General features: G+C 34.4%; 2 protein-coding genes and 1 long non-coding RNA gene across 3 annotated transcripts; 1 reads left to right on the plus strand and 2 right to left on the minus strand.

Annotated features, from left to right (window-relative positions):
- Positions 1–18,104: 18,104 nt before the first annotated feature.
- Positions 18,105–21,636, minus strand: LOC112768971 (ADP,ATP carrier protein 1, mitochondrial). The gene is made up of 3 exons (XM_025813353.3): positions 21,525–21,636; positions 18,953–19,826; positions 18,105–18,695 (listed from the first exon to the last, which is right to left on the minus strand). The coding sequence occupies exons 2-3, from the start codon at positions 19,814–19,816 to the stop codon at positions 18,399–18,401; spliced, it is 1,161 nt and encodes a 386-aa protein (XP_025669138.1). The 5' UTR covers positions 19,817–19,826; positions 21,525–21,636; the 3' UTR covers positions 18,105–18,398.
- Positions 21,637–41,063: 19,427 nt separating this feature from the next.
- LOC112771003 (transcription initiation factor TFIID subunit 8) lies at positions 41,064–44,597 on the minus strand. Its single transcript, XM_025815537.2, has 3 exons — positions 43,804–44,597; positions 43,057–43,116; positions 41,064–42,368 (listed from the first exon to the last, which is right to left on the minus strand). The coding sequence occupies exon 3, from the start codon at positions 42,324–42,326 to the stop codon at positions 41,172–41,174; it is 1,155 nt and encodes a 384-aa protein (XP_025671322.1). The 5' UTR covers positions 42,327–42,368; positions 43,057–43,116; positions 43,804–44,597; the 3' UTR covers positions 41,064–41,171.
- A 13,218-nt stretch (positions 44,598–57,815) lies between these two features.
- On the plus strand, positions 57,816–59,640 carry LOC112773103 (uncharacterized). Its single transcript, XR_003187786.3, has 2 exons — positions 57,816–58,824; positions 59,240–59,640. It is a non-coding gene; the product is annotated as an uncharacterized lncRNA (long non-coding RNA).
- Positions 59,641–61,324: the final 1,684 nt, after the last annotated feature.

Consider the following 61,324-nt stretch of genomic DNA (forward strand, 5'->3'; position numbering starts at 1 on the left):
CGATCACGCGAAGCTCTCGTCGAGCTCTTTATTTCTATCTAAGAAAACTTGGTAAGAACTTGAAGATCAAGCTCCAGTTTCCAGCCCTAGATTTCTGCGTTTTTGGGTTATGATTTTTGAGTAGATTTTTGTGGTTTTGGTTGTTTAGGTGATCTCTAGCAACGGATAACTATTGGAAATTGCCCAAATATTCTTTGGACAAGGTAAGGTTGCTCATAAACCCTTGTGGTGTTGTATGTTGTAGTTCTAGGTTTTGATTTGGTGATATATGTGTTGTTAGTTTGAGCTTTGGTGCTTTTTGGAGTTGTTTTGGCTTTTTGGTGGTTTCTTGCATGGAGGATAATCGGCCAAGATATGGTTTCGGTTTCCTTTATGTAATATGTAATGTTTCTGGACACTTAGGCTAGTTGACCTTAAGATAGGATTGAATTTAAATAAATGGTGGATTGGATTATGTATGTGGCATGTGAATTGTGATGAAGATTTTATGAGTTGTGTATGTTAGAGTTTGATTATGAGTGTTTATGATGGTTTTGGATGTTGATGATTAAGGGTTTTGATTGGTGTTGCTTGATGATGATTGAGTGATGTTGGGTGGAAGGAATTAGAATGATATATTATGATATTGGTTGGTTGATTTGTTGAGATAGGATGCATGATGAATTGATGAATTTTGACTATTTTTATGAGAGGTGATATTAATGTTGATAAAATGATGTTGAAGAGAAAGGCTGAGATTGAATGATTTTAGTTATGATGATTGATAACGATATGATGGTGATGAATGATTGTGTGGAATGAGAATTGGTTTAGTATGATATATGTGATGTTGAGATTGATGATATGGTAATGTGTTTGAGAAAAAGTTGGTATGAATGGGGAATATGACACAAAGGGTCAGTTATAATGGGAATTTGAGTCTGGAATAGTTTGAATTGGTTTTGGTTGTGTGTTGCAAGGAATTGAGAAATTTGTGCTATTTGGAAAAAAACTGGTTTTTAGTGAACTTTGACGGGTCATAACTTATGCCTCAGTTTTCAAAAGTTGATGAAATTTGTTTAGAACTAAAGTCCATTGAAAACTCTTCAAAATGATATAAATTTTGTAAAATTTGGATTTTTGTAGAGGAAGTTATGATCATTCAAAGTTTGGTATCAAAATCTGAAATTCTGCAAAGTTGCAGAATTTTGTGATTTCTGGTCTGTGTGCGCACGCACACCCTTGTGATTTTTTGAACCTGTGCGCACGCACACACATGGGAAGACTTGCTGTTGGCAGCGCTAGCACGACCTGTGCGCACACATAACCAATGATGTTTTATAATCTGTGCGCACGCACACGTTGGGAAGTGCATTCTGTTGGAGGCGTTTGCACGCCTTGTGTGAGTGAACATAATTGTAAAATTTAGTACTTGTGCGTACGCATACCTCTATGCGTACGCATACTTTTTGAAAAGTTTTTTGGGCGTGCGCACGCATACCCCTGTGCGTATACGCCCTGTTTTTCAAACTTAAACTTTGTTTTCAACTATTTCACCTTCCCAACAAGTTTGTAAACTTCTGTGACACCTATTTAATACTTTTAAACTTATTTTCAGGTATCAAAACATGGGAAAGATTGTAGGAGGTTTAATTTGATATTATCTTAAAAAATTAGAAAATGGAGGCTTAGGTTTCTGGTGTACTGAGGATGGGTTTGATAGAGTGAGAAGGAAGAAAGATGTATGAATTGAGAAATTGATGAACTATTGAGTTCAAAAAGGAAATTATGAATTGATGATGGTTGTGATGAGTTGAGAACTTGGAAAGGAATGATGAAATTATTGAATTATGTGGAGAGTATGACAGACACTATATCCTTGGAACGTTGAGAATTGATAAATAAAAGTGGATTGAGATAAGAATTATTGATGACTGGTGATGATTGAGGTGGATGGACTTTGTTGGATGTGGAAAGTGTGCCAGGCACTATATCCTTGGAGTAATTTATGATGAAATAGATGATGATGTTGTTTTCCTTCTCTGCCGCAAGAGTGTGCCAGGCACTATATCTTTGGAATGAGCATGCAAGTGTGCCAGGCACTATATCCTCAGAACAAAAGCGTGCTAGGCGCTATATCCTCAGACGTGGCAGGAAGGCAACATCCGAAAGGATGTGTCGGGTTGGCATTTATAGACTGACAAGTGATGTCACGAGCCAATAGGACAGGCATTCATCATGTGCATCTACTATGTGTTTTGTTTGCTTTGCCTAATTGCATCTCTTGCCTAAATGAATAATATGCTTATTTGCTAGTTGTTTTACTTGCTGTACATGTCTATTACTTGTGTTTTACTTGCTTGCATTATTTGTCATTGTCTGGTATTGAGGAGGTTAGGTAGGCGGCGGCGATGGGATCGCATGGAGGGTAGGTTGGTAGCGGCTGTGGGATACAGTTGTGTGATTTGATATTAGTTAAAAATCTCCTAAGTTTAGATAACCCTGTTTACTGTTTATGATTTACATTATATTTTTTGTTTTAAGCTTGAATACCCGTATGCGATGTGAAGTTCCAGGATTACCTTCGGCGTCCCAGAGTCTTACATCTTATATTACTGGGCATTGTTACCATACTGAGAACCACCGGTTCTCATACCATATTCTATTGTTGTTTTTCAGATGCAAGTCCCAACCACCTCGGTGAGTTGTTTCGGTGGTGACAGAGCGGAGGATCTTTATCTGTTTTGGAGTCTTTTGCTTATTTTGTATTATCTCTCACTTTTGTATTTACTTTTGCCTAGAGGCTTACTTTGAGAGAAAAACTTGTATAAGTTGTTTTAACTTTCAGGTTTCTGTATGTCTGTATATATAACTAGTCGGCTTAAACTCCGCGAGCCGTGGCTAGATTCCTATGCTATTATACTATTATCTTTTGTTATATTATAGCTATTTCTTGTGCGTTAAGTCAGTATTTTGTGAGTGCGTTTTGCGCTTTTTAAATCCTGTTTTTGAGCTGTATCCTTCATTAGGCTTCTAGAATATATTATTTCTTCTATATATTATTTGTATAAGTTTTATAACTGTCATAACCTCTGATTAACCTTTGCTTTACGACGCGAGGTAAGGTTTAGGGTAATTAAGGTGTTACAAGTACGATTAGTGAAGTTTATTTATGATGTTTATGGTATTCTAAATTCTAGGATAATGTGTTTTGAATTCTGTTATTAGAGTATGATTAGTGAAGTTTATTTATGATGTTTATGGTTTTGCTGAATTCTGTTATAAGAGTTTATTAGTGAAGTTTATTTAAATTGTGTTTATAAGAGTATGATTAGTGTAGTTTAGTTATAAATTCTGTTATAATGTATTCTAAATTTTGTTATAAGAGTATGATTAGTGAAGTTTAGTTATGATGTTATGATTTTGCTGAGTTCTGTTATAGGACTTTATTAGTGAAGTTTATTTATGATGTTTATGGTGTTGCTGAATTCTGGTATAGGAGTTTATTAGTGGATGTTGTCCTTAATGCATTTAGTAAATCTTATTAGTGGAGTATATTAGTGTATTTTATTAGTGAATTTTTCTTTAGTGCTTCTTGTTAGTATATTTTATTAGTGAACTTTGTTTTGAATTTTGTTGTTGGATTGAATTAAGGGTTAGCAGCTGCCCTTGATTATGTTATGCCCAATGCAAATCATCGGAACTGTGTACTTCATATCTGGAAGAATTTCACAAGGAAATTTAAAGACAAAGAGTCCAAAAGCATGGTTTGGAGGTGCGCAAAGTCAACTACTGAGGTGTAGTTCAATAACAACATGGAGAAGTTGAAGCAGATGAATTGTAAATGCATGGGAGCATATGATGCGATTTGCTCCATCATGTTGGTTAAAATCACACTTCAGTCATAGACCAAAAGTGGACAACATAACCAACAATATGTGTGAAGTATGGAATGCCAAGATTGTTGGTTATAGGGAAAAACAAATATTAATCATGTGTGAGGAGTTGAGATGCTATATTATGCAAAAAATGGCCAATCACAAGAGAAAACTAGCTAAATACAATGGTAAATTGGCTCCTATGCAACAGATTAAGCTGGAACAGGTTATTATGCCTGAAAGCAACAAGTGGAATGCAGTATGGAGTAGAGATAATAACAAAGCTATCTATAAAGTTTAAAGAAATTCCCACAAGCTTGGTGTAAATCTTAAAGAGCACACTTGCACATGCAATGTGTGGTAGCTCACAGGTAATCCATGTATACTATGCTATCATTAGTTATATCAACTATATCTATACCTATTCATTATGGTCTTTGATTTGTTAAAAATGTATGTAGAACTTCCATGCAAGCATGCAGTTGTTGCAATTTCTAAATTGAAAAACATGGGATACAAATTAGAAGACTTTGTCGATAAATCACTGAAAATGGATGTTGTCCGAGCAGCATACTCCTATGTCATCCAACTAGTAAATAGTGAGAAATATTTTATCCCCACCGATTGTCAAGGAATCCTCCCTCCCCCAATCGTACGTCCAGCTGGCCGGCAAAACTTAGGAGGATGAAAGCTCCTATCAAAATGGTGATTGGCAATAAAGTTAGGAGATCATACCAAATAACTCGTAGTAAGTGTGGAGAGAAAGTTCATTATCACAAGACTTGCAAAGATGCACCTAAGGATCCAAATTGGCAGTCAAAGACTAAAAGGACAAAGAAGGCAAGCAAAACTCAATCAGGGACTTTTGTTGGAGCTGCAACAAACAAGTAAGGACAACATCATGATCCGATGGTTGCATTTGTTATTTTTTGTATTCTATTTTTTTAATTGTGTGAATTCTGCTAGGTCTGTTATGTGTTATTGATTGCAAATTACTAAATCTATATATTATATTTGTATCATCATTTTCAGACAAAGGCAAAAAAGAATAAGAAAAAGATGCTAAAAGTGAGAGCCTCGCCCAATGTAAATTTTGTTGAAGAAATTGATTTATCTCAATCTGCACCCCATAATGATGGACCTGTGAGTATGTTGTTATATTTAGTGACTTTAGTGTTGCTCATTTTTTTGTGCTGAAATGGTTATTTTATCTTGTGTAGGCTACTCAATAAATTTTCAAACCTCCTGTTGGGTTCCGAATAAAGCAAACCATTGTGAGGCCTCTAATACCACCCACTCAAAACCATCTAGAGCCACTTGGAGCAGCTATCTCAGGGACATCCGGCAGTTTGTTTACCTTCATGTCAACACCTGGTTTTAGGCCTCCAACTCACACTTGAGGAGATTCATTAATGGATTGCAATCACTAAGTGAAGACTCATATGTATTTTGCTGGTCTATAAGTGAAGAGTCATATGTATCTTATGAACTCAATTAATTATCTTTTGGTTCATTAATAGTTATAAACTTATTCGCTGGTATATAAGTTAGACAACCAGTAATTTAGAAACATTATTTTGCTACTGCACAAACAATCATACTTTGGTGCTAAGTTTATTATAATAAATTATGGAACTATTTTGAATTGTGCTCATAGTTCCATCTTTATTATCATATAGCACATATGAAAATATGTTGTAGAGACTTTTTTCATATTGATAAAATACATATTTCAAATTTAGCTTACAATTATTGTATATCCAGATTTTTATATATTCATCCATCAAAATATGTGATTACACATTTATAGTATAATCTAATTTCTTTCAATACAATATCATTTCAGATTAAAATGATAGCAAATTTATTAACATAAAATATAATCTTACACATGTTTAATTACATCTTAAAAGCATTACAAAACAACATAATTATCACAAAATGCCACAACTAAGGTTATGACAATTACTTAAGACATGTCCTAAAGACTAAAGGAATTATGATACTAATTATACCCAAAATTATAAGCCTAAAATATTTGAAGTAATATCTACCACCTTGAGATCTAATTTCATTTTGATTTTTCAAATACAATTCTATCTCTAACTTCTTCATTCTATGTTCTACCTCCTTCAATCTTCTTTCCATTAAAATTATATAAAATTTTCAAATTTAAAAAATATAAAAAAACCAACTTCATGCAAAAATTATAAATCAATACTTACATTGTAATTAAGGCATCCCAAGAAGAACCTATCTGAATTAAGTTTTGAAGGTTGTAGAAGGCTTAGAGAAGGGAGGGGGGTTGAATCTACGACTTTCTTTTAGTTGAATGAAATAAGGCTTGACTTATAAACTTTCACTTAAATTCTGTTTAATCACAGCAGTGAAAATTTATGAGACAATTTCATTTTGTCTCATGAATATCAGAAAACAGAACAGAGAAGGAAAGAGAGAATCTGACACCATAATGTATCCTGGTTCAGTTGCCTTGTGCGATGCAACCTACATTCAGTCTCCACCACTATTTTCACTATAATTAAAGTATTAGATACACCAATTCCACAGGATTGACACAATCCTTTTACTCTCAAGTTCTAACCTAACTTGACTTGACTATGCTAATACCTAACTCTTCACTCTTAGTGCTTAGCCAACTAAGAAAGGGGTACCTCACAGGTACAAGAAACAAGACACCATAAACAACCTAAAGAAATCTGAAATCACTCTAGACTTTTCACTCAAGTGTATCACTCAGCCTTATAACACTCATTGGCTTTTACTTGAGCTCTCTCTATTTGCCTTTTACCTCTTAAGAAATTACAGAAAGATATACCTTGAAAATGAAAATTTCAATCTGTAAAACATAAAGGAGATTGATTACTTCAACAGCCTCTTTTGTTATGCGATGAACCTGATTTGCATGACTCTGATTTATTCCCTTATTCTGGCGGAATGCTCCTTTGATAGAAAGTACTGTCCAAGTTAATGAACTCTCTCAAAGAAGACTTCTCAGAACAATAACGTCAATCCTGGTTCTCTCCTTCATCTTTCTTGGAAACAAAATTTTTCTTTTTGTACCTCTTTCAATGTTGCTGAGTTGCTTTCTTCCAAGTCAACTTTTCAAGCTTCGTGCTTCCTAGAGGTGACATTTCATTTTTTTTTATTAACCCCCAAATTAGGGATTTCAAATTTAAATCTCTTGCTTGACCAAAGTCAACTGAGCATCAAGAATGGATGTTCAGTGATGAGCCCCAAATCCATACCTTTAAAAATATGCTTTGACTCCAAGTAATTTTGTGAACCATTGATTTACAGCAACATAGATCAGAGTTACCTTTTGCCATTTATCCAAAAATAGTGTCACAGAGAGTTGGAGATGGAGTGAAGAAAATAAATTTCATGCAAATGGAAATAAATCACCTTTATCTTTTGACTTAGCTTAACACGGTTTGATTTTGGCGATTAGACATTTGCTTTTTGCTTTCCCTTTTCTTTCCTTCTTCTTTGATGAAATGAGGAAGAAGAAGCTCTCTCTCTCTCTCTCTCTCTCTCTCTCTCTCTCTCTCTCTCTCTCTCTCTCTCCCTCTCTCTCTGGTTCTGACCGAAGCACACATGTGAGTGATGGCTTTGGAAGGCTTCCACTTGGATGATGAATTTCGGGCTTGGATTTGTTTTACTTATCTCTCAGCCCATGTGACTTCTTTGTTATATTCATTTAGGCCTTGTTTGTTAGACAACCCACCACCAGTGTTTTGGTTTTCTTGCATTTGGGCTGCTGTTTCTTTTGATTTGGCCTGCAACATTTAATCAAGTACAATTAAAACTAATTGAGTGATTAACCCCCTAAAATAATGTTTGTCATCATCAAATTAGTTTAGTTAATTTCTTAACTAAACAATCTCTCCCTTGATGACAAACATAGTTAAAACATTGATCAATTGAATTGAATTCAAATAAAGTTGAAGGAACTTCCCTTTGAGTGATCTCACTTGCTTTTTATGTTGCTCCCCTAGATTTGTGCTCTTCTCTTTCTTCATGCTTGCATTATTCTTATAGAGAACACAATGAAGCACAATACACAATTTTAACTTAATGAGGGGTGGTGCACAACTAGCAGCAAAAAAAAAAAAAAAAAACAAAACAAAAGCAGCCCAACACTAAGCAAGACATATCAGCAATAATTACAGCTATCCAGTCCTAAACTGCTCAAATTAAACAAAACATAGCACAAGACTTTTAAGTTCAATTCTCAAAACAAAGGTTATCATAGTAGCCAGCAAAGTTAAACAATTCTATTCTATCTACTACTCCCCTTTTTGTCATCAAGGATGGAACTAAAGAGCAACAAAAGCCTGCAAGAACACATTAGTTCAAAGTTCAAAGCATGTAATTAACTGAAGTGCAACATTAGTTAAAGGTATTACAGTCATCCAAAAAAAACATAGAGAAGTTCAAAATGAAAATAAAACAGAGTTCATGAGACATAAAGTAAAACAGGGAGAATAACCCTAGACATCCGAACCATCCTCATCAGAACCTGCCTCTTCTTCAAGATCAGTGGTAGCATTGTCATCCTCTTGGAGATTGTCAATGAACTTCATAAAAACCGCCACTCTATCTCTTGATTTTCTGAGGGAAGTTCTCATGTTTCACAGTAAGCTTCCTCTTTTCTTTACTCATAGCAATCATATGGTTGGAATGAGAGACAAACTCTTGCATCACATCCTTAACAATCTCAAATAATGCACATTTTTGTCCATTTGAGACTGAGGTACCCATGGTGGAAGGAGGAGGAGATTCTTCAGGAATGAAATCGTCATCATCATCATCAAGAACCACCCTTTCAGAACGAGTAGGTCCCTTTTTCTGCTATTTCACTGAACCACCTCCTTTTAGATATGAGTGTCTATTTTCATATTACTTATTTGATAAATCAACACTAAAATGCTCAAAAATACAGGTTAAGAACATGCCATAAGGAAGAGCTTTATCCTTCTCACTTCTAACAGCTTCAAACATATACCTTGCCATTAAATATGCAAAAGAGATTTTTGTTTTTGTGAGAATAGCATACAAAACAAGAGTATCACAGTATGACACCCTGTGAAATGAACCAATTTGAGAGAGAATGATATGATTCACTATGCGATGTAACTGAGCACGAGAGTGACCCAGGGCTTTGTGAGTTGGAGTGATGCCATCAATCAAAGAAATACGTTCACATACATGGGCCAGAGCATCATGAAAAGAGAGACCCAACCCTTCATCCCATTTACCAGATGTATAGGCACATGCACCAACATCAGTGTATTTCAGAGAATCACTGATGGTTTCATTGCTCAAAATTATGTCACGGCCTTTTACATAGGAATGAACAGTCCCCTCATGGTAAGTCATATTAGCATAAAACTCTTTGAGTAAAAGCGGGTACACTGGCTTTTTTATGTTAAAAAGATGATTCCAGTCTAGAAATTCTAAATTTTTAACAAAAGAAAAACCTTTCTTTTTCAGATTGGCTAAATCAGCAAGAAAAGAGGGACATAGGGTACGGTGTTGAATAACTCCTTCATAAAAATCATTATTCATGGCAAACTTAAATCTGTGAGGCTTATAGTTTGAGTGGGAAGTCATAAAGTGAGATTTGTGTGCAAAGGGATCAATGTCTGGTTCCTTAACAGATTTAAGAAGGATATGAGGTTTACCTCTTTGAGGACGACTGGGAATAGACCTTGGCTTAGTTTGAGTTGGCTCAAGTGCTGACTCTGTTTCAGCCGGGCGCTTCCCTCTAGAGGTGCTAGGTTTTGAAGAACTCGGCTTCGAAGGAGGCTCCTTCGGTGGTGGTGTTGGCTTGGCAGAGGAAGGATATCTTGGTGTGGTCTTGGTCCGCACCATAGGGTTAGTGCGAGGAGGAGATGTAGGAGGAGAGGGTGAGGGAGTGAATGTCTGGTCTCATGAATGAGTGGGAGGCTTAGAAGATTCAGGAAGCTTGAGAAAATTTTCACTCGGGGGTTTCTGCTGAATAACCTTCTTCCTCATTGGTTTAGCCCTGGTTTTTGAAAAGAGAGAAGCACTAAAGGTAGTGGGGGAGAAACCGAAGGGTTAGTGGAAGGCTTTATGAAGAGAGAGGTTAAGTAATTGCCATAAAGAAGGTTTCTTGTACCCATGTAACTACATCACTGTGATTTGACACTGAAAAGACTTGACCTCACAAAGAAAAGTGATTTGACTTTATTTAAAAATAAAACAAAAATTAATTTTTAAATTTGAAAACTTTTGACAAAAGGACAAAAGGAATAAAATAAAGAATAAAATACATGGATGATGTAACACTCACTTGGGCCCAGAGATAGTTCATTTTAAGGAAACATGTTGGACCACCCAGATTCTGAGTTTTAAGGTTGGCCCAGAAGATTCAGCATGTGCTCATCAGCCCAATAAATAAAATTCAGAGTGATGGTTCTTCATATGCCCAGAGTTGTCTCATCCCAACCTATGAGACAAACTTCAACAAACACATTAGCAACTTTCAAACAATGAATCATGACTTAAAATCCCTAGAATAGTCCTAAGCATGCAAAATCTGTCTTCAGTGAGTGGTTTAATGAAAATATTAGCTAATTTCTCTTCTGATTTAACAAATTGAATGCTAATATCCCCTTTTTGAACATGTTCTCTTATTGAGTGAAATCTCACTTCAATATGTTTAGTTCTAGAGTGCAAAACTGAATTCTTTGAGATATTAATTGCACTCACATTGTCACACAACAAGGGAATATTTTCAGCATTTAATTTATAATAAGTAAGCTATGTTTTTAACCAAATAAGCTGAGAACAACAAGAAGAAGCAGCTATATACTCAGCCTCTGCGGTGGATAAAGCCACTGTGGACTGCTTCTTACTTGACCAGACATTTAGAGACTTTCCAATGAAGCAATATATCCCTGATGTGCTTCTTCTATCAACTCTATCACCAGCAAAATCTGCATCATAATAACCAACTGCAGAAAATTTATCAGTCTTAGGATACCATAAACCAAAATTGGATGTGCCATGAACATATCTAATGATCTTCTTAACTGTTGAAAGATGTGACTCTTTTGATTTTGATTGGAATCTTAAACACATTCCAACACTTTGCACAATATAAGGCCTAGAGGAGGTTAAGTACATAAAAGAGCCAATCATTCCTCTATACCTAGTCTCATCTACATCTTTCTCAGTTTCTCCCTTTTCAAATTTTGAATTAGGGTGCATGGGAGTTTCCATGGGTTTGGCATTTTCCATACCAAATTTCTTAACTAGTTTCTTGGCATATTTCTCTTGATGAATAAAAATACCATTTTTAGTTTTCTTAATTTGAAGCCCAAGAAAAATATTAAGTTCACCAATCATACTCATGTCAAATTCACTTGTCATGAGTTTTCCAAATTCAGTATAAAGGGATTCATTAGCTGATTCAAAAATAATGTCATCAACATAAATTTGGATTAGAATGAAATAATCATTAAAATCTTTGATAAATAGAGTAGTGTCTGTGGTGTCTCTTTGATAACCATTTTTCAAAAGAAAAGAGTCAAGTCTCTCATACCAAGCTCTAGGAGCTTGTCTTAAACCATAGAGAGCTTTTGATAGTTTGAAAACGTGGTTAGGAAATTCTTTATTTTCAAAACCAGGTGGCTGAGCCACATACACTTCTCTATCAATCACACCATTCAAGAATGCACATTTTACATCCATTTGATATAATTTAAAACCACAAAAAGCAGCATAAGCTAGAAGAAGTCTTATGGCTTCCATTCGGACAACAGGAGCAAAGGATTCATCAAAATATATTCCCTCTTCTTGGTCATATCCTTGTGCCACCAATCTAGCTTTATTTCTAGCAATGCTTCCATCTTCACCAAGTTTGTTCCGGAATATCCATTTGGTGCCTGTTACTTTCTTTCCACTTGGCTTTGGAACCAATGTCCAAACTTGGTTCTTCTCAAACTCATGAAGCTCATCCTCCATTACCTTTACTCAAGAGGGGTCATTAAGGGCTTCCTTGACGTTTTGAGGTTCCATTTGAGATAGAAAAGCAATGTTTATTTCTTCATTTGCTTTTCTAGTTGAGGAACGAGTTTTGACACCATGTGTGACATCCCAAATGATAAATTTCTTAGGATAATTCTTTAAGAATCTCCATTCACGAGGTCGAGTGGACTTGGAGGCAGATTCAGTCACTAAAGGATTCAAGGAACTGGTGGTTTTAGTATTTCCTCCATATTCATGAGACAAAATAGAATTGTCTCTTGCTGAATCTACAACAGCTACAGTTTCTGGTTTAGTTTGTCCAAAATTTTCATTTTCATGATTTTGTGCTTTTTCATCGTCCTTTTGAACCTGATTTTCTGCATCAAAATCTTCCAAAATACTTTGAACCAAGTTAGTGTCACAAAATGTAACATGTATGGACTCCTCAATTATCCTTGCATCTTGATGATATACTCTACATGCTTTACTATTTATAGAGTATCCTACAAATAAGCACTCATATGCCTTTGGATCAAATTTTCCCAAATTGTCTTTGTTATTTAGAACGAAACATTTGCATCCAAAGATATGCAAGTAATTTAAATTTGGTGGGTGACCTTTCCAAAGTTTATAAGGTGTTTTCTTCAAAAATTTTCTTATGATAGTTCTATTCAAAATGTGGCAAGCTGTGTTAACCGCTTCAGCCCAAAGAAATTTTGGAACATTGCTCTCACAAAACATGGCTCTTGTCATCTCTTGAATACTTCTGTTTCTTCTTTCTACGACACCATTTTGTTGTGGTGTCCTTGGACAAGAGAAGTTGTGAGATATTCCAAATTTCTCATAAAAGGACTCAAATAATTGGTTTTCAAATTCAGTTCCATGATCACTTCTTATAGAAGAGATCTTTAAATCCTTTTCATTTTGAACTTTCTTGCTAAAAATTTCAAAGGCCGAAAAGGATTTATTTTTGTGTGCAAGAAATAAAACCCAACCAAACCTAGAGTAGTCATCCACAATTACTAAACTATAATGTTTACCACCTAAGCTTTGAGTTCTTGTTGGACCAAATAAATCAATATGTAGCAATTCAAGTGGTCTTTTAGTAGAGATGTCTTCCTTTGATTTAAATGAACTCTTAGTTTATTTTTCCATTTGGCAAGCATCACAAGTGATGTCTTTGTCAAACCTTATCAAAGGAAGACCTCTCACTAATCCTTTCTTGACAAGTTTGTTTATTTGAAACATACTTGCATGGCCCAATCTCTTGTGCCATAGCCACTTTTCAGATTCTTTAGAATGAAAACAAGCTACATTTGATCCTTTAGTTCATCAAAGGTAAGTCCATACACATTATTACAACGCTTAGCAATAAATAACACTTCATTGGTCTTTACATTTACAACACATCATTCCAATTTTTTAAAAATCACCAAATAACTCAAATCACACAATTGACTTATGCTCAACAAGTTATGCCTTAAATCATTAACCAAAAAGACATCATCAATGAAAGTAGATTGATTGTTACCTACTTTTCCAACAGCCACAATTTTTTCTTTCCATCATCTCCAAAGGTCACAAAGCCTCCATTATACTTGTTTAGTTTGATGAAGAAAGTTGACCTTCCAGTCATGTGCCTTGTGCATCCACTGTCCAAGTACCACATATCCTTTTTGTTCTTGGATGCTAGGCAAATCTGCATTAAAACTTCAAGTAACCTTAGGTATCCAAATTAATTTGGATCCTTTGAAGTTAATCTACCTTGGTTACCCAAGTGCATTGAAATCATATACAACATTGTAAATTTGGTTTCCTACTATTCTTTTTGTAATGAAGCATTGTGAATATGAGTGACCAAATTTTTTACAATTGAAACAATGATTTCCTGATGCATGTTGCTGAGATTGAAGTGAATTATGATGCTGGAAACAATTAAGAGACTGAAATTTTCTGGTTTTTAGAAGAGGTGTATTTCTTTTGACAAAATAATTTTTGTTATGATTGTTCCTTTTTGCAAAAGCATTCCAACCCAAAATTTTTAATGTGTTTTGGCTTTTTGAAGATGAGGTTCTATTGTTAAATGTTGATTTTTTTAATGTAACCTCATTGGTTGGAACATAGCTTAGACCCGACTTGTTAGAAACAATTTCGGTTCTAGAAGACAAAGCATTTTCATTTGAAAAGAAACTTCCAGATTTTTCTTCATATATGGGAACATGTCCCAAAGCAGATTTTTCCATGTTGGATTTAGTTTTCAATGAAGAGGCCAGAAATATTGTAGGAGACCTATCAAAAATAGCATCATCATTTGTCACATATCCTAAACCAGATTTTTCAAACAATGGTCTTTGACTTGCAAGTAATTTGTCCAAGTTGCTAGAACTTTGAGTAAATTTTGCTAAATCACCATTTAGCCTTTTAATCATTTCATTTAATCTTTCATTTTTAGAAATAAGCTCTTGAGAAGGATCCACAATGTGCTTTCCTTTTAGTTTTTCAAGTTCAGATTTTAGAAATCTGTTTTCTTCAATAATATCCAAAGTACATTCAGTTTTCTTCACCTTTTCTCTAAAAAAAATCATTTTCAGCTTTCAACATTTCTTCTTCAGATTTACATTTAGTGTATTTCTCCAGCAGTTTTGAAGAATTTTGTGTGAGATCATCAATTATAACATATAAATCATCTATAGACAAGTCATAGTAATTTACCTCATCAAGTTGATCATCACCAGCCATGAAGCAGATTTGTGCTTCGCATTCGGAGTCTTCTTCCTCATCTGAATCATTCTCAAGATCTTCCCAAGATACCATGAGCACTCTTTTTTTTTATTTCTTTCCTTTTTCTTCCTTCTTGAGCTTCGGACAGTTGAACTTAAAATGTCCAGCCTCCTTGCAATGATGACAAATCACCTTGCTCAAGTCCTTCTTGTATTCCTTTGAGTTTGAACCATTGTACTTGCCTTTGTTCCTCATTATCCTTCTAAGTCTCCTAGCAAAAAACACAAGTTCATCATCTGAAAAACCATCACTAGACTCACTCTCTTTTGATTCTATTTTTGACTTAAGGGCTATTCCCTTTTTCTTTGAGTCCGGGTTTGTGTATGTGGTTTCATAGGCAATGAGTTTTCCTCTCAACTCATCATAGGTTATGGGACATATGTTGTTACTCTCGGCTAGGACGGTGGCTGTTGTTTCCCATTCCTTTGTGAGGCTTTTACGTAGTTTTCTCACTAGGGTTTGTTCTGAGTAGGTTGTTCCCATAGCATCGAGGTTGGTGATTATGGTTGAGAATCTCTCAAACACTTCATCAATACTTTCTCCATCCTTCATGTTGAACATCTCATATTCTTTTTGCAGCATATTAATCCTCGTTTCTTTGACTTGTTTAGTGCCTTCGTGTGTAACCTGGAGTTTCTCCTAGATTTCTTTGGCTACCTTGCATCTAGACACTTTTCGGTACTTTTCAAAGCTGATAACACAGTGAAGAAGATTGATGGCTTTAGCATTCAGCTCAACTTTCTTCTTGTCGTCTTCATTCCATTCAGTTTCTTCTTTTGGAGTCACCACTTCATCAGCACTTATTTTTGTTGGAATCTTGGGACCACTTACAACAATTTTCCATATATTGTAGTCAATGGATTGGATGAAGATCCTCATCCTCTCTTTCCAGTAGGCATAGTTCTTTCCGTTAAAGAAGGGAGGCCTATTGTTTGACAGGCCTTCAGTTAGAGTATAAGAAAATGTGGTTGTGCCCAAGTTGTTTGCCATTGGACCTTTGCTCCAAGCGGTGAAGCTTGATTCTTGAGAACTTGGCTCTGATACCAATTGAAGGTTGTAGAAGGCTTAGGAAGGGGGTTGAATCTATGACCTTCTTTTAGTTGAATGAAATAAGGCTTGACTTATAAACTTTCACTTAGATTCTGTTTAATCACAGCAGCGAAAGTTTATGAGAGAATTTCATTTTGTCTCATGAATATCAAAAAATGGAACAGAGAAGGGAAGAGAGAATCTGACACCATCGTGTATCCTGGTTCAGTTGCCTTGTGCAATGCAACTTACATCCAGTCTCCATCACAACAGTGGTGAAATTTTCACTATAGTTAAAGTATTATATACACCAATTTCACAGGATTGACACAATCCTTTCACTCTCAAGTTCTAACCTAACTTGACTTAGCTATGCTAATACCTAACTCTTTACTCTTAGTGCTTACCTAACTAAGAAAAGTGTACCTCACAGGTACAAGAAACAAGACACCATAAACAACCTAAAGAAATCTGAAATCACTCTAGACTTTTCACTCAAGTGTATCACTCAGCCTTATAACACTCATTGGCTTTTACTTGAGCTCTCTCTATTTGCCTTTTGCCTCTCAAGAAATTACAGAAAGATATACCTTGAAAATAAAATTTTCAATATGTAAAACATGAAGGAGATTGATTGTTTCAACAGCCTCTTTTGCTATGTGATGAACCTGATTTGCACGACTTTGATTTAGTCCCTCATTCTGGCGGAATGCTCCTTTGATAGAAACCACTGTCCAAGTTGATGAACTCTCTCAAAGAAGACTTCTCAGAACAATAACTTCAATCCTGGTTCTCTCTCCTTCGTCTTTCTTGGAAACAAAATTTTTCTTTTTGTAACTTTTTTAATGTTGCTGAGTTGCTTTCTTTCAAGTCAATTTTTTGAGCTTTGTGCTTCTTAGAGGTGACATTTCATTTTTTTTATTAACCCCAAATTAGGAATTTCAAATTTGAATCTCTTACTTGACCGAAGTCAACTGAGCAGCAAGAATGGATGTTCAGTGATGAGCCCCAAATCCATACCTTTAAAAATGTGCTTTGGCTCCAAGTAACTTTGTGAACCATTGATTTACAGCAGCATAGATCAGAGTTACCTTTTGCCATTTATACAAAAATAGTGTCGCAGAGAGTTGGAGATGGAGTGAAGAAAATAAATTGCATGCAAATGGAAATAAACCACCTTTATCTTTTGACTTAGCTTAACACGGTTTGATTTGGCGATTAGACATTTGCTTCTTGCTTAACCCTTCTCTTTCCTTCTTTTTTGATGAAATGAGGAAGAAGAATCTCTTTCTCTCTCTCTGGTTTTGACTGAAGCACATATGTGAGTGATGGCTTTGGAAGGCTTCCACTTAGATGATGCATTTTGGGCTTGGATTTGTTTTACTTATCTCTCAGCTCATGTTACTTCTTTGTTATATTCATTTGGGCCTTGTTTATTAGACATCCCACCAGCAGTGTTTTGGTTTTCTTGCATTTGGGCTGCTGTTTCTTTTGATTTGGCCTGCAACACTTAATCAAGCACAATTAAAACTAATTCCGTGATTAACCCCTAAAATAATGTTTGTCATCATTAAATTAATTTAGTTAATTTCTTAACTCAACAAGTTTTGTGCAAGATTAGAAGAAAATCGAATAGATACCACAATGACATTTTGGAGACATGAATTTCTTCTTTCTTGGCTGCCCAACACTTCCAGAAGAAAAGATGCAACTCCTACTCTCTTTGCCAACATTATAACCCTACAGAGTGTGACTTCTAGGTTCTAAAAAATGATCTCTATAGCTCATAGTGGTAGCACAGTTAGGGTTCTACACAAGGAGGAAGGAGGAAGAAGCACAGTTAGGGTTCTGCGCAAATAAAAAGCGAATTTATATTGTTAAAAATTGTCAGAGGCCGAGTTGGGTGATTTATTAATATGCCAATTTAAGCTGGTACTTAACGGACACATCACCTCATTATCCTTTGAAAAAATTGTTAGGGGTCAAATTGAGTATTTACTCTAATCTATTTTATATTTTCATCCACACTTATATAATCTTTTTATTTAATTATTCTTTTTAAAATTCCATAATTAAGTAACAAATATTAGGACAATTTTGTCCAAAACTCAACAAAGATGATTTTAAAAGTATTTTTAACTTTAAGGATATTTAAAAAAATAAAATTATTTTGATTTTCACCTGGTAATTTTAGAGATGATGAAAAGAGTATTTAATTCTAAAAATTACGTAAAATTAATTTCATTTGAAATAAATGCGTCTCAATTAAGAATTGAATATGTAAAAATGCCTTGACCACCATTTTTGTTCAAAGCCAAAAGATGAGAAGTTAAAAAAGTTTTGCGTGTATGAATAGGAATTCAACTCTATCAATTTCCGCTAACATGAAATTTACAACTATCATCACAAAAACATACTCTATTAAAAATGGGCATATTCAATTTTATTCTATAGATGAGAGGAACTCTATAACAAAATGTATGGAATAGTGAAAATCTCTCAAAAAATTCAAATAATACAAAACTGAAAATTCATAGTGACATTTACTCTATATGTCACTCAAATAATTTATACTTAAAAATATCATATTCCGACCCAAAATTAAATCAACAAAATTTGCCGCAGCAATGATAATGAGTCAAATCTAAAGGTTGAATAGTTTTTCTTCTGCAATCCATCTATATAGCTAAGATATGAATCGAAGTGCTGAAAAATCTAAGCACCGCCAGATCCATACTTCTTGCCAAACATAATAACCTGCAACTTGTCATAGCCAGCAAGCACACCGGCGCCGGCGATGGCGCGAAGGATGTTAGCACCAGCACCCTTGAACAAGGACTTGGCACCCTCATTCTGGAGGATTTGTGTAAATGCATCCATGGAGCTCTTGTACTTCACAGCTGTACCAGAGGTCATCATCATTCTTCTCCTCACTGTGTCAATTGGGTATGATGCAAGCCCAGCACCATTGGTGATCAGCCACCCGAGAGCAAAGCTCGCAAAAAAGCTATCCTGCAATCCTCATAAGAAATTGCAGGTTAGAAGGAGACACAAAGAGAAAAAGCTTAACACATTAAGAGTGGAACTTATTCATGTTATTAAAACACTCTTTCACCTTAGTCTATGACAATAATAAAGACGTCTCGCGGTCCACAAATTCAGCCGAACAGAATACATAAATTAAATTATAATTTAGTTGTCATGGACTAAGGTGGAAGAGTGGTTTAATACATGTTTAGAAAATAGAAGAAAGAGTTGTGGATAGAAACCTGCAAAGATCCAGTCAAGAGAACTGGCTTGAGAGAATCATACATTCCAAAGTAGAGACCGCGATAGACGATGATACCGACGCAGGAAATGTTGAAACCACGGTAAAGACCGGCGATGCCGTCGGAAGCCAAGGTCTTCTTGTAGACGTCGACGAGACCGTTAAACTGCCTGTCGCCGCCACCCTTCTTAGCAGCCTTGGCGTCATTAGCAAGACGAGTACGGGCGTAGTCAAGAGAGTATACAAAGAAGAGCGATGAGGCTCCAGCTGCACCTCCTGATGCCAAGTTTCCAGCAAACCATTTCCAGTAACCGTCTCTATCCTTCTTGAAATTGAAAAGCCTCTTGAAGTAGTCCTTGAATGCAAAGTTCAGAGCCTGAGTCGGGAAATAGCGAATCACATTTGCAGTGTTACCTCTCCAAAGAGACACCACACCCTCATCAGCAATTGTTCGACTAAAGCAGTCACCAATACCCTTGTATGGCTGAGCAAGTCTTCCTTGTTTAATCATCTCATCTTGATTTTGGATCAAAAGCTTCACTCGTTCGATCGGAGCCGCCGCCGTTTTCGACACGGCTGCCGACACTCCGCCCATCATGAAGTCAATAAAGAAGTTGCCCTTCTCTGCCGGAGCTGCCACAAAGACAGGAGACGTTGTGGCACTTGTAACGGTAAAGAAATCAGTTGTGGATTTGCATGATGCTGGCATGTGCAAGGCAGGATTCGAGTAATTCGAGAATGTTCGCCTTTGGTTTAAAGCAGGGCGGCGGAAGGATCCATCGTTGCTTTGGATGTCGGAGGAAAGAGCAGAATGGAGATGGAGATGCCTTGCAAACTTTTCAAGAGTTGGGTTTGGATTGACCATGGTGACTATCCTGATCATGTATGGAAGCATGCACTCTATGTTATTATATGAGTTTTCATAGACTTAGGTAATGTGTTAAGTGTTAACAACTTAACATTTAACCACAGAAAATAATATATAAATATGATCTGTTCGACCATAAAATTATGAATTTCGCTAGAGAGTTAATAGAGTATCTGCACAATGTGTATAATGTGTTATTTATTTGACCCAATATGAGTTAAAAATGAACATTCAAGGTAAAATACTACTAATTTATTAAACACAATACACCCATACCTTTCAGAATAATCATCTAGGTATCAGGGATAATAAACAACTGATATCATACTGAATCGAATACAATACAGCCCATTATACACATTGTACAGATAATTCATTGACTCTCTGTACTTCCGCTAAAATTATTATATATAACAAGTTAGTTTGGCTAGAAGGAAGTCATTAAAGCATCATAGATTAGAAAAAGTATGCTTAATAATAATATTTAAAAAATAAAAATAAAAAGAACTATGATTGAATTCTAAACTTCACAGTAGTAGAAAAATTCATAAATGTCCTGTAGTGTACCATCTTTAAAGAAAATCAGAAGCAATTTTGTAAGCTAAAAAGTAAAAGGGAAGAGAGGGAAAAAATGAAGAATATCAAACATCCAAGCCATAATTAAAATGTTCTAAATAAGAGTTTTTCATATTAATGTATTATGTAGTCACCAAAAAAAAATATTAATGTATTACGTATTGCAAATCTTGAATAGACTCTTTCAATAAAAATAAGGCACTAAAAAATTGAGGTTGTATTTAGTCACATTATGAAGGTTTCTATGGATAAATTTTTGTACACTACTCAATGACCTATGCAATCATGTGACAAGAGAATGGAACAACACAAAATTGAAAGATACTACTAGAAATAAAATAATAAATTAAACTATTTTTTTATCCCAATAAGACAAAATAACAAATTGAAATGTAATACATAAATACCTTAAATCATCATTTTCAATGTGCTAAAAAGCAACAAAACCTAAGCTTTTAAATCATAATATAGATATTTAATATTTTTTTCAAACATGATGATCACTTAACCAATATGCTCTTATATATAAAAATCAATGAGATCTACAATAACAGATATAAGCCAATAAAAACCCAGAAAACAAGAAGTGAGACTGAGAGGAAAAAATCATTCAGATATAAAAATGACCCAATTAAAATAAACTTTTTAGTTCCGTTTGACGGGAAGATCCATTATACAAGTGTAAAAGAAATAACTTTCTGGAAACAAGCATCATAAAAAAGGAATTTAATGTCAGTATCCACCCAAAATGGATTAGATTCTGAAATTCTATCCGTGTTTGTTTGGCTTAATTTTGGTACCATTGTAGCATTATCATGTAAAATAATTGATTTTGGAAACCCAAAATTAATAAACACCATGACTGAATTGGAGAAATGAAAATTTTCTCTTTATGATATAAATTAATTTTAACTCAAAATCTAAAATGTATATAATTAATTTTGATAAACCATAGTTGATTATGAGTATAGCTAACTGGCAATCCAAACATGCACCATAATCATGACGTCTAAAACTTTCTATATTCAACTTGAAAGAACGATAAAAGGATGATAAAAAAATAACAAGAACAATTTGCTGGGAGCAAAATCAACATATACGAGTTTGAATAGAAGGAATATTATGGTACCTTGAAAAAAAGAAAATAGGAGAGTGTAAGTGAGAGTAATTGAAATGAGGAGCGAGTGTGAAGGGAATGAGTGTGTATTTGAATAGAGAAAGGAGTTTTTTTTTAACCTTAGAAATGAGAGAGTGGCTACCCGACTTTATAGGAAGAAATGGCCTTTGACAAGAAAGAATCGTAGGGTTAAAAAAATGTGAAAGGCCAAATGAGAAGCGTGGCTTTGAACAGACTTTAAATAATAATAATAAATCCTTATTCATTCACAGGAAAACTTTCACTGTGCACAAATGTAGCCCTCACCTTTGACTACATCCAGTAATTGTGGAACAACTCAATAAAAATAATAGGCCATACATTTCTTCTTCCTTCCTTTCATCCTTTGTACATTTTTAATGTAATTTCTTTTTTTTTTATCAATAATGATATTCATCTATTAAATATCAAATATTTTTTATATCGGTATAAAAATAAAGTTATTTATTTTTCTTCTATCCACTATCTATCTATTTATCTATCTTTTAGCTATTATATAAAGGAGATATCTATTTATATATCTATCTTCTATTAGATAATGGAAACATAGAAATAACATGGTATTCAAATTATTTTTTTAAAATAGTTTTTGTTATATATAATTTATAAAATAAATATTTTGTTATTTTCTATCTTGGTTAACTTTAAAATAATTATTAATATATTTATAAAAAAATGGATTAATAGGCACTAAATAGATTAGTTACTAATAAATTGGGTATTATATTTAGATTTAATAAAAAATAAATTTTCTGTGTTTGGAAAAAAAATAAATTAGATAATCATATATATAAACATTAAATGAATATTTCAATAATAGGAAATTATATTTTTAAAACACTAAAGATTCATATTAAATAAATTTGAGTACCTATCACATATGGAATCCAAAGCAATCTTCACGAAACTGAATTTTAAAATGGTGCTTTTGTACTCTTAAGAGTACATCATATGGAAAAGTTTTTAAGTATATTATTGTACTCTTGAAGTATATTAGTATTTCAATTCTCATGACTATTGAGATTTATATTATATAGGGAGTAACTCAGATAAAGATGTTAAAAATGTCTTTTTTAAAAAATATTTTTTAATAATTAAAATTTAATACATATAATTTATTGAACCATGTTATTTTTGTCAATATTAGGCTAAATAAATTAATTTGACCAAAAAAATAATGAATCAAATCTAAAACTGATATAAATTAATATTTTTTTTATAGAAAATAACTACAATATTCCTATTATAAAAAAATAACTAAAATATCTCTATTATATATATATTAATTTTGAAAATTCTAAATTCTAACCCTATGATGTATGATGGTAGAGAATAAAAAGGCTAAAATTTAGAATTCTTAAAATTAATATATATAATAGAAATATTTTAATCATTTTCTATAATAGGGGTATTGTAGTTATTTTCTATAAAAAATAATATTAATTTATATCAGTTTAAGATTTGATTTACCATTTTTTCAGTCAAATTAATTTGTTTGGCCTAATTTTAATAAAAAATAACACGGTTTAATCGATTATATGTGTTAAATTTTAATTATTAAAAAACATCTTAAAAAAAAACGTTTTAGACGTGTTTATCGGAATGGCTTCTATTAAATAATTCTCATGATTTAGACAGAATGACAAATAGTATCGTGAATATGCAATTCATAAGAATTATGCTGCTTATTACTAATTACTTCTAATTTTGATTAAATTTGTCATAGATGAATAATCTTTGTATTAGATTATTTCATATTTTATGTGCACTACAATAATATAGATTATTTTTTAGAGCTATATGTGTCAAAAAAAATTAAAATTCGTCAAAAAATAAATTTTGACATTATTTTAACTATGAAAATATGTTAATAAAAGTTTTGTCAAAAATAGTATTTTTAACATATGTAATTGTGAAAAAAGCTTAAATCTTATTTTGATAAATATTGACTGTCAAAAATAATTTGTTAGAAAAATTCGAGAATATATTTTCTGTGATATTTATTAACCGTCAAAAATACTATTTATTTTAACATTTATTGGTCATAAAAAATTCTCAACAAAAATTTTTAACAAAGAATGAGATGAAATCTTGAAATTGAAGAATAAATTGAAATTTTGAAGATAATAAATGAGTAGTATGATCCCAAACTAAGAACAGTGTGATGCCAAAATTAAAGGAGCCCAAAAAAGAAGAAGAATAGTGGAGTAAATTGAAAACAAATGAGTGCCAAAATTGAGGAGTAATTTTCTACGGTCAAATTATTCATCAAGAAAACATAAAAAATTTGACATTTGTGATATTTGTCAAAAATATATATTAATTTTTACACTTAATTATGAATGTTAAAAAAATGTTAAAATAGCTTTTTTTTTTTTGTAGTGGTGGTCATTAATAAAACCAATGAAATGTAATTCTATAATAAGTTGTAAGCATTAATTATAATTGATATCATTTGATTTGAACTTTTATTTAAATATTTAAAATCAGGTAAGTTTAAATGAAAGATCACGAGGATGATGATATATTGAAGAAGTAAGAGAAGATTTACAAAATTCGAATCCATCTGCGAGGAACATCATCAATGGAAGCAATGACAACAAGATTAGCTTGCACACGAAGCTTAGCGAGTGATCTGAGGAGAACACGCACCGCTATATAGAATTCATAATCCCTTGGAATTCCCCACGTACATCATAGTCGCATATGCATTCTTATTCTAGTTCTTCTTCTCCGCACATACCACCGCCACCGCCACTAACACTAACGCTAACCATCTCGCATTACTCCTACCATTTTCCCAACCTTTCATAACCCTAACTGGAACGCGATTCTATTATTAATAATAAAAAATAACAATAATCCCTCCGTTTAACTTGTTGTAATAACCGTACACCTTCTTCTTCTGCTTTTGTTCTCTTTATTAATTTAATTTCTGTTTGTGTGGGAATTGAAAGGAAAGCAGACAGGGAAAGAAGAGAAGAGAAAATGAAGAGACGAAGAGGTGATAAAAATGTATTTAAAGGAGATGATACAGAAAGTGAGATCGATAGCATTTAAAAAAGAAGATTAATTGACAGTAAATACTAATATGCTATGCTTATTATTTCTACGGCACGAGACAGTTAAAACTTCAGATATTGATCAACAGAAATAACAGATCATATAACAATATACGAACCGAAATGACGATTATGTACAACAATAACTTTCAACGAAATTGAATTTTAAAATCGTGCTTTTGTACTCTTAAGAGTACCTCATATGAAAAGATTTTTAAGTATATTATTGTACTCTTGAAGTATATGTATATCAGTATTCCAATTCTCATGTTTATTGAGATTTATATTAAATAATTCACATGATTTAGACGAAATGATAAATAGGGTCGTGAATATGCAATTCATTACGCTGCATACTACTAGTTACTTCTAATTTTGATTAAATTTGTCATGGATGAATAATCTTTGTATTAGATTATTTCATATTTTATGTGGTCATTAATAAAACCAATGAAATGTAATTCTATAATAAGTTGTAAGCATTAAATATAATTGATATCATTTGATTTGAACTTTTATTTAAATATTTATTTTTAATATACATTAAATTAATAAAAATTTATTTAATGTAATACTAATAGAAAATAATTTTGTGAAAATTTAATTTTTTTTATTGTAGACAAAAAGGAAATTACATTTTTTTTTTCTAAAAATTAAAAAGTTGTTGAATATTAATTAAACTTTTAAGCTGTAAATATAAAGTTTGGTTCAACCTCTACAAAACTTATTTCATAGCTACAAGTATAGTCTCTCTTTTGTGTCTTTTTAGCAATGGTGTCAGGGATTTTTGTAGTAAGTGTCATAGTTTCTATCAAATAAAAAGTTAATCTGCAACTGAAAGGGTACTTGGAATAAACAATATAGCAATCAAGTAAACCGTACATTTGAAAATTTTTCCAACATATTATTGTTGACATTTGACACTAACCTAAACAAATAAAAGCCAAAACTAGCGGTAGACAATGTTTGCATTAATTAATTTAGAGTAATATCTCAAATAGGTCCCTAAAGAATTCACGTTCGGACATATTTGTCTCCAACCAAATTTAACTAAGATTTTGTCCTTGACTTTCTGACTTATACACCAGATACGTCCCACGCCAGGTTGACCCAGTCAGAATTAACGTTGACGTCCTACGTGGAGGTAACCTGGCTGACGTGTCCGGTTAAGTGGGACATGTCACTTCCAGGATAATTTGGTCCCCATTCAAGCTGGACAAAACGACGTCGTATTGGAGCAAAGGAGAACGACGTCGTTTTATAAGGGACAAACACATCCCGCGATGGAGGGCTGTGCAACTAAACGACGCCGTTTTATTTGTGAAGCCAATTTGATATACAATTCTTTTTATATTCAACCGTTTGGTGAAATTACTCCATACCCCATTAGTTCTGCTAGGTTTTACGAAGAAAACCCTTCCATACCTCCATCAACATTGTCCATATGCATTGCTCTGTCCATACTCATTTGTCTGCTTGATCGTGAAAATGGTTGTGAAGGGGTCGTGAAGGCTGTTGGTTCCACACCCAATTGATCAAGGTTAGTGAAAAGTATTTTTTACTTGATTGTTTTTGAATTTCTGATTTTGGTTACATGCATTGTTGTGGATAGTTGTAGTGATTAGTGATATTGGATAAAATAGGAAATGAGTTGTACTTCTTTATTTGTTGGCATTTAGATGTACGAAGATGTGGTCTCGGTGTTTCATCATGGTGAAAGCTTTGTTCGAGATAACAAAGGTGTCTTGGTGTACATTAATGGGAACGTAAAAAGGTTTCCCCCAATGGATGTTGACCTCATTTGCTTCTTTGACTTGAAGAAACTTTTTCTGGACTTAGGATACCATGATTACAAAGCTATGTATTGGTATGATCCCACATCTGAAACCCTGGAGTCTGGTCTACACCCTATTCATGGAGATAAAGAAATCAGAGCCTTGCAAAAGAATAAGATACAGAATGAGGATACGGATGAATTTTACATATATTTTGACCATCCGGTATCGGAAGGGGTGGAGGAGATATTATCTGATACTGATGAGGATGCTGCGGATTAGTTGTTGAGGACGCTGTGTTGGACAATGATGCAGACATTGAGAGTAGTTCAAGTGATGATGATGGGTATGAATCTACAGAATATGAGCCATATAAGCCCCCACCCTCAGGCTATGGCTTTTCTGTCTGAGAAGAATTGAAGCATATAATTTCAAGAAGAAAGATGAATAGAAACAAGGAGATGAAAACCAAGAAAGGACTTAGGGTTTCTGAGTAAAGAAGAAAAAGGCAAATGGAGATTATGAAAAATATGTATTACACACCTCTCTATTTTAAAACAAGGACTTCCTATTTATACAAGACTCATACTAACAGAGTCTTACTTTTCTATCTTGACCTACACTAGTATTATTACCCAAATTTTTCTTAGTGTACACTATATCATTTATATCCCCCCTCAAACTTATGATTGGTCTTGGGACCACTCTAAGTTTGTACTTGAGCTTATCAAAGGTTGCTGCTGATAAGGGTTTAGTCAATATATCAGCATCTGCTCTTGACCTGGGATATGGACCACATGTAGTTCATTGCTTTTGATCTTGTCTCGAATAAATTGTATATCAAGTTGGAAGTGCTTTGTTTTGTCATGTAACACTGGATTGGAAGCAAGCATTACAGTGCTTAAGTTGTCACAAAAAATTGTTGGAGATATCTGAAGTTGAACTTTCAATTCGAGCAACAAGTTCTTGATCCAAACTGTCTCTGCTACACATGCTACAGGACTTCGAAATTCAGCCTCTGTCGAGCTCCTACTGACAATGATTTGCTTCCTACAACACCAAGACACAAGATTAGAACCTAAAAAAATGCAAAACCCAGTAACTGACCTGCGGTCTTCAAGGTCTGATGCCCAATCAGCATCAGCGAACCCATACAATCTGAAGTCTGTATTTTTATGAAAGAGTAATCCTTGTTGCTTAGTGCCTCGAAGATATCGAAGAACTCTTTTTAGAGCCTTCCAATGTGCAAGCAAGGGTTTATGCATAAACTGGCTAAGCTTGCTCACAGCGAATGAAACGTCTGGTCTAGTAATTGTGAGATAATGAAGACTTCCAACAACAGATCTATATAGTCTTGGATCCTCAAATTCTTCCGAACCTGTAGTCAACAGCTGAAGAGATGATATCATGGGAGTTGGCATTGCACTTGCCTCTCCCATGTTTAATTTTGAGAGTAAATCATTCACATATTTTGTTTGAGATAAATGAATATGTCCTGCAATAGTTCTTCTAACTTCAACACCTAGAAAATAACTCAATTCACCTAGATCCTTTAATGAGAAAACTGTATTTAAGGTTTTAATCATCAAGTCAACTTGAGTTGAATCACTCCCTGTAATAATGATGTCATCTACATAGCATAGAAGATATATGACATGATTGGAAGTGTATTTCAAAAACAAAGAGGTATCTGATTTTGCAGCGGTAAAGCCAAATGTTTCTAGAGTTTTGTTCAACTTTAGGAACCATTCTCGTGGTGCTTGCTTCAGACCATATAGGGAACGATTTAGTTTACACACTAAGGTTTCAGAATTGACTTCAAAACCCTTGGGCTGCTGCATATAAATAAGTTGAGATAAATCTCCATTCAAGAAAGCGTTATTAAAATCAAATTATCGAATAACCCAACCTTTGGATAAGGCTAAGCTTAGCACAATTCTCACAGTAGTAGGCCTAATCATTGGACTAAAAACCTGGTCAAAATCAAAACCTTCACTTTGTCCAAAGCCTTGTGCAACTAATCGTGCTTTGTATTTTTGCACAGATCCATCAGGATTCTTTTTAGTGGTGAAAATCCATTTAGAGCCTATGATTTTAGCATGAGGTGGTGGCAACACTAGGTTCCAGGTATTAGTTCTCATAAGGGCATTATATTCTTCTTTCATAGCCTCATACCAATGTGGTATAGTAAGAGCACTAGCTACAGTTTTTGGTGGTCTGTCTTCAGATTTCTCATCACTATGTTTAGTTAAAAAAATTTTGGGTTTAGAGTTGCCTGTCTTCGATCTGGTTTTCATAGGGTGGACATTAGTGTTTGGTGAAATGGGAGGATTTTGTGGTACACTATGACTGTGTTGTGAACTATCACAGGGTAACTGCCTCTCTATAGTAGAACCAGGAATAGGGGTTTCATGGTGCAGAATTGAAGGAGAAACTTGATTAGACTGAGAAATTTCTATATTAGGGCTAATGTTAGCACTATTACTTGACTTATGAAGAGTGGAATTATGGGAGGGCTGATCATGAAAGATTGTTTGTGTAGGCAAACCTGCATATGCTGGTATAGTAGGAATAGTCTGAAAAGAACTTTGATTAAGAAAATTATTATTATTAGATGAATTGACAAATAATTCTTTATATGGAAATATAGATTCATCAAAGGCAACATGTCTACTAATAAATACCTTACCAGTGGGTGACAAGCACCTATAACCTTTGTGATTGGCTGCATATCCCAGAAAAAGACACTTGTGAGATCTATAATCAAACTTATGTCTGTTATAGGGTCTCAGCAGTGGATAACATGTGCTGCCAAAAATTCTCAAATGTTGATAATCAGGAATCTGATGAAATAACAATTCATATGGTGTCTTACCTTGGAGAACAGGAGTGGGTAATCTATTGATTAAATATGTTGCAGTAATTACTGCTTCATCCCAAAAGGTAAGGGGAAGGGAAGCTGTAGAAAGCATTGCCAAAGCTGTTTCTATAACATGGCGATGCTTTCTCTCAGCCCTGCCATTTTGTTCATGTGTATGAGGACATGAATATCTATGATATATGCCATGTTTAAGTATAAATTCTTTAAAACTATTGGAGCTATACTCTCCTCCATGATCAGTTTGTAACTCCTTCAATTTATGTCCTGTTAAATTTTCAATAAGAGTCTTATATTGTAAAAATGCAGTATATACCTGAGATTTAGATTGTAATAGATATAGACAAGTGTACCTACTATATGCATCAACAAATATAACATAGTACCTAAAGCCAAGATGAGATATAATAGGAGCTGTGCCCCAAGCATCATAATATACTAATTGAAGGGGTGCAGTATAAGTAGTAGTAGAATCAGAAAAGGGCATCTTGTGTAATTTCGCATAAACACAGTTTTCACACAACGAATTATCAGAAGTTGAATTAAAGGAGTCAATTGTATTCGGAGTAATAATATTGCATTTATTTAAGACTGTGTGTACAGTTTGTTTGGCAGCATGTCCCAGCCTCTTGTGCCACAATTCAAAAGAAGAACATGTAATAGCTAGAACTCTAGGTACAAAATTTAAAGGAGAAAAATGAGGAACAGCAACATTAACGAATTTGTAGATTCCTCCTCTACGAAATCCTTGCATGAGAACCTTCTTGGAGAACTGACATTTAACAAAGCAAACAAAGGCATGAAATTCAAAGAAAACATTGTTATCTTGAGCGAATTTAGAAACACTGATTAAATTTTTTGTGATCTGTGGTGTGTGAATTAACTTTTGTAATTGGAACCATCTATTTGAGTCTTGTGCATAAAGAATTGAATTTCCATAATGTTTGATAGACAAACCTGATCCATCACCTACAAGAACCTGATCTGGCCAGAATATTCTGTGCTGGTAAGTAGGTTGGAGTGATTTGGGGTGACATGGTGAGATGCACCTGTATCTGGGTACCAAGAAGTGTCTGCCACTGATGAGGAACAGCCATATATGCCTCAGGATGATGAAAGGATGCTGTAGGTGGTGGTGGCGTGGTGGATAGCACTGGTGGTTGTGTTGATTGTGCAGAGGATGAAGGAAAATGGGATTGAGGTCTGTAAAGGGGTGCAGTGGGATTTGAGGGAGGAGGAATTTGTTGATCAAATCTATGATAGCAATGCCAAGCAATATGACCCGTACGACCACAAACTTGGCATTGTGGTCGAGAATTTGAATTAAAGAACCTGCCTCCTCGAGAGAACCTACCTCCTCTGCCTCGTCGTCCTCCAAAACCCCTTCCTTGATTGATGGAAGGTAAAAAATTGCCTTGTGTCAAATGAGCCTGTGCCATTAGACTATCTGAATTTTGAAACTTATCTACCATATCATCATGAGTCATAATGAGAGTTTCAACTTCACTTAACGAGTACATTTCCGATTTTGCATTCACAGTAAAGATTAGCATTTGATAATCAGAATTCAGGCCTTCAAGAAGTGCTTCAATATGCTCTGCTGATGTAAGAGGGCTTCCTAAAGCCGCAAGAGAGTCGGCAACATGTTTGATTTTGAACACATAATCAAAGGCAGATAATCCATGTTTCTTGATGAGTTTCAATTGTGCCTTCAATTGTTTGATTTTGTACAGGGTTGATTTAGCAAAGTATTCTTCAATCTTTTTCCAGATTTGAAAACTAAAGGCACTACCTACCATTTTATTTTTGAAATTCGGATCAATTGATGCAAGCATCCATGACATGAGGTTGGAATCATCTTGCCTCCACTGCTTGTAGTGACCATATTCTTTTCCAGCAATTCGATCTTCGTCAGAAAGGTATTGAGGAGGAATTTTCTCTGGTAAAAGATGATCTTGTAAATCTTGCCCATAAATGGTAGCCACAGCTTGTTGTAACCAAGTCTTGTGATTATTTTCGCCAAGTTTATCTCCAATCGGGGTGAGTAGTCGTTGATTCAAGAAGGATGCAGTAGGAATAGATGTGATGACATTTTGGGGGTTGTTGTTACTGTTGACAGAGTTGGAATTGGAAGGTGATTCAGCCATTGAAGAGAAAAAACCTAGGCTCTAGATACCATCTGAGAAGAATTGAAGCATATAATTTCAAGAAGAAAGATAAATAGAAATAAGGAGATGAAAACCAAGAAAGGACTTAGGGTTTCTGAGTAAAGAAGAAAAAGGCAAATGGAGATTATGAAAAATATGTATTACACACCTCTCTATTTTAAAACAAGGACTTCCTATTTATACAAGACTCATACTAACAGAGTCTTACTTTTCTATCTTGACCTACACTAGTATTATTACCCAAATTTTCCTTAGTGTACACTATATTATTATATTCTGATTCAAGTGAATATGAGGAGTGTACAAAAAAAAATGGCAGAACGAAAGGGAGAAAAGGTGATAAGGGAAAGAAAAAAACTACAGAGAAAGCTACAAAGCCAAATGTCAATGTTACCAAAGTTGCCAAGGCTAAGACTCAAGGTAAAAGGGCAGGGTATAAGAAAGATGGATGTGTTGTAAGAGGTGGAAGTGGGCCTGATGTGAGGAAGAAGAGTGAAGCTGGGCCAAGTGCCGTTGGACCTGACAGTGTTGAACCAAGCCCAGATGACAATAGTGGGCCTAATGAGGGTAATGGGATTGAACTTAAGAAACCTTCAACTTTTGCAGAGGAGATTGGAGTGGAGCCAAGGGATGAATCATACATAGATTTTGAGTATGAATCACAGGCCTTCTTGACTCCTCCAGACTCAAGTGATAAAGGGGGTTAAGGATTTAATTGGCCTCAATATGATCCAAATGCAGAATTTGGGGAACTTCAATTTCAGTTGAAGATGGAGTTTGAGACTTTAGACCAGTTCAAAATGGCTCTAAAGGACTATACTATAGCTGAAGGCAGAAGAATATTTTATATCAAGAATGATAAGAGGAGGGTGAGGGCATCATGTGTTCATGGAGGATTTATGGCTAGAAAGGAGATAAAGAAGGAGAAGGCCAAAGCAAGACTAAAAGCTAAGAGAGAAGCTAAGGCAAAGGAGGATGGATCAAATGGAGGCGAAGAGGAGAATGCAGCTGATGACATTACAGCTAAAGCTAATTCTACTGAAGCTAACCCTAAACCGGTGGCTGATGTTGTTGTAAATGATGGAGTTCAGGGTGACCAAGATCAAAATGCTAGCAAGACAGGGTCTGAGGCAGTAGGTGATAAAGAACAACATGAGAAGAATGATTGTCCTTGGATTATCTACTGTGCTAGGAACTCTAGGTCCAGGGGCTACCAGATTAAAACCTTTAATCCCGTGCATACTTGTGGGAGAGAGTTTGGAAGCAATATGGCATATCAAAATTGGGTTGCAGAAAAGTTATAAAAAGACTTCTAAGTCAGCCAAGGCTAACCCATGCAGAGGCCTGGGATCATATAAAAATTGATTATAATGTGATAATTAGTGAGAAGATGTTGTATAGGGGTTTGAAGATGGCAAGAGAGAAGTATGTTGGTAATGAGAGGGCTCAATATGGAAAGCTTAGAGACTACCTACAAGAACTACAAAGAAGCAATCATGGTTCAACTGCTCTGTTAGCAATGGAGCCTATTCCCCTACCACCAGTCAGACTGCATCTGGAATGTTCAAATTCATCCCAACACCGGGATTGAACCAATATAAGAAGAAATGACCCTTTTAAGAATTAGTGTGCAACTTATTATAAACACCATGTTTTGCTATGTTGGACAAAATAGAACTTCTTTGTTTGGTTTGTTTTGGTTTACTCTGTGTTAAAGACCATAGACCTTCTGTTTAGTTTGGTTTCCTTTTGGTGTATGTTGAAGGAAACAGACCTTCTGTTGTTTCATTTGATTTATGTTGCTATTGAACCAAAATACTTGTGTGGTTACAATGTTTTGAATATCAATTAAGTCACCCTTTTGATATATGGCTGAAACAACCCAAAAGCAATGTATTTCTTTTATTCTATTTGACCACAATTAATTAAATCAATTTAATGCATACCCATCTAATATCCGTCTAACCAAAAATACACATTTCAATACAATAACTTGATAATTAACATACAATCCAGTTTGTCTACACAGCCACCACAAAGATACAAAACAACCACACCTACCAATGCACCAACTATTACACCCCTAAGAAAATCAAAACCAGTATGCTTCTTCACACATTGGTTATCCTCATCTTTCTTCCACAACAGATCCTCCAATTGCTTCATTTTCTCATCCAGGCCATCGTTCAAGCTTACAACACCTTCATCACCCGCACAAGTGTCCACAGAAGCCAATCTATGTCCTTCGACTACACCATCCATCGCATACCCAAAAATCTCATCAAACCATGCAAAAAAATCACAAAAACTTTGCTTTTCTTGCAATCACAATAACAAAATGGCAAATAATTTTACAGACCCATGGCAATTATCACACATGCCACATCAAAAACACTCTCCAGTACCTTGAAATGGGGACAACCAAAAACCAACCTATTCGGGTTTTCTGGCGCGCGACCTACATAACACAACATATGTTCTGCACTTGCACTTAGAATGTTCTCCTTTTCTCAGTCGACCTCTTCCGAATCCAATCGTCGCATTGTCAACACTCAACTCACCACTAATACTTCTTCCACATCATCTCTGACTTGCAATTGACGTCGTCCCTCCACTAGCCATCATCAACTACACAGCTTTCACCCCACAAAGCTGCAAGAGTTCAATGTGATACCTAATTTTAAATTGGCTTCACAAATAAAATGGCGTCGTTTAGTTGCACAGCCCATTGCGGGGACGTATTTGTCTCCTACAAAACGACGTCGTTCTCCTCTTCTCCAATATGATTTCGTTTTGTCCAGCTTGGATGGGGACCAAACTGTCCTGGAATTGACACGTCCCACTTAACCGGACACGTCGGCCAGGTTACCTCCACGTAGGACGTCAACGTTAGTCTTGACCGGGTCAACCTGGCGTGGGGACGTATCTGGTGTATAAGTTAGAAAGTCAGAGACAAAATTTTAGTTAAATTCTATTGGGGACAAATCTGTCCAAACGTAAATTTTTTGGGGACCTATTTGGGGTATTACTCTAAGAATGGATAAAAAAAATTTATGTCATTTAAGTTTATTGTATTATAATATGTTATGCAAAAATATAAATCTAAACTCTTGTAAAATGAGAATTACAATTGGTAGACAATAGATAAAAAATGACATTTGCAGTGAAAGAGTAAGTATGCGTCATTTGCGTTAATTAATTTTAAAATGGATAAAAAAATTGGTGTAATTCAAGTTTATTGTATTATAATATGTTATGCAAAAATATAAATCTAAACCTTCACAAACCTATAAAAGGCAAATTACCATTGGTAGACAACAGATAAAAAAAATGACATTTGCAGTGGAAGAATAGGTATGCATTGAAACGTGTCATCATGTTGTTGCTTTGACCGCGTTTTCTCTTGGAACCACCAAAATGCAACTTGCATTTTTGGGTTGCAGACAAAATCCAACCTAGGTTTTGCGAACATATTATGGTAGGCTAGCAGGACTTTGTTGATTAGAAAACTTAATTGATTAGAAACTTACAATGAGATCACTGCAGCCGCACTAACAACAATCGGGTTCATTCACATTTTGTGAATAGACAAAGTAAAAGGACACTCTACACTATTGTCTACTCTAGTAGAACGATGGAGGCCTGAAACTCATGCGTTTCACCTTCCGGTTAGCAAAGTCACTATCACTCTAGACGATGTGCTACATATTTTTGGCTTGCCAATTAATAGGGACCTCGTGACGGACAAATCAGACAATAGTCATTCGTTCTTGGTAGAGAACTGCATGGCAATTTTGGACAGGCAACCTCGTCCGCACGATCACACATTGGGGAAGGTAAACCTAGCATGGGTTTGGCAATGTAGAGATACCGAACCATTAAACACCCAAGAATCTATCGAGCGGTATGTTCGGGCTCACATATTCTACTTGCTCGGAACTGTGGTGTTTCCTGACAAATCGACCAATTCGGTTAACTCAAAATTCTTACCTCTTCTTCGACACTTCTATCATATTCCTAACTACAGTTGGGGACAGCTTGTCTAGCACATCTATACAGGTCGTTGTGTCGTGCATAACGATACAACTGTAAGGAGATGGATGACCCATTGATATTGCTGTTTGTTTGGGCATGGGAGCGTATATCATGGATAGCACCTGTTCTCCGCTATCAACTACCAGTTGTTGGTGTACTAGTTGGTCAACAGTAATGGTTATATTTTTCATATGCGATTTCATCCTTTTTTATATTTTGAAAATTGATTATAACCAATGTCAAATGATTTAGGTGGAGTCATTGGCGCCGATTAAGAAATTGTGTGTAAAAATTTGCGACACAATTTAGACACAGTTAGATGATAGGCTGTGAACGACGTACTTGCTATTGATTTCTTTTCATATTATTTATATTTAATAATTTAACTGATTATTGTCTTCTTTATTATTGTGCAGTTTATATGGCGGCCATACGTCGGATTTGATGTTTTTGAGGACCTACAAATACAGTTGTAGATGTGCTCTACAAAGTGCCTGTTGGTGTCGTTCAAGTGTATTGAATGGCACCCAACAGATCAAGTGATGTGCTAGTCGGGCTTCCACAACCTCCGCCAGACAATGCATTCCAGATTGGAAAAGCGTACTGCAAGCGGTTGACCGGAACACAGTGCCATGACTGGATGGAAAGGAACAGTTATTGGGTCGATATGGGGAACCAGCGCTTCCATCAACTACAAATAGGAGATGAAACTGATGACTTTCATCCTTCTCCAATGTACTATGATTGGTACACAAGAACATATCGTGATCACCTAAGGTTGTCAGGGAGAGTTCTGCAGGCAGACCCCACGGCGAATCAATCAAAGCCACTGTCGCCATCCGGACAACATCAGTTTCCGGTTTATCCACCTCTCCCACCACAACATCCGTGATCTGCGGATTTCGTAGGTCGACAAAAGCCTCTTACTTCTGAATTGTCTGTTGACCAAAGGTCTGTCGATACTCGAGCTAGTGACTTTGCAATGGACCCACCAGAACGGAAACATCACTTGCATATGGTCGACCCACCGCAAACGTCCGAACCCCGTGTACAACATTGTTTGATTTGAACGAGTGTGCGCAGCTAAAGAAGGAGTTCGGAGAAGATGATATCCATTACAACGATGGGCAGGGTGGTCAACTGATTGGCTAGGACATCAATGCTTTCAGGATTTACGGTGATGGTGGAGCGAGCGCCAGGATACGAGTGCTTCTGGTATTTATGAAGGTAGTGGAGCGACGAGTGCTTCTGGTATTTATGAAGGTAGTGGAGCGAATGGCCAGGATGTGGATACTTGTGAAGGTCATTCATATTTTTTATGGATAGAAACTGTTCCACCAAAAAAATACACGCCATCTCCGTTTCAGAATATGCCGAAGAAAGGGAAGAAGTTTGTGGGGCACAAAAATTGGGAAAGAAATAGACTGCTAGAGTTTCTTATTTGTATTTAGTTCTTTTTGTGTTGTAGTTGGTCCTTTTTTTTTATTGCATGTTGTACTTGGTTTCTCTTTTTTTTTTTTTTTTTTTTTGGCATTTTCTATTTCTTTTTGCTATGTCTAATATTTATTTTTCTTTTACGTTGTGTTTTTTTCTATTTATTTTTGTTGTCTTGTATTTACTTTTCTACAAATAAAAATAAATACATGAAAGATTGCACATGAACAAACATTTTTTTTATGAAACCTTACAAAGAATATGAATTTGTGCTAATTTGTCCAAAAAATTCATTTGGTAGAGTTCTAGTTACAAAGGAAAATTAGCTACGGCCACAGCCTTGAATGCTTGCAGAAACTAGTCAAATTGATTTCATACAATAAGGTAAATAATAAACTATAGGATGAAAATCAAATCAGAGACAATCAATGAAAATTAGGAGCTATATTAACCCGAAGAAAATTTTAGGACAGAAAGAAAGATTACTAGAGTCGTATTTCAGTTATTACCATAGTTGGAGGATCTTGGTGTCAGCAGTGGCATCATTGTCAATCACCACGGCACCACCTGGTTGTCGCATCCTCCTCCTCGTCGCCGCGTAAACCCTGTACTCTTCTGCTACATCCTCGTCGAGATCATTGTTCTGAGTCAGGGCACCCTTCATTCTCTTTAGCACCACAATTTGGTGATGCTGGCTCACTTCTTTAAGAAAGTTTTCAAGCCTGTTGCCAGAGGTCTTCCATGGCATATAACACTGGCACGCATGGGCAGAGTAGGGTTCCACCACCGCCTCACGCTGGAATTGAGCAGAGGAGCACGTTGAAATTATGAAAAACTTTTATAGACAAATCCTTACTTTTTAAGAAGTATTGAACCAGTTTACTCTCAGCCATTGATTTAGATAAGCTCACAAGCATTATGATTTAGATTAATCAGACAGTCAAAATCGATTATTAAGGTCTCAACATTTTTAATTACAATATAATTCTTACATCAAAAACAACGACAAACAATGATGACAACAAAAGTAGCAGCAGCAATAGCAACATAGATGGTAACAACAATAACAAGAACAATAATCTATATCTAGACATCTATATATATAATATATAACAGAGATGTCTTTTTTATTATTATATGAACACATCCATATGACATCAAGTAAGGATTTCAACTGCTTTATTTCATTTTTCAACTTTTATAGTTAAAATTTCTCGAGTCCAATTTCATAGCTTAGTTCCTTTTGCTTTGGCCCCTTTCTTATATAAGCAATCAGCATGAGTCTTCTGTTATGAGTGTGTGATGTTCAAGAATTACTCTTCAATTGGCACTAAAATCTTTTTGAATTACTTTATTTTACTCTTATGGCAATCCCTTGGATATAGTTTGCACTACTTGATGATAATTCCTGCACAAGTGTCAAAGTTTATAACCACATAGACTTTTCCACAGCAATGCCTTAAGCTTGTGATATATCTAATTCTGTCAGAAACTAAAAATTTGGTTTTTTTCATTAATGAGTTCATTTATTTCTTTCTTTTAAAGTATTCAAATTCAAGAGCGCCTCAGCCTACTCAATAACTACACAATATAGCAAGTGAAAAGCATAACCTATATGATTTTCGCTAAAAATAAAACTTATGAAAGATGAGCAAATGACTCATAGATGATAAATATTGGAAAAACACAAATAGTTCAACAAATGACCCTATTTAATGTCATAGAAGGTTCAGTCTTAAGAAGAAAGTGACAACTTAAACCTGGTTTCACTTCAATCTTAAAAATGAGGACCAAAGGAGTAGAAACTCCTTACATTCAGGAGGGCATATTAATAAAAATAATAGTGGCTAATGCAAAGGTACAACACACAGATCAATTTTAACTGTTAAATAGTAAGTTCTTATTGAGAATATAAGAAAGACTTAATATAAGATCAATTAATTTGTACTGTCCAATACAGTAGCAAATCTAACACTTTCGGTTCAGGATGGGGAGGATTTTCCATTTTTACCCTAGATAAGCACACACTTAGCAGTAAAAACTAAATAGAATAAACAATATATCCAGAATAAAATGAAAAAAGATACTTCAAATGCTAATAACTTGAAACTAAAAAATATAATGATATAATCTAAACACCTAGCAGTAAATATAATAATTAATAACACAATCAAAAGGGAACTCAGCTGAGACAACAATATACAGAATTATTTCAAATATCAAATGCAGGGGGAAATGCTCTAAATGTTAACTGTGTAGTATTTCATTTATCAAAACCCATCTTATAATCAAAGGGATTGGCAAGCGTTCTTAATAGCTAAGCCTTATATGTCTTATTTCTTACCAATACTTTTTGTATATAAGCAAGGAATGGATGGCTTACCTCTTTTCTATATTCCCTTCTAATCTAATAAAATTTCATTTTTCTATGAATAAATAAATTAACTTGTCCTATAAAGACAAAAATCTCTTATTTAAAGGCAGCAGTTTTGAACCATTCACTAATTTATTCATATTAGAAATCAGTCTCACAAGAAGGATTAAAAATGTGACCTTTCCCCATAATGGTGCAATATCGCCGATAAAACGGCCATGTATCAACAGAATATCAGAGTCCCGCATAATTACAGCTGTTGGTTTTTTCGTGGCATTCCCACCCTCTTCTTTCCCTTATCTCTGTCCAGTTCCTTCCACACTTTGCCAAAAATTCATTCAATAGTCCCCATGTCGACTTTCTGTACAACAATCATCAAACACATGTGGCATACATGGTGGACCAAAAGGAAACAAATTATGACCAAAAACATGGTTGAATAGAACAAGCACAACAAGGGTCATCGTAAACAACCATTTAATTTAGAAGTAGCAGCTCATAGCAACACCAAACATGGGATGAAATTTATAAAAGAAAACAGAGACAACATTCATTATTAGTAGAAAACAGGAGATCACTTTTTAACAAAAATTTACGATAAATGAATCACTTAAAGCATTGAGAGATTTAGAAAACAACAAGAAGTGAATTCAATCAATTCAAAGCTACAAACTATGTTAAATGCAATAAAGTAGAAGGCACATTACCCCGAATATTCTCTTCAAACTCATCTGACAACCATTTTGCAAGAGTTAGCACGGGACACTCACTTTCAGTTTGGGAACACTAGAAACCATCACCATAATGAAAGATTTACCTAATGCGTGCCCAAAGGACAATCATTAAGGTTTTAAAGTTATCAATGTATTGAGTTTCAAAGGATTCCACTATCAAAGATCTTAATGGGTGCCCTTAGGGGACACAATAGCAAAACCTTAAAAAATAGTGATTATAATATGTTAAACCATTATAACAGTCAGAACATTAAAGCATATATATGCATAAACTGAAATAATTGATACCAAAGAAATCAACGAATGAATATCATGGAATTCCATACTTATAGGATGAGCTCAGGCTTGGATGCTGAACAAATTAACAGAACAAAGCTAAGCAGATAATAAAGGAGGATTGCTGTTCTGAAACTTCAGCAAAACAGTACGATCAAAACAGATGATGATAACATTAAAAGAAGGTTCAAATTGAATTCTCAGTAAATCAAACTACAATCTCAAAACGAAAAAAGATTTTTCAATGACAAATTATTGGAATTCAGGCAGCAGACCGTGAGACCACTTAACTGTTGAACATCAGTATTCAGATATTACAATAATAAGGATATCAACCAGTATTATGAAAATCAGGAAAATTGATACTCCAACCATTCCAAAATATCTAATACTTTGGAATTTTTGGTACATTTAATATTTAATGTATTGGATACAATTCATGTCTAAATACATTGAGTAATCAATGAACCAAATTCCAAAGTGATAGATATTTTGGAGCAGAGGGAATATGTGAATACAGAAAACCGAAATTTACAGGAATAATCTATCACACCAGTTCAATACCCTAAATCTTAGATAAAAGAGAGTAACGTAGTCTTACCTTTTCAATGAAATGCAGAGACTTCCGAAACCTTTCCCTCAAAATGAGGGAACCGATGCAATCCCATTACATTGATATTTTTTATAAATGATGAAATAATATTAATAAAGGATAGATAAAAAAAAATCAATAAAGATAAAAGAATAACAATAAAAACTCGAGCACAAGTCACAGCTACAGAAAAAAAGGTTTTAATTAAGACAAAAAAGGGTTAACCCTTGAAGGTCTTCATTTTTACAAACTCAATTTTACATCATCCAACAAATCCAGTCAATAAACTAATCTACAACAGAGTGAGTTCTTGTGGGTTTTCCATAGATTGTTTAAGAATAAGCTCAGCTCTCCGCTTCTTATCATCCCTCTCGTCATCTCTACCAGCCAAGGCCGCTGTTTGTGAAGCATCCTTCTTCTGATTCCTCATATCCAAGGACTCGTGGATAAGCTTTTTTCCAGCCCTGAACTTGAAATAAACAGTAGGTCTCACAGCTGGAAGAACTGTTCTCCCTTGCATCCCCTCATCTTCACACAAAACACCACTACTCCTCATCATCTCAATTGCAGGAGCAAATGCCTCCAACACAGAAACATGATTTGCAATCATATCAACATCATCAGAAAGCTTCCCCGGCAAGGGAACTGGAGAAACATCTTTATTATCCACAGGAGCCTTAAGGTAAGGGTTCTTATCAACCCCTTCACCTTCTCCTTGTCTAAGTGAAGCACCACCACCACTCGGCACAACCACATTAGAAGTTGTATTGCGTGTTTCTACTGAACCACTACACAACAACAACCTCTTCTGCAAGCTCAACAACGACCTCTCAGCCTTTCTACGTTGCCTGGCCTGTTCAACCTTGTCTTCCCGGGGATCACAAGTCCTCTCATCCCACATAGGCGTGTGAATATAAGTGTGAGGGTCCGGCAATGCCGGCAACCAAGGTGGTATATGCTTAGAAGGCGGTGCCTCCCCCATTTGCAAGAAACTAGGGATAACTTTCCGCTGCCGAATCACTGGAAAATTCGGTATTGGCTGAGCAAAAGGAACCTCATCACCGCAATTCACAAACCTCATAAGATCCCTAACAGTTCCTGAACCTAAAAGGCATTGACTTTGACCAGAACCTATGAAACCCTTGACCTGTTCTAAATCCTCTAACCCTAGAATCAAATCAAAGACACTACATTGCGATCTACCAGCAAGGTTAGCATAAAATTCAGCTATTTTCCCCAAGTCAATAAGGTACCTAATTGTGACATCGGAAAGTGCTTCGATGGCGGAATTCTTGACGCCATTAAACCCTGCAGATTCGCAAATCTGTGCCACAGCTATTCGAGAAACCGCACGCCCAAACTCGTCAGATGAAGCTCTTCCTGCAACTCCTCCATGGTCGATGGTCCGTCGATTAGGGTTTCCATTAGTGGAATAAGTGAACCCCATGATCACGGATAATTTGGTTAAAAGAACATCCTCATAGTGAAACTGGAAATAATAATAATAATAATAAAATAAATAAAATAAAAGTTAGATGAGTGGTGAAATAAGGGGTGTTCGCGGTGCGGTTTGGTTCGGTTTTTTAGAGAAAAGTCATCCGATCCAATAGTTTAATTAATTAAACTGCGGTTCGGTTTGGTTCGGTTTTTTTATTCAGACCATCTAAACCAAACCAAACCAATTAAAATCGGTTTGATTTGGTTCGGTTTTTTCGGTTTTTTCAATCAATTCAAAGAAAAGCCTGCCATACTATTTCACAAAATTATAACATTAAAATCATATAACACAAATATGCAATAACTAACAAAAATATTGATTCAATGGAATTCAACGACAAAAGAAATTAAAATAAATAAAACTCAGAATCACAATTTCACAAATATGTCAAGGAATTCCTAAATGTAGTAAAACAAATGAACTAACTCTATTAAATGACACAAAATAACACAAGACTAACAGAAGTGTCATTGCATTATGTAAGAAAATAACACATCTAAAGGTATATTACAAACAATAAAATTCTAGTTCATAAAGAAAATAACACATCTAAAGGTATATTACAGAAGTGTCATTGCATTATGTAAAAAAATGCAGGCAATACATAAATACATTGTGCCCACCTAGTTCTCTTGAAACTAAAAGCCGCAACCCAGACATGTGTAGAAAGACCAATTACCTTAGACAATTGCACCTTTTGTTCATCAATTATATTGATTCCAAGTTCTCTTCTTATATCCTGCCAAAGACCAATACCAGATAATGAACAACAAATACTAGGAATCAACAACAATGAACAAATAATTAAAAAAATAGAAGCAGAAACACAACAAAATAAAATTACTAGCATTCAGCAACAATGAACAATGAACAACAATCAGCAACAATGAACAAATAATGAACAACAATGAACAACAATCAGCAACAATGAACAAATAGATTGAGCAGAAATTGAATACAAATAAATCACAAAATCAACTCAAAACAAGAAAAAATAAATTAAACCCAGCAGCTCATAATCACATAATCAGAATTATTAATAAATTAAATCACAAAATCAACTCAAAACAAACAACTAAAATTAACAAAATCAGTAAAAAGCACAGTAACTCCTCAGTATTATTAACAAAATTTCAAAACAAGCAAAATAAGTGCAGAAAACCAAAAATCAATTCAGAATCACATAATCATAGAATCAGAGAATCACAGAATTTGAACTAAGCAAAACAAGCAAATTTGAACCCAGCAACTCAGAAGCACAGAATCAATCAGAGTTATTAAGAAGAAAATAACAAAACCCTAAACAAATCCAGCAACTCAGAATCGCAGAAATTATAATTAACAAAATCAAACCCTAACTATTTCATAATTATAAACCCAATATGTCTAATTAGCTTCAGATACATAGAAGGAGAGAAAATCAAACCTGAAGTCAAGTGGATGGGAAGGAGGAAGAGCACTGGAAGAGGACCAACCGGTGGCTGCTGTGTTGTGGGTGGGAGATTGAGAAGTGCTGTGTTGTCGGTGCCTGGGTGGCCAGAAACACTGCTACGCCTGGGTGCGAGGGTGGTGCTGGGGCTGGGTCTTCGTGGTGCTCTGTCCGCGAAGAGGTTCGGCGGCGTTGGGAGGAAGGGTCTCTCGCGGCGCTGGGAGGTGCTGCAACGTGAGTTCGCCGCCGGCCTCGAGACTCAAGAATGAGGTTTCACTTTCGAGGGGGGAACGGTGCAGACTGTGAGGGCCTGAGGGGAGAGCGCGACTGTGAGAGGAGATCGCCAGGTTTCACTTCCGATTGGGGTAAGGGGGAACGGTCACGCTGGGAGACTGGGAGTGGGAGGCGTGGGGTTAGGTCACGCAGCTGAATAGGGAATTGGGGGTGGGGGGGGGGGGTGGGGTGAGGTTATTTCAGGGTTTTTTAACCTCACCGGTTCAGTCGGTTCGGTTCAGTTGAGGTTTTTATGGTCAGAACCGAAAACCGAACCGAACCGTAAAAACTGCAAAACATATTTTTTGGTTTGTTCGGTTTTCGGTTTTTTGGTTCGGTTGATCGGTTTAGTTTGGTCTGGATCGGTTTTGAACACCCCTAGGTGAAACCATAGAGTTTGGGTTTCGGGTTTGTAATAAGGGGGTCTGGGACCGAGTGGAGAAGTGAGGAATTTCAGGGGGAGAAGATGGTTTGGAGCGCGTGCTGGCTTTGACTGCGATACAGAGAATAGATGAGTTCAAAATCTTCGACTTCGCAACCCAGCTTCATTTATATTTCTGTTACATTTCTATTTTTATTTTGAGCTATATTTTAAATGGATTTGGATTTAAAGTTTGAATTTTACTTTAGAGAGAAAAGTGTGATTTCTCACCATTTATTTTATAGGTGTGACTAATAATAAATATGAGAGAGAAACTATTTAAGAATAGAAAATTACACTTTACCTTCTAAAATACAAATTTAAAATTTAGAGAATCCAAATTCATTTTAAATCACCTATTATGTTATGTATAAGTTAAATAATAAAGCTACCCAGCCAAATAATTTTATCATCAAATCCAACCAATTTAAATACACCCATTTTTTTAATGTGGTTGTCGTCTTTTTTTTCTTCAACAAAGTCATTATTTTTGCTTATGAGTTATAGCTCAAATGACAATTTTTTTATACTGATCTAAGAATTTTCATGGTTGAGTCTCTCTATTTTTTATAAAAAAAAAAACAAAAACAAAATCATTGTTTTCACCAACTTTTACTTTTTGTGCACATTTTCTTCAACAACGTCGTTGTCGTTATCATCGTCGTTGCGAATTTTAATGCATAACATAAATTTTAAAAAATCACATGCCAAAAATATTAACACCCAACTAATAAAATATATGTAACAAAAAAAAGTTGATACACAACACAAAAAATTTGATGAATAATACAAAAATTTTAGTGCATAACACAAAAAAATTTAAAGAGCTACATGTCCAAAACATTGACAATCAACTAACAAAATACATATTGTACATAAATTCTGGTATACAATAAAAAAATTTTGATACACAATACAAATTTTTGTGTATAACATATAAATTTTTGAAATATAACAATTGACTCACTCAATTAACAAAATATATTCATAGTAAAAATTTTTGTGATATGGACAAAAATTTCTGTACTATGTGTAAAAAATTATATGCTAGATCAATAAATTTGTGCTATGTGCAAAAATTTTTGTGCTATATGTAAAATTTATGTGTTAGGTTAACAAGTTTTTGTGTTCTCCAACAAAAAATTTTGCGCAAAAAATGAGAAAAAGAAGAAGCAATGATGTTGGGAATAAGTAGTATGACCACAATCCAATCAATCACGTGTCAATTAGTTTGTTATTGTTATTATATTAAAATGTTAATATAATAACGTCCTTGATTAAATTTAGAGATTTATTATTGTGATAGTGATCACAATATTGAGAGATAAATATTTTATAATTTAATCTAAATTGTTCTTGGTCATAGGATTATTAAAAAGGACATTAATAATCCGGAAAGATCAATATATATATAATGGTCTTCATTAGATGAAGATTAATAGATCTCATTTATTAAATTATATATATAGATGGTGCATATAGAGATATGACCATTGAACTGACTCACTTTGAGAATTCCTAATGGTTATAATTACTGTATATTTGTCAATAGGATATTCTCAAGATGAACACAATAATAGAGTTTCCTTTGACCTGCGACTGTCATAGTAATTAACAATGTATTTATTATACTTTGATTCCGGACACCTAATACCCTAGGGTGCTAGTTGAATGGATATTGGGTATGATTTAAATACTTGTAGAATTAATGATTAGTCAATAAGGAATCCGTCAACTCTCGGTAAAGAGTTTGAGCTCTATGATTATAATGACTGAGATGAATAAAACCTTGGCCAAGGGGATTGAATGAATGAAGAAATGAGTTTCTTAGGTCATTCACAGTTCATTATAATAATAGTAACAAGTTAGAGTTTGACAATTAAACCATACTCTAAGGGTTAACCAAGAGCTGGAAAGATGGAAGGAATTATACTTTGTTCTTCTAAGATTCTTAGTAAAAATATATTACTTCATACTATCGGGTCGTTGAGGAGTGTTGCTAGACACCAACCTTGATTAGTAAATTTAGTATGACTAATTTACTACCCGCTTAGTATTGAACCTATGGGGTCACACACTAACGAGTGTTCTAATCTTTGCTGTAGAATTATTTAATTATTAATTTGATTTGATCAAATAAATAATTATATTAATTCAAATGGAATATTATTATATTTTTTGCTAGCACCAAGAATATAATAATAGTATGATAATTGAGAATATTATATGAGATTTGAGAATAATTAGTTATTCTATTTCTAAACTTGAATTCTAAATTTGGATGAAATCGTAACTGATTCTGTTTTAAATTGAGTTATGATATGATTCATAAATTTGAAAGATTCAAGTTTAAAATAACAAGATATGATTTAAATTTGAATTGAGATTCAAATTTAAAATCAGAAACAAATCTCGTACTATATATATGTATGCCAAGAATAGAGGAAAACATGAGAAAGACAGAGAGAATAACAAGGGTTGTTATTCATTTACCTCTACGCACATAAATGTATGTGAGTCTAATTCTTGGAGAAGAATTTTATGGTGTGCAAAGAGTTGCAAGAGGTTTCTCAATTTAGATAAGATGTCCATTGGTCAAGGAGTTGACAGCAAAGGTTGGTCTCGGTGTGGATACGCATAGCGCCTTCGTACCATCGAAGGAGAAAAAGATTTTTACTAGCGTACTCAGGTATTTAGATCTGATCTATATATTGTATATTATTGGAATAAAGTTTAAACACAAAATAGATCTTTAGGATTACCTTTTTTCTTCCGCTACGTGTTATGAACACATGGTAATCCTTCAAATGACATGTGTGTGTTTTTTACTAGTGACAACTTAGTTGGTAGGGGTGAGCATAGGTCGGGTTGATTCGGGTTTAAGGTTAAATTAGAACTGAACCAATTGAATTGTAATTGGTTCGGTTTAATTTTGATTTGCATTTTTTTTTGTATCCGAACCAAACCAAACCGATTAAAAACGGATTGGTTCGGTTCGGATAATTGGGTACTCGATGAAACAGAAATTCATAAAAAAATAAAATTTTTATATTAAAAATTCTGTAAGTACAATAAACATGTAACATTAATAGAAATAATCCAAAAATGTTAAACATCAAATACATTAAAAACTAAACACATTTAAATCCAAACATATTAAACACTAAAGATATTAAAATCCAAACATATTAAAAGGCATATATATTTTATAAATTTTTATTTTTTTATTTAATTAATATATGGTCGGGTCTACGGGTTAGTTCGGGTTCCGTACCCCAAAACTGTTACCCGAACCAATTGTTAGAGAGAGTCACTGGTTTGGTTCGGATTAGACCCGATTACCCGTTGATTCCAGAACCAATTTAATTGGTTCGGTTTGAGTTCGAATGGGAAATCGGGTATCCGCGACCCGTACTCACAGCTATTAATTGGACTTGGTTATAAAAATGCTTGTATGTGTAACATCACTGTAAGTTAAAAATCAGTTATGAAATTAGTTATTATTAAAGAATATATATTGAATTAAAATATAAAAATATTAGTTAAAAATGAGTTAAATAACACATGTATTTGTACAGATACATATATATTTATACATAAATATATAATAATTAATTTTTATGTGCACACAGTATTTTTTAGGATTGAGTGCTCTTTTGGTTTTCAAGGTTTATACCTAAAATAAAAAGGTTTAATTATTCTGTTGGTCTTTATAATTTTATCACATTTATAATTAGGTCCCTATATTTTTTTCTTTGGTTTAATTATTCTGTGAGTCTCTATAGTTTTACCGAATTTGTAATTAGATCCTTGTACTTTTTTTCTTTTCAATTGAATCCCTATACCATATCAGATTTTGTAACTAAGTCCTTACTGTAACAAAAACGTTGAAATTAACCAAATATTCTGTTAAATTATACAGAATATTCAGTCAAGTGTTAGGCATATTCATTTTGTTTAATGAAATATTCCGTTAATTCTAACATTTTTGTCATAGTAAGGACTTAATTACAAAATCTGATATGTTGCAGGGACCTGATTGAAAAGAAAAAAGTATAGGGACCTAATTGAAAATTCGGTGAAATTATAGGGACCGACATAATAATTAAACCTTTTTCTTTTAACTAGGTTTCTATACTGCTTTTAATTTTATAATTACATCATTCCTAGTGTAAAAAATATTAGAGTTAACTAAATATTTCTTCGCAAATTGAAGGTATTTATAATTAAAAACCTAATTAAATTTTTTACCGCATGTATTTTGAGCGAAATATTTTTTTAATTTTAACATTTTTAACATAAAAATGACCTAATTATAAAATTAAAAGTAGTATAAGGACCCAATTGAAAAGAATAAAAAATATAAGGATCTAATTAAAAATTTGGTAAGACTAGAAGGACTAACAAAGTAATTAAACCAAATAAAAAATGTCCCTAATAATTTTTTTAAATCATCCTTAATGTTATAATTATTTTTAGAATATATACATATTTTGGTCCCAAAAGAATTCCAAATCAGATACATTAGTCTACAACTAAAATTAATTAACCTGTTAGTCTCCAACTTTTTTTTCAATAAATTAGATTGATTCCCAATGCACTTTACTCTGTCAACTCTTAATGGAGTCGTCCAACATAGTACGTTAAATGGATGACTCATCCATTAAGTAACACTGCGTAAGTGAACAAATAAATCTCTAAAATAAAAAATTCATATAATAACACAATTTGTCATATTGCTTCCCAAAAACATTAATTATCAGACAAATTGGTCCTTAAAAAAATCATTATTAGGTAAATTGGCCCCAAAATATTCATAATAATAGTCACAACAACTACTTAATCATGTATCAACTATTCTTTTAACATTGTAAAGAGTAATACTTCAAATAGGTCTCCAAAAATTCACGATCAGACAGATTTATCTCCAACAAAATTTAACTAAGATTTTGATCCTGACTTTCTTAGTTATACACCAGATACGTCTCCAGCTCAGTTTGACCCGATTAAGATTAACGATGACGTCTTACGTGGAGATTAACGTGCTGACGTATCTAGTTAAGTGCGACATGTCACGCGCCGGACAATTTGGTCCCTATCTAACGTGGACAAAATGACATCGTATTGGATGAGAAGAGAATGACATCGTTTTGTAGAGGACAATTTCGTCATCAATATGGATGCTAGAGTAGTGAAATAGCACCGTTTTAAATGGGAGACCGATTCGATGAATAAGTCTTCTCATATTCAATATTGTCATGAAATTACTCCATATCCCATTAGTTCTACTAGGTTTTATAGAGAAACCCTTCCATATCTCCATCAATATTGCCCGTACTCATTGCTCTGCTTTGCTGTGAAAGTGGTCGTGACGGTGGTCGTGACGGCAGTTGGTTCCAAAATCTAGTTTCAATTCGCTATTGATCATGGTTAGTCGAAAGTCTTTTTTACTTGAACTTTTTTGAATTTCTAATTTTGTGTGCATGCATTGTTATGGATAGTAGTAGTGATTAGTGATAGTGGTTAAAATAGGAAAATTATAATTTTTTTAAGAGGATTGTACTTCTTTATTTAGTTAGAATCCCTTTATACATTCATTTTGTGAATAAACAAATAAGAGGTTGTTCTAGTGTTGACATCTAGATTATTTGTTGGCATTTAGATGTCCGAAGATGTGGTCCCTATGTTTTATCATGGTGGAAGCTTTGTTCGAGATAACAAGGGTGTCTTGGTGTACATTAATGGAAATGTGAAAAGATTTTTCCTAATGGACGTTGACCTCATTGGTTTCTTTGACTTGAAGAAAATTTTTCTGGACTTGGAATACCATGACTACAATGCAATATACTGGTATGATCCTACCTCTGCAACCCTAGAATCTGGTCTACACCCTATTCATAGGGATAAAAAAATCATAGCCTTGCAGAAGAATAAGATACAGAATAAGAATACAGATGAGTTTTATATATATTTTGACCATCCAGTATTGGAAGGGGTGGAGGAGGTATTATTTGATAATAATGAGGATGTTGAGGAGGTAGTTATTGAAGATGATGGGTTGGACAATGAAGTAGATATTGAAAGTAGTCAAGTAATAATGATGGGTACAAATCTACGGAAGACAAGCCATATAATTCCCCACCTTCAGGTTATGGTTTTTCTTATTCAAGTAAGGATGAGGAGTGTGCTAGAAAAAAAGGTGGACAAAAAGGGAGAAAAGGCGATCAGGGAAAGAAAAAAACTACGACGAAGACTACAAAGCCAAATGTCAATGGCGACAGTGGCAGAGATGCCAAGACTAAGACTCAAAATAAATGGGTAGGGAAGAAAGTAGGATATGTTGTAAGTAGTGGAAGTGGGCTTCATATGAGTAAGAAGAGTGATGTTGGGCCAAGTGAAGTTAGGTCTAATAAAGATGAACCAAGGTCAAATGATAGTAATGGGCCCAATGAAAGCACTGGAATTGGTACTAAAAGACCTTCAACTTTTGAAGAGGAGATTAGTGTGGAGCTAAGGGATAAATCAGACATAGATTTTGAGTATGAATCAGAGGCCTTTTTGACTCCTCCAAACTCAAGTGATGATGGGGGTGATAGATTTGATTGGCCTCAGTATGATCCTAATGTAGAATTTGAAAAAGTTCAATTTCAGTTGAAGATGGAATTTGAGACTTTGGAACAGTTCAAAAATGCCCTAAAGGATTATACTATAGCTGAGGCAGAAGAATATTTTATATTAAGAATGATAAGAGGAGGGTGAGAGCAGCATGTGTGCATGATGATTTTCTGGCTGGAAAGGAGAAACAAAAGGAGAAGGTCAAAGAAAGACTGAGAGCTAAGGCAGAATCTAAGGCAAAAGAGGATGCATCAAATGGAGGTGAGACTGATAATGCTTCTGAAGTTGTTGGTAATAGTAGTGTGGTGCCTACTGATACAAATGTTGCTGAAGATGATAATACAACTAATAACATTGCAGCTGAGGAAAAATCTGTTGAGGCTAATTCTAGTGAAACTAACCCTGCTCAGGTGGCTGGTGTTGTTGTAATTGATGCAATTCAGGGTGATCCTAATCAAAAGACTGGTAATACAGGATCTGAGACAATGGGTGATAAAGAACATGAGAAGAATAATTATCCTTGGGTTATCTACTGTGCAAGGAACTCAAGGTCTGGTGGTTACTATATTAAGACTTTTAATCTCGTGCACACTTGTGGAAGAGAGTTCAAAAGCAATATGGCAGATCAAAATTGGGTTGCAGACAAGTTGTCAAAAAGACTTCTAAGTTAGCTAAGACTAACCAATGCAGAAGCATGAGATCATATCAAAATTGATTACAATGTGATCATTAGTGACAAAATGTTGTATAGGGGTTTGAAGATGGCAAGAGAGAAGTATGTTGGTAATAAGAAGTCTTAACATAGAAAGTTACGAGACTATTTGCAAGAACTATACAAAAGCAATCCTAGTTCAACTGTCCTTTTATCAGTGGAGCCTATTCCCCAATCACCTCCACTTTTTGACAAGTTGTATGTTTGCTTAGATGCTTGTAAACAAGAATTTAAAACTGGCTGTCAACCATCGATAGGATTAGATGGATGCTTTTTGAAGGAGTTTTACGAAAGACAACTGCTGTTAGCAGTAGCACAAGATGACAACAATAACTTTTATGTGATTGCATACGTAGTAGTTGATAGTGAGACTAAAGCTAGATGGAAATGGTTTATAGAATCGTTACAAAATGACTTAGGCAGTGCTACAGTTGAAGGGTGGAACTTCATTAGTGATCAGCAAAAGGTATCAAGTATTGGATTTTTAATCTAGTTAATTTCTTTTACTTTTTTATCTCTTTAGTTTAGTTATAACATTGAGCAATATTGTATAGAGTCTGTTGTTGGCTCTGAAAGAAGTTATGCCAAACACGCATCATGAAAAACGTGTAAGACATATTTGAAAGATTTCATTGATAAGTATAAGAGCAAGCAGTTGAAGAATGTTGTTTGGACTTGTGCTAAGAGCAGTACGTATGCAGTGTTCAAGAAGAACATGAATAGACTAAAGAGGGTCAATGAGGATGCATGGGCTTACCTAGTCAAATTTAAGGTACAATATCATATGAAGAAAGTGGGGGTGCATCTAGGAAACAACACATGTACTTGTAACATGTGGCAACTTATAGGTACAATTTTTAGTTTTTGTCCCCATTTAGTGTTGAGTAGAATTTACTGATATATGTTCCTGATAAATTGATTATAATTCAAGTATGCTTGTTGTGCTAGGCATCCCTTGTGTGCATGTAATGGCTGCATTAGCAAAGTGAGGAAATAGACTAGAGGAGTATGTGCATCAATGGCTAAAGATGGATGCATTCAAGGCTACCTATGCTCATTCCATAAGCCTTGTCAACAGTGAGGAGTATTGGGAGAAATTTGGCTAAGTAAGTTCTATAGCCCCCAAGATTAAAAGGCCAATCGGTCGTTCTATTAAACGAAGGAGACCTGACCCAGTGGAAGATGGACCTGATGGAACAAAGGTCAAAAAGATATTCAAAGTAACCTATGACAAGTGTTGGGGGCTGGATCAGGCACAATGCCAAAACTTGCAAGGGAGCACCTAAGCAGGCTCATCTTCAAAAGGCAAAGGAAAGGCAAAGCAATCTCAGACACAAGATGAGATGCCAGTTTCTCATTCAGTACCCTCATTTCAGGTATTAAAAATTGCATTTGTCATATTCTGCTTTATTTTTTGTTACAAATTCTTTAGTAATACATGGACAATTGACCATATTCGTAGGGACCTATATGCATAATAAATATGCTTCTATGAAGACCTAATTGCCTGATAAAGTATTTTTAGGGGTCTATCTAATTGATAAATGGTTACATTACCCTAAATTCTACTTATAATATTGTTTTGTGATTTTAAAAACATAGGTTAATGTTTCTGGACCTGGTAGTATGCAAAATGTTAAGCCTCCCTCTCATGAGAGTCAACTTAAAAATTCTCCTTCTCATGTCACACAAAATGTTCTAAGCAATTCCATGGTATGCTAATTGTAAATGACTTAGTGTGTATGTTGAAACTTGCATAAAATAGACTCATAATAATTTGATTACAATTTTATATTTCTATCAGGTAAAATAGACTCAACAACCTTTCAGACGTTAGACAGTAATCAGGCCCAAGGCTCAAGGAAGTGTTAGTACCGAGACAATGACAGCTGTAACTAGTGGCACAACATCTAGATTGTTCAAATTCGTTCCAACTCCAAGATTGAACCTGTCTAAGAAGAAATGATACTTTTAAGAATTAGTATAAAACTTATTATGAAGGGGATAAGACCATGTTTTATTATTTTGAAGGAAACAAACAATTTTAATGCTTTTTGTCTTTCTAATTTAGATTAGTGTATGTTGAAGGAAACGGACATTCATTTGTTTAGTTTGGTTTATATTGTTGCGAAACTTAGCTACTTGTGTGGTTACAATGTTTTGATTCTCAGTTATGTTAGCATTTTGATATATGGTATTGAAATAACATATCTAGTTTGGATAAACAATGTGTTTTCATACTATTTCACCACCATTGATTTCATGTATATCCATTTAATTATAATGAGTAATTGTAATACAATAGTTTGTTAATCAACATACATTACTGCTTACCTAAATAGCCACCACATAGATACAAAACACAATCATAACTAGCAATGCACCTATTATTACACCCCTAAACAAACCAAAAATACTATGCTTCTTCACAAATCGGCTATCTTCATTCTTCTTCAACGATAGTTTCTCCAATTAATTCACTCTCTCCTCCAAGCCACCGTTCAAACTTACAACACATTCTTCACCTGCACAAGTATCGACATAAGCTAATCTACTCCCTTTGACTACACCATCCATCACATATCCAAAAATCTTATCAAACCATATAAAAAAAAAATCACAACAACCTTGCTTTTTCTACAATCAGAATAACAAAATGACAATTATATATACAGTCCCACAACAATTATCACAACTTTGGAGTATCATGAAGTGAAGATAGCTAAAGAACAACCTATTAGGGTTCTCTGGTGTGCAAGACCTGCATATTACAGCATATGTCCTGCACTTGCACTTAGGATGTTCTCCTTTTCTCAATCACCCCCTCACAAAGCCAATCGTCGCACCGTCAATAGTGAAGTCATCACTAATAGTTTTCCGATCTCGTCTTTGACTTGCAACTGACGTGGTGCCTCCACTCGCCATCACCTACTACGAATTTCTCACCACACGAAGATGCAAGGGGTTGAAGATGATAACCTAACTTTAAATTAGTTCCCTAATTAAAACGGCGCTGTTTCGCTACTCTGGCCTCCATATTGGGGACAAAATTATCCTTTACAAAATGACGTCGTTCTCTTCTCATCCAATTCGACATCGTTTTGTCCATGTTGGATAGGAACCAAACTATCCTATGCGTGACACGTCGCACTTAACCGAACGCATCAGCACGTCAACCTCCACGTAGGACGTCACCATTAGTCTTAACCGGATCAAACTGAGCTAGGGACGTATCTGGATTCTAGTGTATAACTAAGAATGTTAAGGTCAAAATCATAGTTATATTTTGTTGGGAATAAATCTATCCGATCATGAATTCTTTGGGTACCTATTTAAGGTATTACTCCATTAAAATAAATAATCTTTTGATTATTTTATACTATTAAAGAGACCACCCATCCTGTATTCATGCATACTCTTTCAACATTTTTTCCTAATCACATTCCACACTAATTACCTAGTAGCCATACCCATTATTGCTACATACAACAATATGAGTAAAAAACTCACCACCACCACTTCATCACTCATATCTCCACCCTCATAAGGACTTACCATGTCCTCCATTTTCTTTGTTATGGAACGCTTAAACCAGTCTGTTGAGTTAAGAAATTAACTAAATTAATTAGTGATGACAAACATTATTTTTGGTAAATAAATAATTAGTATAGATTAATTATAAATTGCATATTACTAATTATTTATTATGTGTTGTAGGCCATAATTCAATTCAAGCAGCCCAATTGGAATAAAATAAAACAACAAAGCTGAGGGCTAGTAATTCAAGCGAAGCCCAAAAGAAACAAAGCCAAAGAAATCAAAACGGGTTGCTTAATGGAAATCCAATCCAAGCCCGTATCCATCCCACAAAGCGTCTCTTGTAAGATTGAAGTCTTCACTCGTTCAATGTGCAACGTTCCTCTCCTCTCTGACCAAGTCAAATCAGAACTTCAGAAAAGTAAGAAATAGAAAGAGAGAGAGCTTCTTCACCAAGCTAGTCACCAAAAAAGCAAGAAAGAGAAGGATTAAGCTTGAAACACAGAAATCTAATCAGAAAATCCAAACCAAATCAAGCTTAGGTTATAGGTAAATCATTTCCTCATACATGCAACTCGGTTCTATCTCTTCTTCCCAACTCTCTGCTCTATCCGGAATGGGAAACAAAGGAAAGATGGTTTCTGTTCTTCTCTGCTGTGTATCCACGGTCTTAAACTTAACTTGGGGACCAAGTTGGTTTTCAAGGGCTCAGATCAAGTTGACCATTGGAAGATTTCTATGGTTGCTGTATTATGGCTTTCGGTCAAGGTGAGAAAGTCAGAAGAAAAGTTTCTACTCTAGGATTAAGGAGAAAAAGTGAATCTGTGGGTTGGCGAAGCTCAAGGCTCAAGGTGTTGACCTTGGAAGAAGAACCCAGCAACATGCAAGGAGATAAAAGAAGAATTTCTGCTCATTCAGAGGCAAGGAGAGAAAACCAGAGTTTGAGAATAGTGTTCTAAAAAGAAGTTCCTCTACTTGGATAATGCTTTCTTTCAAAGAAGCATTCGGCCAATACTGAAGAACTGTATCTGAGGTTTGCGAATCTGGTTTTGCACATAGCAAAGAGGCTGCTGATGAAGTCAATCTCCTTCATGTTTTACAGATTGTGATGTACTTTTCTATGTTTATCTTTCTGTAATTTCTTGTGAGAAAAGGCATTGTGAGAAAGCTCAAGTAAAAGCTATGAGTGGAAAAAGGCTGAGTGATACACTTGAGAAAAAAGCCTAGAGTTATTTTCTGATTTCTTTAGGTTGGTTAAGTGTCTTGTATCTTGTACTTGTAAGGTATCCCTTTCTTAGTTGGGTTAGCACTAAGATGAATAGTTAGGTATTAGCATAGCCAATGTCAAGTTAGGTTAGAACTTGAGTGTGAAAGGATTGGGTCAATCTTGTGAAATTGGTGTATGTAATACTATTAACTATAGTGAAAATTCTTCCATAGTTGTGGAGGAGACTGGATGTAAGTTGCATAGCACAAGGCAACCGAACCAGGATACATGCTGGTGTTAGCTTTTCTCTTCTCTTCTGAGTTTTGTTTTCTGATATTCATGAGACAAAAATAAATTGTCTCATAAATTTCCGCTGCTGAGTTCAAACAGAACTGGAATTGAAAGTTAGTTTTAAAAGGGTAATAACAGCAACTTAAAAGGAAGGCGTAGATTCAACCCCCTTCTCTATGCCTACCAATACCTTCACAGTCGACGATCACTTGCAAGTAGGTTCTATTTGTGTCTCAATCATCACCACTCAAGGTTGGCATTATTCTTGTGTTTTCTTTTAGAATGATTATAGTATGATTAATCATTGTTGCTATTTTTTTCATTTATACGAGCTTTTTCCATTGTTGTTGGGTATGGATATTAAGCAACTAGTGTCGACTGTGATTAGGAAAAAATGTTAAAACAATATGCATCCATATAAAACGAGTGGTCTCTTTAACAGTATAAAATAATCAAAAGTTTATTTTTAGTGTTAAAAAATAGTTTATACATGATTAGGTAGGTAATGTGACTATCATTATGAATCTCTTTGGGGACTAATTTGTTTGATAATGAATTTTTTGGGAACTAATTTTCTTGATAATTAATATCTTTGAGGACCAATATGATTGAAACTATATTACTAAGGATCAGATCTATTTGTCTACTTGCACGCGTGCCATTTAACTGCTTAGTCATTCACTTAGCATGCCTGTCTGATGACTCTGTTAGGAGTTGACAGAGTAAAGTTCTTTGGGGACGAATCTAACTTACAGAGCAAAAAATTGGAGACTAACGGGTTAATTAATTTTAGTTAGGAATTAATTTGTCTAATTTAGAATTCTTTAGATGACTAAAATGAATCTATACTCTTATTTTTAAATGATATTTTTTACCCAAACATTAACTTTTAGACCAAATTGCTCCTGATAAAAATAAAATAAAAAACTCTCTTACCGACCCTTAAACCACCCATATCATCGTCTGCTATCTAACGTCACCACCACCATAATCTCTCTCTCTCTCTCTCTCTCTCTCTCTCTCTCTCTCTCTCTCTCTCTCTCTCTCTCTCTCTCCGCTATCCTACCCATTATTTCCAACCCCTCTCACCTGAACCCCATCACCTAATACACTCCAACCTATAACCCTTTCCATCCACCCCAACCCTAACTCTAAATAGAAAAAGATGGGTTAGGTACGATTTTGGCCTCTAAGATTTAGCCTGAAAATCAAAATCATTCTCAATATTTTTTTTGCATTTGAATAAGGTTCAATTTGGTTTTAAAATCATATTTTCTTAATTTTTGAACAAAAATGCCTTCATTTTTTCCAATTTTTTTTAGTTTTTCAATCCCTCATCTTTCCCACTCTCATCTAACCACACCTACTCACACACTCAGAAAAAGCAAAAGAAAAAAAGAGAAAAAAATTCGAGCCAGAGAAAGTGTTGTCAGCGAGAGAGGAAACTGTAGGTAAAGCAAAATTTGAAATGAGTGGTTGTTAAAGCACCGAAAGAATGCAACAAACACAAAATCCCACATTCACACTCATACTAACAAATGGAATGGTCGTATCCTCAAATTTAAAGCCTTTATTGTCTCCATATTTGTTTATGAGAGAGTGAGAGAGAGAGAGAGAGAGAGAGAGAGAGAGAGAGAGAGAGAGAGAGAGAGAGAGAGAGAGAGAGAGAGAGAGCAATGATAGTGAGCAAGGGCGAAAGATACGGTGATAGTGGAAGGGGGAGGAGAGCAGTGGAACAAGATGAAGAGGAACAGAACCAAGTGTCTGTAATGACGGTTCTTGTGGCAGCGCTTAGGAAATCAACAGCGGCTTGCACCTCATCGGACAACTTCTTTTCTTCTTCCTTCCCATGTCTTCTTCAATATCTCTTCCCTCTGTCTTATTTCTCTTCCTTTCTTTTGTATTTTCTGAGTATATGAGCAGGTGATGTATGTGTGGGGCTAGATGAAAGTGAAGATGAAGGTATTTTTGTCCGAAAATTAAGGGAAGGATGATTATAAAATTAAATTAAATCTTAGAGATGAATTTGAACGAAAAAATCTTAAAGATAGTTTTGATTTTCAACCTAAACCTTAAAGACCAAAATCGTACTTAAACGAACAAAGATTGATGGCAATATTGAGATTTTATGATGCATGAACCAGAAAAGTGAATATTTTGAGTGAGAGGAGTCAAAGAATAAAGAGAGCAAACTGATTTTCATTGATTGTGAGTCACTAAATTATTATAGTTACAAGAGATATAATTACATGTGCACAAGGTATTATCTAACAGAAATCCTAATTGAATGGTAATAGAAAGCCATGAATCATTTCCAAAATGAAATTGTAATTAATTTCAATAAAATTTTGTTTTAATTTTCTTCTACCCTTATTAGGCTAGGAGCAGTAGCTCCACGAAAACATCCCACCGAAGAAGGCTCAACAAAGATACAGTAATTTGGCACTAATGGCAATGACGAATAAGGTCCACAAGTGACAATGAAAGCAACAATAGAGGTGGTTGAGATTGGGATGAACAAGATTTATTTGTGCCTCTGCTTCTGCTATGGTTGAAGAAGGAGGATTGAAAGTAGTGAAATTGTAGCAACGGTGGCTTGCAGAGGAGGTAGTGGTGGCAAAGATTAGGAGAATTGGGTGTAGATAGGGGGTAAATGAAAATGAGACATGAGAGAATAATGTTGATGGAGAAGAGAATGAGATGAAAAAATGATAATAGAGGTGTGATTCATGTAAAAATGTTATATGATCATTCAATTAAATTCATATTTTTAATTAATATATTTAAAAATTAGTTAGTTTTACTAATCTAATAATACTACATTGGATATTTGTGAAAAACTCATTTACATTATTCAATACATTAAAATTCAATTCTTAAATTAACTCTTAATAATTTTGTATATAACTAATCAGTTTATAACAAAAACTTAATTAATAAATTACTCTATAAAATATTAGATAAATTACTTTCTAGAACTTAAAGTTTATAACAATATTTGGTATTCACGGATTTAGAACAGTTCCAAGGTTTTAATAGATTTTAGATCAATTTAAGAGTTCATAAGATATACATAGTAATATATATTAGTTTGGATCAAAATGCTTACATCTAATTCTCAAGAAAATATGAGAATTCTGCTAATAAAATAAGTGTATAAATAATCTTCTATATATAATTTTCTCAAGTAAAAGTTTTGATTCCATTAAACTGCACCATATTCTAAAAATTTTAGATATTATTTTTTTATGAAAAATATTAGAAGGCCAACCGAATTTATTATTCTTGACCAATAATTATCTAACAATATTTAAAAGTGTAGATTAAAAATATATTTTAGATTGTTAGACTAAAAAAATTAAACTAATAACTAAAAGTATTAACCAAAAATAATAAATTCTACTGATTTTAATTTTTTTTAATTCTTTTCAAATTTAAAATGTGACTCAAATTGAATAGCAGAGCATTTTAAAATATTAGATATTATTTTTTTAAACTTTCTCAAGTTGATTATCTGTTAACAATTAATAAATTTTCACATAATATAGAATTAAAATCCTTTAAAAAGATGGGTTAAAATTGAAACTTTTTAAATTTTAAGAAATAAAATTAAAACTTGAGACAAACGTAGGAAGTAATAGTACAAATAAATTTCTTTCATTTATTTATTTATTTTTATGTTATTTTCTTTTTTTTTTCATTCTAAAAATATTCGTCATTTTCATTTTTCTATTCAAAATTTATTATTAAATTGTCAATTTAATTCTTAACATATATAAAATTATTGAAAAATTATTCTACTAATTTTCCTTTTATTATTATTTTTTTTAATAATATATATTATCGTTATATTATTCTTATTTTGTTTATTACGTTACATATACCATTAGCCATTTATTTTCCAACTCAACTTTTGTGCCACAAATAATTGGTGTGTGAGATATCCTCATCAAATTTTAAGGAGAATCCGATGATTATATATAGAGTTGATTTATCCTCCATGCAATTGGACGAATATAATAATGTTACTAGCTAGGTAAGAGAGTAACAAACAGATGGTTTTCTTCCATCACTTTCATTGCTTGCTTTATTATTAGTGTCTCATATGTCATGCTCATCCATGCTTGATAAATGCCGCTTATTATTATTCCAGCTGCCACTATCTTCACACATTTTGGCTTTCATTTTCGATAGCTAGATTCCTGGCCTATAATCCCTTTTGTCCTCCATGCTGCTGCCCTTGCCGACTCCCTTTCTCTTCTTAATAATCGTGTGCTTGGTAGTGCTCCACGTGTTGAACGGTATCATCAAGTAGGATGTTCATTGCTGGTGAAACCCGAATTGTCTTGACCTAAATTCGATTTTAAATGTTAATCAAGTCTATTTCTTAGATTTTGTTTCGATTCTAAACCTAATGAAACTTCTTTATTTTTGAGTCGAATAAGTAAAAAATGTATCGTGT

The sequence above is a fragment of the Arachis hypogaea genome, chromosome 18, assembly GCF_003086295.3.
Source record: "Arachis hypogaea cultivar Tifrunner chromosome 18, arahy.Tifrunner.gnm2.J5K5, whole genome shotgun sequence".
Taxonomy (NCBI): Eukaryota; Viridiplantae; Streptophyta; class Magnoliopsida; order Fabales; family Fabaceae; genus Arachis; species Arachis hypogaea.

Coding starts and splice junctions, on each gene's coding strand:
- LOC112768971 (XM_025813353.3), bottom strand. CDS start 19,816: ATGGTCAATCCAAACCCAACTCTTGAAAAGTTTGCAAGGCATCTCCAT. Junction 18,696..18,952: donor TCTTGACTGGATCTTTGCAG/GTTTCTATCCAC, acceptor TGAGGATTGCAG/GATAGCTTTTTTGCGAGCTT.
- LOC112771003 (XM_025815537.2), bottom strand. CDS start 42,326: ATGGGGTTCACTTATTCCACTAATGGAAACCCTAATCGACGGACCATC.